General features: G+C 44.0%; 1 protein-coding gene and 1 long non-coding RNA gene across 3 annotated transcripts; both read left to right on the top strand.

The window, feature by feature from the left end:
• Positions 1-43,996: 43,996 nt before the first annotated feature.
• On the top strand, positions 43,997-60,528 carry LOC123731705 (uncharacterized). 2 transcript variants are annotated; one of them, XM_045711108.1, is made up of 6 exons: positions 43,997-44,098; positions 45,520-45,555; positions 52,554-52,737; positions 53,181-53,299; positions 54,411-54,579; positions 60,281-60,528. In XM_045711108.1, exons 2-6 carry the CDS (start codon positions 45,535-45,537, stop codon positions 60,511-60,513), a joined length of 726 nt encoding a protein of 241 aa, XP_045567064.1. In that variant the 5' UTR covers positions 43,997-44,098; positions 45,520-45,534; the 3' UTR covers positions 60,514-60,528. The 2 variants fall into 2 exon arrangements, with proteins under 2 accessions (XP_045567064.1, XP_045567063.1); XM_045711107.1 differs by having other exon boundaries at positions 44,004-44,098; positions 45,520-45,561.
• A 36-nt stretch (positions 60,529-60,564) lies between these two features.
• LOC123731706 (uncharacterized) lies at positions 60,565-63,102 on the top strand. Its single transcript, XR_006762801.1, has 2 exons — positions 60,565-62,047; positions 62,327-63,102. It is a non-coding gene; the product is annotated as an uncharacterized lncRNA (long non-coding RNA).
• Positions 63,103-72,089: the final 8,987 nt, after the last annotated feature.

Here is a 72,089-nt window from a genome sequence, read left to right as displayed (position 1 = left end):
CTCTGATGACAGCAGTAGAACAACAGAACTCTCTGATGACAGCAGTAGAACAGCAGAACTCTCTGATGACAGCAGTAGAACAACAGAACCAACAGAACTCTCTGATGACAGCAGTAGAACAACAGAACCAACAGAACTCTCTGATGACAGCAGTAGAACAACAGAACCAACAGAACTCTCTGATGACAGCAGTAGAACAACAGAACTCTCTGATGACAGCAGTAGAACAACAGAACCAACAGAACTCTCTGATGACAGCAGTAGAACAACAGAACTCTCTGATGACAGCAGTAGAACAACAGAACCAACAGAACTCTCTGATGACAGCAGTAGAACAACAGAACCAACAGAACTCTCTGATGACAGCAGTAGAACAACAGAACCAACAGAACTCTCTGATGACAGCAGTAGCACAACAGAACCAACAGAACTCTCTGATGACAGCAGTAGCATCTCCAAGATTGAGAACAAACCGCATTTTGGTAAATGAAAACTGCACCTGTTAAAAATCTACAAAGGCACTGTGTGTGTTTTCTAAAGACCTGTTATCACACACTCACACGGCTCAAGCTGTTTGCTCTGTATACACACACACACACACACACGACACAGCACCACACACACACACACACGCACACACACATACATACACACACACACACGCACGAGCACGCACACACACATACATACACACACACACACACACACGAGCACGCGCACACACACAAACGCCCCGTCCTCCAGATGGTCATGCTATCACACTCAGGGGGGAAATCACTGGTCGTATTGTTTCAGCTGCCATTTGCTGTTAGGGATAATGCCCGTACCTTAAGAATCTCTCACACTCTAATACACACCTTGATGTTTCCTGATGACTTCTCCTTTAGCAAACACACACTCATCTCACCTCTACATTACATCTCAGTTCAATCAATTTCAATCAAACACCAACCCCCCCTATAAACCACAGCTTCACCCCCCTGTAAACCACAGCTTCACCCCCCTATAAACCACAGCTTCACCCCCCTATAAACCACAGCTTCACCCCCCTGTAAACCACAGCTTCACCCCCCCTATAAACCACAGCTTCACCCCCCCTATAAACCACAGCTTCACCCCCCTATAAACAACAGCTTCACTCCCCTATAAACCACAGCTTCACCCCCCTATAAACCACAGCTTCACCCCCCCCTGTAAACCACAGCTTCACCCCCCTATAAACCACAGCTTCACCCCCCTATAAACACAGCTTCACCCCCCTGTAAACCACAGATTCACCCCCCTATAAACCACAGCTTCACCCCCCTGTAAACCACAGCTTCACCCCCCTATAAACCACAGCTTCACCCCCCCTATAAACACAGCTTCACCCCCCCTGTAAACCACAGATTCACCCCCCCCTATAAACCACAGCTTCACCCCCCTGTAAACCACAGCTTCACCCCCCCTGTAAACCACAGCTTCACCCCCCCTATAAACCACAGCTTCACCCCCTCCCCTATAAACACAGCTTCACCCCCCTATAAACCACAGCTTCACCCCCCCTGTAAACCACAGCTTCACCCCCCCTATAAACCACAGCTTCACCCCCCTATAAACCACAGCTTCACCCCCCCTATAAACCACAGCTTCACCCCCCTATAAACCACAGCTTCACCCCCCTATAAACCACAGCTTCACCCCCTCCTATAGTCATGTCCTGATAACACACCTGTATGGAGTCAGATAGTCATGATAACACACCTGTATGGAGTCAGATAGTCCCCTGATAACACACCTGTATGGAGTCAGATAGTCATGTCCTGATAACACACCTGTATGGAGTCAGATAGTCATCTGATAACACACCTGTATGGAGTCAGATAGTCATGTCCTGATAACACACCTGTATGGAGTCAGATAGTCTTCTGATAACACACCTGTATGGAGTCAGATAGTCATGTCCTGATAACACACCTGTATGGAGTCAGATAGTCTGTCCTGATAACACACCTGTATGGAGTCAGATAGTCCTGATAACACACCTGTATGGAGTCAGATAGTCCTGATAACACACCTGTATGGAGTCAGATAGTCATGTCCTGATAACACACCTGTATGGAGTCAGATAGTCATGTCCTGATAACACACCTGTATGGAGTCAGATAGTCATGTCCTGATAACACACCTGTATGGAGTCAGATAGTCCTGATAACACACCTGTATGGAGTCAGATAGTCATGTCCTGATAACACACCTGTATGGAGTCAGATAGTCCTGATAACACACCTGTATGGAGTCAGATAGTCATGTCCTGATAACACACCTGTATGGAGTCAGATAGTCATGTCCTGATAACACACCTGTATGGAGTCAGATAGTCCTGATAACACACCTGTATGGAGTCAGATAGTCATGTCCTGATAACACACCTGTATGGAGTCAGATAGTCATGTCCTGATAACACACCTGTATGGAGTCAGATAGTCCTGATAACACACCTGTATGGAGTCAGATAGTCATGTCCTGATAACACACCTGTATGGAGTCAGATAGTCACGTCCTGATAACACACCTGTATGGAGTCAGATAGTCATGTCCTGATAACACACCTGTATGGAGTCAGATAGTCATGTCCTGATAACACACCTGTATGGAGTCAGATAGTCCTGATAACACACCTGTATGGAGTCAGATAGTCCTGATAACACACCTGTATGGAGTCAGATAGTCATGTCCTGATAACACACCTGTATGGAGTCAGATAGTCATGTCCTGATAACACACCTGTATGGAGTCAGATAGTCACCTGATAACACACCTGTATGGAGTCAGATAGTCCTGATAACACACCTGTATGGAGTCAGATAGTCATGTCCTGATAACACACCTGTATGGAGTCAGATAGTCGCCTGATAACACACCTGTATGGAGTCAGATAGTCATGTCCTGATAACACACCTGTATGGAGTCAGATAGTCTCTGATAACACACCTGTATGGAGTCAGATAGTCATGTCCTGATAACACACCTGTATGGAGTCAGATAGTCATGTCCTGATAACACACCTGTATGGAGTCAGATAGTCATGTCCTGATAACACACCTGTATGGAGTCAGATAGTCCTGATAACACACCTGTATGGAGTCAGATAGTCCTGATAACACACCTGTATGGAGTCAGATAGTCATGTCCTGATAACACACCTGTATGGAGTCAGATAGTCATGTCCTGATAACACACCTGTATGGAGTCAGATAGTCATGTCCTGATAACACACCTGTATGGAGTCAGATAGTCCTGATAACACACCTGTATGGAGTCAGATAGTCATGTCCTGATAACACACCTGTATGGAGTCAGATAGTCATGTCCTGATAACACACCTGTATGGAGTCAGATAGTCCCTGATAACACACCTGTATGGAGTCAGATAGTCATGTCCTGATAACACACCTGTATGGAGTCAGATAGTCATGTCCTGATAACACACCTGTATGGAGTCAGATAGTCATTCCTGATAACACACCTGTATGGAGTCAGATAGTCATGTCCTGATAACACACCTGTATGGAGTCAGATAGTCATGTCCTGATAACACACCTGTATGGGAGTCAGATAGTCTGTCCTGATAACACACCTGTATGGAGTCAGATAGTCATTCCTGATAACACACCTGTATGGAGTCAGATAGTCATGTCCTGATAACACACCTGTATGGAGTCAGATAGTCTCCTGATAACACACCTGTATGGAGTCAGATAGTCATTCCTGATAACACACCTGTACATGGAGTCAGATAGTCCTGATAACACACCTGTATGGAGTCAGATAGTCATGTCCTGATAACACACCTGTATGGAGTCAGATAGTCATGTCCTGATAACACACCTGTATGGAGTCAGATAGTCATGTCCTGATAACACACCTGTATGGAGTCAGATAGTCATGTCCTGATAACACACCTGTATGGAGTCAGATAGTCATGTCCTGATAACACACCTGTATGGAGTCAGATAGTCATGTCCTGATAACACACCTGTATGGAGTCAGATAGTCATGTCCTGATAACACACCTGTATGGAGTCAGATAGTCATGTCCTGATAACACACCTGTATGGAGTCAGATAGTCATGTCCTGATAACACACCTGTATGGAGTCAGATAGTCATGTCCTGATAACACACCTGTATGGAGTCAGATAGTCATGTCCTGATAACACACCTGTATGGAGTCAGATAGTCATGTCCTGATAACACACCTGTATGGAGTCAGATAGTCATGTCCTGATAACACACCTGTATGGAGTCAGATAGTCATGTCCTGATAACACACCTGTATGGAGTCAGATAGTCATGTCCTGATAACACACCTGTATGGAGTCAGATAGTCCTGATAACACACCTGTATGGAGTCAGATAGTCACGTCCTGATAACACACCTGTATGGAGTCAGATAGTCATGTCCTGATAACACACCTGTATGGAGTCAGATAGTCAGTCCTGATAACACACCTGTATGGAGTCAGATAGTCATGTCCTGATAACACACCTGTATGGAGTCAGATAGTCATGTCCTGATAACACACCTGTATGGAGTCAGATAGTCATGTCCTGATAACACACCTGTATGGAGTCAGATAGTCATGTCCTGATAACACACCTGTATGGAGTCAGATAGTCATGTCCTGATAACACACCTGTATGGAGTCAGATAGTCACGTCCTGATAACACACCTGTATGGAGTCAGATAGTCATGTCCTGATAACACACCTGTATGGAGTCAGATAGTCATGTCCTGATAACACACCTGTATGGAGTCAGATAGTCACGTCCTGATAACACACCTGTATGGGAGTCAGATAGTCATGTCCTGATAACACACCTGTATGGAGTCAGATAGTCATGTCCTGATAACACACCTGTATGGAGTCAGATAGTCATGCTGATAACACACCTGTATGGAGTCAGATAGTCACGTCCTGATAACACACCTGTATGGAGTCAGATAGTCATGTCCTGATAACACACCTGTATGGAGTCAGATAGTCATGTCCTGATAACACACCTGTATGGAGTCAGATAGTCTTCCTGATAACACACCTGTATGGAGTCAGATAGTCATGTCCTGATAACACACCTGTATGGAGTCAGATAGTCATGTCCTGATAACACACCTGTATGGAGTCAGATAGTCATGTCCTGATAACACACCTGTATGGAGTCAGATAGTCATGTCCTGATAACACACCTGTATGGAGTCAGATAGTCATGTCCTGATAACACACCTGTATGGAGTCAGATAGTCCTGATAACACACCTGTATGGAGTCAGATAGTCATGTCCTGATAACACACCTGTATGGAGTCAGATAGTCATGTCCTGATAACACACCTGTATGGAGTCAGATAGTCATGCATAACACACCTGTATGGAGTCAGATAGTCATGTCCTGATAACACACCTGTATGGAGTCAGATAGTCAGCCTGATAACACACCTGTATGGAGTCAGATAGTCATGTCCTGATAACACACCTGTATGGAGTCAGATAGTCCTGATAACACACCTGTATGGGAGTCAGATAGTCATGTCCTGATAACACACCTGTATGGAGTCAGATAGTCATGTCCTGATAACACACCTGTATGGAGTCAGATAGTCATGTCCTGATAACACACCTGTATGGAGTCAGATAGTCATGTCCTGATAACACACCTGTATGGAGTCAGATAGTCATGTCCTGATAACACACCTGTATGGAGTCAGATAGTCATGTCCTGATAACACACCTGTATGGAGTCAGATAGTCTGTCCTGATAACACACCTGTATGGAGTCAGATAGTCATGTCCTGATAACACACCTGTATGGAGTCAGATAGTCATGTCCTGATAACACACCTGTATGGAGTCAGATAGTCATGTCCTGATAACACACCTGTATGGAGTCAGATAGTCATGTTCTGATAACACACCTGTATGGAGTCAGATAGTCATGTCCTGATAACACACCTGTATGGAGTCAGATAGTCATGTCCTGATAACACACCTGTATGGAGTCAGATAGTCATGTCCTGATAACACACCTGTATGGAGTCAGATAGTCATGTCCTGATAACACACCTGTATGGAGTCAGATAGTCATGTCCTGATAACACACCTGTATGGAGTCAGATAGTCATGTCCTGATAACACACCTGTATGGAGTCAGATAGTCATGTCCTGATAACACACCTGTATGGAGTCAGATAGTCTGTCCTGATAACACACCTGTATGGAGTCAGATAGTCATGTCCTGATAACACACCTGTATGGAGTCAGATAGTCATGTCCTGATAACACACCTGTATGGAGTCAGATAGTCATGTCCTGATAACACACCTGTATGGAGTCAGATAGTCATGTCCTGATAACACACCTGTATGGAGTCAGATAGTCATGTCCTGATAACACACCTGTATGGAGTCAGATAGTCATGTCCTGATAACACACCTGTATGGAGTCAGATAGTCATGTCCTGATAACACACCTGTATGGAGTCAGATAGTCATGTCCTGATAACTCACCTGTATGGAGTCAGATAGTCACGTCCTGATAACACACCTGTATGGAGTCAGATAGTCCTGATAACACACCTGTATGGAGTCAGATAGTCATGTCCTGATAACACACCTGTATGGAGTCAGATAGTCATGTCCTGATAACACACCTGTATGGAGTCAGATAGTCCTGATAACACACCTGTATGGAGTCAGATAGTCATGTCCTGATAACACACCTGTATGGAGTCAGATAGTCATGTCCTGATAACACACCTGTATGGAGTCAGATAGTCATGTCCTGATAACACACCTGTATGGAGTCAGATAGTCATGTCCTGATAACACACCTGTATGGAGTCAGATAGTCTCCTGATAACACACCTGTATGGAGTCAGATAGTCATGTCCTGATAACACACCTGTATGGAGTCAGATAGTCACGTCCTGATAACACACCTGTATGGAGTCAGATAGTCATGTCCTGATAACACACCTGTATGGAGTCAGATAGTCATGTCCTGATAACACACCTGTATGGAGTCAGATAGTCATGTCCTGATAACACACCTGTATGGAGTCAGATAGTCATGTCCTGATAACACACCTGTATGGAGTCAGATAGTCCTGATAACACACCTGTATGGAGTCAGATAGTCATGTCCTGATAACACACCTGTATGGAGTCAGATAGTCCTGATAACACACCTGTATGGAGTCAGATAGTCATGTCCTGATAACACACCTGTATGGAGTCAGATAGTCATGTCCTGATAACACACCTGTATGGAGTCAGATAGTCATGTCCTGATAACACACCTGTATGGAGTCAGATAGTCCTGATAACACACCTGTATGGAGTCAGATAGTTCCTGATAACACACCTGTATGGAGTCAGATAATCATGTCCTGATAACACACCTGTATGGAGTCAGATAGTCTCCTGATAACACACCTGTATGGAGTCAGATAGTCATGTCCTGATAACACACCTGTATGGAGTCAGATAGTCATGTCCTGATAACACACCTGTATGGAGTCAGATAGTCATGTCCTGATAACACACCTGTATGGAGTCAGATAGTCATGTCCTGATAACACACCTGTATGGAGTCAGATAGTCCTGATAACACACCTGTATGGAGTCAGATAGTCCTGATAACACACCTGTATGGAGTCAGATAGTCCTGATAACACACCTGTATGGAGTCAGATAGTCATGTCCTGATAACACACCTGTATGGAGTCAGATAGTCCCTGATAACACACCTGTATGGAGTCAGATAGTCATGTCCTGATAACACACCTGTATGGAGTCAGATAGTCATGTCCTGATAACACACCTGTATGGAGTCAGATAGTCTTCCTGATAACACACCTGTATGGAGTCAGATAGTCATGTCCTGATAACACACCTGTATGGAGTCAGATAGTCATGCCTGATAACACACCTGTATGGAGTCAGATAGTCATGTCCTGATAACACACCTGTATGGAGTCAGATAGTCATGTCCTGATAACACACCTGTATGGAGTCAGATAGTCTCCTGATAACACACCTGTATGGAGTCAGATAGTCATGTCCTGATAACACACCTGTATGGAGTCAGATAGTCATGTCCTGATAACACACCTGTATGGAGTCAGATAGTCATGTCCTGATAACACACCTGTATGGAGTCAGATAGTCATGTCCTGATAACACACCTGTATGGAGTCAGATAGTCATGTCCTGATAACACACCTGTATGGAGTCAGATAGTCATGTCCTGATAACACACCTGTATGGAGTCAGATAGTCATGTCCTGATAACACACCTGTATGGAGTCAGATAGTCATGTCCTGATAACACACCTGTATGGAGTCAGATAGTCATGTCCTGATAACACACCTGTATGGAGTCAGATAGTCATGTCCTGATAACACACCTGTATGGAGTCAGATAGTCATGTCCTGATAACACACCTGTATGGAGTCAGATAGTCATGTCCTGATAACACACCTGTATGGAGTCAGATAGTCATTCCTGATAACACACCTGTATGGAGTCAGATAGTCCTGATAACACACCTGTATGGAGTCAGATAGTCATGTCCTGATAACACACCTGTATGGAGTCAGATAGTCATGTCCTGATAACACACCTGTATGGAGTCAGATAGTCCTGATAACACACCTGTATGGAGTCAGATAGTCATGTCCTGATAACACACCTGTATGGAGTCAGATAGTCCTGATAACACACCTGTATGGAGTCAGATAGTCATGTCCTGATAACACACCTGTATGGAGTCAGATAGTCATGTCCTGATAACACACCTGTATGGAGTCAGATAGTCATGTCCTGATAACACACCTGTATGGAGTCAGATAGTCATGTCCTGATAACACACCTGTATGGAGTCAGATAGTCATGTCCTGATAACACACCTGTATGGAGTCAGATAGTCATGTCCTGATAACACACCTGTATGGAGTCAGATAGTCATGTCCTGATAACACACCTGTATGGAGTCAGATAGTCTTCCTGATAACACACCTGTATGGAGTCAGATAGTCATGTCCTGATAACACACCTGTATGGAGTCAGATAGTCATGTCCTGATAACACACCTGTATGGAGTCAGATAGTCACGTCCTGATAACACACCTGTATGGAGTCAGATAGTCATGTCCTGATAACACACCTGTATGGAGTCAGATAGTCACGTCCTGATAACACACCTGTATGGAGTCAGATAGTCACGTCCTGATAACACACCTGTATGGAGTCAGATAGTCATGTCCTGATAACACACCTGTATGGAGTCAGATAGTCCTGATAACACACCTGTATGGAGTCAGATAGTCATGTCCTGATAACACACCTGTATGGAGTCAGATAGTCATGTCCTGATAACACACCTGTATGGAGTCAGATAGTCATGTCCTGATAACACACCTGTATGGAGTCAGATAGTCCTGATAACACACCTGTATGGAGTCAGATAGTCCTGATAACACACCTGTATGGAGTCAGATAGTCCTGATAACACACCTGTATGGAGTCAGATAGTCATGTCCTGATAACACACCTGTATGGAGTCAGATAGTCATGTCCTGATAACACACCTGTATGGAGTCAGATAGTCATGTCCTGATAACACACCTGTATGGAGTCAGATAGTCATGTCCTGATAACACACCTGTATGGAGTCAGATAGTCATTCCTGATAACACACCTGTATGGAGTCAGATAGTCATGTCCTGATAACACACCTGTATGGAGTCAGATAGTCATGTCCTGATAACACACCTGTATGGAGTCAGATAGTCATGTCCTGATAACACACCTGTATGGAGTCAGATAGTCATGTCCTGATAACACACCTGTATGGAGTCAGATAGTCATGTCCTGATAACACACCTGTATGGAGTCAGATAGTCATGTCCTGATAACACACCTGTATGGAGTCAGATAGTCTCTGATAACACACCTGTATGGAGTCAGATAGTCATGTCCTGATAACACACCTGTATGGAGTCAGATAGTCATGTCCTGATAACACACCTGTATGGAGTCAGATAGTCATGTCCTGATAACACACCTGTATGGAGTCAGATAGTCATGTCCTGATAACACACCTGTATGGAGTCAGATAGTCATGTCCTGATAACACACCTGTATGGAGTCAGATAGTCATGTCCTGATAACACACCTGTATGGAGTCAGATAGTCAGTCCTGATAACACACCTGTATGGAGTCAGATAGTCATGTCCTGATAACACACCTGTATGGAGTCAGATAGTGTCCTGATAACACACCTGTATGGAGTCAGATAGTCCCTGATAACACACCTGTATGGAGTCAGATAGTCACGTCCTGATAACACACCTGTATGGAGTCAGATAGTCATGTCCTGATAACACACCTGTATGGAGTCAGATAGTCATCCTGATAACACACCTGTATGGAGTCAGATAGTCATGTCCTGATAACACACCTGTATGGAGTCAGATAGTCATCCTGATAACACACCTGTCTGGAGTCAGATAGTCATGTCCTGATAACACACCTGTATGGAGTCAGATAGTCATGTCCTGATAACACACCTGTATGGAGTCAGATAGTCATGTCCTGATAACACACCTGTATGGAGTCAGATAGTCATGTCCTGATAACACACCTGTATGGAGTCAGATAGTCATGTCCTGATAACACACCTGTATGGAGTCAGATAGTCATGTCCTGATAACACACCTGTATGGAGTCAGATAGTCCTGATAACACACCTGTATGGAGTCAGATAGTCATGTCCTGATAACACACCTGTATGGAGTCAGATAGTCATGTCCTGATAACACACCTGTATGGAGTCAGATAGTCATGTCCTGATAACACACCTGTATGGAGTCAGATAGTCATGTCCTGATAACACACCTGTATGGAGTCAGATAGTCATGTCCTGATAACACACCTGTATGGAGTCAGATAGTCATGTCCTGATAACAAACCTGTATGGAGTCAGATAGTCTTCCTGATAACACACCTGTATGGGAGTCAGATAGTCATGTCCTGATAACACACCTGTATGGAGTCAGATAGTCATGTCCTGATAACACACCTGTATGGAGTCAGATAGTCATGTCCTGATAACACACCTGTATGGAGTCAGATAGTCATGTCCTGATAACACACCTGTATGGAGTCAGATAGTCACGTCCTGATAACACACCTGTATGGAGTCAGATAGTCATGTCCTGATAACACACCTGTATGGAGTCAGATAGTCATGTCCTGATAACACACCTGTATGGAGTCAGATAGTCATGTCCTGATAACACACCTGTATGGAGTCAGATAGTCATGTCCTGATAACACACCTGTATGGAGTCAGATAGTCCTGTCCTATAACACACCTGTATGGAGTCAGATAGTCATGTCCTGATAACACACCTGTATGGAGTCAGATAGTCATGTCCTGATAACACACCTGTATGGAGTCAGATAGTCATGTCCTGATAACACACCTGTATGGAGTCAGATAGTCATGTCCTGATAACACACCTGTATGGAGTCAGATAGTCATGTCCTGATAACACACCTGTATGGAGTCAGATAGTCACCTGATAACACACCTGTATGGAGTCAGATAGTCATGTCCTGATAACACACCTGTATGGAGTCAGATAGTCATGTCCTGATAACACACCTGTATGGAGTCAGATAGTCACGTCCTGATAACACACCTGTATGGAGTCAGATAGTCATGTCCTGATAACACACCTGTATGGAGTCAGATAGTCCCTGATAACACACCTGTATGGAGTCAGATAGTCATGTCCTGATAACACACCTGTATGGAGTCAGATAGTCATGTCCTGATAACACACCTGTATGGAGTCAGATAGTCATGTCCTGATAACACACCTGTATGGAGTCAGATAGTCATGTCCTGATAACACACCTGTATGGAGTCAGATAGTCATGTCCTGATAACACACCTGTATGGAGTCAGATAGTCACGTCCTGATAACACACCTGTATGGAGTCAGATAGTCATGTCCTGATAACACACCTGTATGGAGTCAGATAGTCACGTCCTGATAACACACCTGTATGGAGTCAGATAGTCACGTCCTGATAACACACCTGTATGGAGTCAGATAGTCATGTCCTGATAACACACCTGTATGGAGTCAGATAGTCCTGATAACACACCTGTATGGAGTCAGATAGTCATGTCCTGATAACACACCTGTATGGAGTCAGATAGTCATGTCCTGATAACACACCTGTATGGAGTCAGATAGTCATGTCCTGATAACACACCTGTATGGAGTCAGATAGTCCTGATAACACACCTGTATGGAGTCAGATAGTCATGTCCTGATAACACACCTGTATGGAGTCAGATAGTCATGTCCTGATAACACACCTGTATGGAGTCAGATAGTCATGTCCTGATAACACACCTGTATGGAGTCAGATAGTCACGTCCTGATAACACACCTGTATGGAGTCAGATAGTCAGTCCTGATAACACACCTGTATGGAGTCAGATAGTCATGTCCTGATAACACACCTGTATGGAGTCAGATAGTCATGTCCTGATAACACACCTGTATGGAGTCAGATAGTCACGTCCTGATAACACACCTGTATGGAGTCAGATAGTCACGTCCTGATAACACACCTGTATGGAGTCAGATAGTCATGTCCTGATAACACACCTGTATGGAGTCAGATAGTCCTGATAACACACCTGTATGGAGTCAGATAGTCATGTCCTGATAACACACCTGTATGGAGTCAGATAGTCATGTCCTGATAACACACCTGTATGGAGTCAGATAGTCCTGATAACACACCTGTATGGAGTCAGATAGTCACGTCCTGATAACACACCTGTATGGAGTCAGATAGTCATGTCCTGATAACACACCTGTATGGAGTCAGATAGTCATGTCCTGATAACACACCTGTATGGAGTCAGATAGTCAGTCCTGATAACACACCTGTATGGAGTCAGATAGTCCTGATAACACACCTGTATGGAGTCAGATAGTCATGTCCTGATAACACACCTGTATGGAGTCAGATAGTCATGTCCTGATAACACACCTGTATGGAGTCAGATAGTCATGTCCTGATAACACACCTGTATGGAGTCAGATAGTCTTCCTGATAACACACCTGTATGGAGTCAGATAGTCCCTGATAACACACCTGTATGGAGTCAGATAGTCATGTCCTGATAACACACCTGTATGGAGTCAGATAGTCCGATAACACACCTGTATGGAGTCAGATAGTCATGTCCTGATAACACACCTGTATGGAGTCAGATAGTCCTGATAACACACCTGTATGGAGTCAGATAGTCATGTCCTGATAACACACCTGTATGGAGTCAGATAGTCTTCCTGATAACACACCTGTATGGAGTCAGATAGTCATGTCCTGATAACACACCTGTATGGAGTCAGATAGTCATGTCATGATAACACACCTGTATGGAGTCAGATAGTCCTGATAACACACCTGTATGGAGTCAGATAGTCATGTCCTGATAACACACCTGTATGGAGTCAGATAGTCATTCCTGATAACACACCTGTATGGAGTCAGATAGTCATGTCCTGATAACACACCTGTATGGAGTCAGATAGTCATGTCCTGATAACACACCTGTATGGAGTCAGATAGTCCCTGATAACACACCTGTATGGAGTCAGATAGTCATGTCCTGATAACACACCTGTATGGAGTCAGATAGTCATGTCCTGATAACACACCTGTATGGAGTCAGATAGTCATGTCCTGATAACACACCTGTATGGAGTCAGATAGTCATGTCCTGATAACACACCTGTATGGAGTCAGATAGTCATGTCCTGATAACACACCTGTATGGAGTCAGATAGTCATGTCCTGATAACACACCTGTATGGAGTCAGATAGTCATGTCCTGATAACACACCTGTATGGAGTCAGATAGTCCTGATAACACACCTGTATGGAGTCAGATAGTCATGTCCTGATAACACACCTGTATGGAGTCAGATAGTCATGTCCTGATAACACACCTGTATGGAGTCAGATAGTCATTCCTGATAACACACCTGTATGGAGTCAGATAGTCATGTCCTGATAACACACCTGTATGGAGTCAGATAGTCACTGATAACACACCTGTATGGAGTCAGATAGTCATGTCCTGATAACACACCTGTATGGAGTCAGATAGTCATGTCCTGATAACACACCTGTATGGAGTCAGATAGTCATGTCCTGATAACACACCTGTATGGAGTCAGATAGTCATGTCCTGATAACACACCTGTATGGAGTCAGATAGTCATGTCCTGATAACACACCTGTATGGAGTCAGATAGTCATGTCCTGATAACACACCTGTATGGAGTCAGATAGTCATGTCCTGATAACACACCTGTATGGAGTCAGATAGTCAGCCTGATAACACACCTGTATGGAGTCAGATAGTCATGTCCTGATAACACACCTGTATGGAGTCAGATAGTCATGTCCTGATAACACACCTGTATGGAGTCAGATAGTCACGTCCTGATAACACACCTGTATGGAGTCAGATAGTCATGTCCTGATAACACACCTGTATGGAGTCAGATAGTCATGTCCTGATAACACACCTGTATGGAGTCAGATAGTCACGTCCTGATAACACACCTGTATGGAGTCAGATAGTCATGTCCTGATAACACACCTGTATGGAGTCAGATAGTCCTGATAACACACCTGTATGGAGTCAGATAGTCCTGATAACACACCTGTATGGAGTCAGATAGTCATGTCCTGATAACACACCTGTATGGAGTCAGATAGTCCTGATAACACACCTGTATGGAGTCAGATAGTCCTGATAACACACCTGTATGGAGTCAGATAGTCATGTCCTGATAACACACCTGTATGGAGTCAGATAGTCATGTCCTGATAACACACCTGTATGGAGTCAGATAGTCCTGATAACACACCTGTATGGAGTCAGATAGTCATGTCCTGATAACACACCTGTATGGAGTCAGATAGTCACGTCCTGATAACACACCTGTATGGAGTCAGATAGTCATGTCCTGATAACACACCTGTATGGAGTCAGATAGTCATGTCCTGATAACACACCTGTATGGAGTCAGATAGTCATGTCCTGATAACACACCTGTATGGAGTCAGATAGTCATGTCCTGATAACACACCTGTATGGAGTCAGATAGTCATGTCCTGATAACACACCTGTATGGAGTCAGATAGTCTGTCCTGATAACACACCTGTATGGAGTCAGATAGTCATGTCCTGATAACACACCTGTATGGAGTCAGATAGTCATGTCCTGATAACACACCTGTATGGAGTCAGATAGTCATGTCCTGATAACACACCTGTATGGAGTCAGATAGTCATGTCCTGATAACACACCTGTATGGAGTCAGATAGTCATGTCCTGATAACACACCTGTATGGAGTCAGATAGTCATGTCCTGATAACACACCTGTATGGAGTCAGATAGTCCCTGATAACACACCTGTATGGAGTCAGATAGTCATGTCCTGATAACACACCTGTATGGAGTCAGATAGTCATGTCCTGATAACACACCTGTATGGAGTCAGATAGTCATGTCCTGATAACACACCTGTATGGAGTCAGATAGTCATGTCCTGATAACACACCTGTATGGAGTCAGATAGTCATGTCCTGATAACACACCTGTATGGAGTCAGATAGTCATGTCCTGATAACACACCTGTATGGAGTCAGATAGTCCTGATAACACACCTGTATGGAGTCAGATAGTCATGTCCTGATAACACACCTGTATGGAGTCAGATAGTCCTGATAACACACCTGTATGGAGTCAGATAGTCCTGATAACACACCTGTATGGAGTCAGATAGTCACGTCCTGATAACACACCTGTATGGAGTCAGATAGTCATGTCCTGATAACACACCTGTATGGAGTCAGATAGCATTCCTGATAACACACCTGTATGGAGTCAGATAGTCATGTCCTGATAACACACCTGTATGGAGTCAGATAGTCATGTCCTGATAACACACCTGTATGGAGTCAGATAGTCATGTCCTGATAACACACCTGTATGGAGTCAGATAGTCATGTCCTGATAACACACCTGTATGGAGTCAGATAGTCACGTCCTGATAACACACCTGTATGGAGTCAGATAGTCATGTCCTGATAACACACCTGTATGGAGTCAGATAGTCCTGATAACACACCTGTATGGAGTCAGATAGTCATGTCCTGATAACACACCTGTATGGAGTCAGATAGTCATGTCCTGATAACACACCTGTATGGAGTCAGATAGTCCCTGATAACACACCTGTATGGAGTCAGATAGTCATGTCCTGATAACACACCTGTATGGAGTCAGATAGTCATGTCCTGATAACACACCTGTATGGAGTCAGATAGTCATGTCCTGATAACACACCTGTATGGAGTCAGATAGTCATGTCCTGATAACACACCTGTATGGAGTCAGATAGTCATGTCCTGATAACACACCTGTATGGAGTCAGATAGTCCTGTCCTGATAACACACCTGTATGGAGTCAGATAGTCCTGATAACACACCTGTATGGAGTCAGATAGTCATGTCCTGATAACACACCTGTATGGAGTCAGATAGTCCTGATAACACACCTGTATGGAGTCAGATAGTCACGTCCTGATAACACACCTGTATGGAGTCAGATAGTCATGTCCTGATAACACACCTGTATGGAGTCAGATAGTCCCTGATAACACACCTGTATGGAGTCAGATAGTCATGTCCTGATAACACACCTGTATGGAGTCAGATAGTCATGTCCTGATAACACACCTGTATGGAGTCAGATAGTCACGTCCTGATAACACACCTGTATGGAGTCAGATAGTCATGTCCTGATAACACACCTGTATGGAGTCAGATAGTCCCTGATAACACACCTGTATGGAGTCAGATAGTCATGTCCTGATAACACACCTGTATGGAGTCAGATAGTCATGTCCTGATAACACACCTGTATGGAGTCAGATAGTCATGTCCTGATAACACACCTGTATGGAGTCAGATAGTCATGTCCTGATAACACACCTGTATGGAGTCAGATAGTCATGTCCTGATAACACACCTGTATGGAGTCAGATAGTCACGTCCTGATAACACACCTGTATGGAGTCAGATAGTCATGTCCTGATAACACACCTGTATGGAGTCAGATAGTCACGTCCTGATAACACACCTGTATGGAGTCAGATAGTCACGTCCTGATAACACACCTGTATGGAGTCAGATAGTCATGTCCTGATAACACACCTGTATGGAGTCAGATAGTCCTGATAACACACCTGTATGGAGTCAGATAGTCACGTCCTGATAACACACCTGTATGGAGTCAGATAGTCATGTCCTGATAACACACCTGTATGGAGTCAGATAGTCATGTCCTGATAACACACCTGTATGGAGTCAGATAGTCCCTGATAACACACCTGTATGGAGTCAGATAGTCATGTCCTGATAACACACCTGTATGGAGTCAGATAGTCATGTCCTGATAACACACCTGTATGGAGTCAGATAGTCATGTCCTGATAACACACCTGTATGGAGTCAGATAGTCACGTCCTGATAACACACCTGTATGGAGTCAGATAGTCCTGATAACACACCTGTATGGAGTCAGATAGTCATGTCCTGATAACACACCTGTATGGAGTCAGATAGTCATGTCCTGATAACACACCTGTATGGAGTCAGATAGTCACGTCCTGATAACACACCTGTATGGAGTCAGATAGTCATGTCCTGATAACACACCTGTATGGAGTCAGATAGTCATGTCCTGATAACACACCTGTATGGAGTCAGATAGTCATGTCCTGATAACACACCTGTATGGAGTCAGATAGTCACGTCCTGATAACACACCTGTATGGAGTCAGATAGTCATGTCCTGATAACACACCTGTATGGAGTCAGATAGTCATGTCCTGATAACACACCTGTATGGAGTCAGATAGTCTCCTGATAACACACCTGTATGGAGTCAGATAGTCATGTCCTGATAACACACCTGTATGGAGTCAGATAGTCATGTCCTGATAACACACCTGTATGGAGTCAGATAGTCATGTCCTGATAACACACCTGTATGGAGTCAGATAGTCATGTCCTGATAACACACCTGTATGGAGTCAGATAGTCATGTCCTGATAACACACCTGTATGGAGTCAGATAGTCATGTCCTGATAACACACCTGTATGGAGTCAGATAGTCATGTCCTGATAACACACCTGTATGGAGTCAGATAGTCATGTCCTGATAACACACCTGTATGGAGTCAGATAGTCTTGTCCTGATAACACACCTGTATGGAGTCAGATAGTCATGTCCTGATAACACACCTGTATGGAGTCAGATAGTCATGTCCTGATAACACACCTGTATGGAGTCAGATAGTCATGTCCTGATAACACACCTGTATGGAGTCAGATAGTCATGTCCTGATAACACACCTGTATGGAGTCAGATAGTCATCCTGATAACACACCTGTATGGAGTCAGATAGTCATGTCCTGATAACACACCTGTATGGAGTCAGATAGTCATGTCCTGATAACACACCTGTATGGAGTCAGATAGTCATGTCCTGATAACACACCTGTATGGAGTCAGATAGTCATGTCCTGATAACACACCTGTATGGAGTCAGATAGTCTGTCCTGATAACACACCTGTATGGAGTCAGATAGTCATGTCCTGATAACACACCTGTATGGAGTCAGATAGTCATGTCCTGATAACACACCTGTATGGAGTCAGATAGTCATGTCCTGATAACACACCTGTATGGAGTCAGATAGTCATGTCCTGATAACACACCTGTATGGAGTCAGATAGTCATGTCCTGATAACACACCTGTATGGAGTCAGATAGTCATGTCCTGATAACACACCTGTATGGAGTCAGATAGTCATGTCCTGATAACACACCTGTATGGAGTCAGATAGTCATGTCCTGATAACACACCTGTATGGAGTCAGATAGTCATGTCCTGATAACACACCTGTATGGAGTCAGATAGTCATGTCCTGATAACACACCTGTATGGAGTCAGATAGTCATGTCCTGATAACACACCTGTATGGAGTCAGATAGTCATGTCCTGATAACACACCTGTATGGAGTCAGATAGTCATGTCCTGATAACACACCTGTATGGAGTCAGATAGTCATGTCCTGATAACACACCTGTATGGAGTCAGATAGTCATGTCCTGATAACACACCTGTATGGAGTCAGATAGTCATGTCCTGATAACACACCTGTATGGAGTCAGATAGTCATGTCCTGATAACACACCTGTATGGAGTCAGATAGTCATGTCCTGATAACACACCTGTATGGAGTCAGATAGTCATGTCCTGATAACACACCTGTATGGAGTCAGATAGTCATGTCCTGATAACACACCTGTATGGAGTCAGATAGTCATGTCCTGATAACACACCTGTATGGAGTCAGATAGTCATGTCCTGATAACACACCTGTATGGAGTCAGATAGTCATGTCCTGATAACACACCTGTATGGAGTCAGATAGTCATGTCCTGATAACACACCTGTATGGAGTCAGATAGTCACGTCCTGATAACACACCTGTATGGAGTCAGATAGTCATGTCCTGATAACACACCTGTATGGAGTCAGATAGTCATGTCCTGATAACACACCTGTATGGAGTCAGATAGTCATGTCCTGATAACACACCTGTATGGAGTCAGATAGTCCTGATAACACACCTGTATGGAGTCAGATAGTCATGTCCTGATAACACACCTGTATGGAGTCAGATAGTCATGTCCTGATAACACACCTGTATGGAGTCAGATAGTCATGTCCTGATAACACACCTGTATGGAGTCAGATAGTCACGTCCTGATAACACACCTGTATGGAGTCAGATAGTCATGTCCTGATAACACACCTGTATGGAGTCAGATAGTCATGTCCTGATAACACACCTGTATGGGAGTCAGATAGTCATGTCCTGATAACACACCTGTATGGAGTCAGATAGTCATGTCCTGATAACACACCTGTATGGAGTCAGATAGTCATGTCCTGATAACACACCTGTATGGAGTCAGATAGTCATGTCCTGATAACACACCTGTATGGAGTCAGATAGTCACCTGATAACACACCTGTATGGAGTCAGATAGTCATGTCCTGATAACACACCTGTATGGAGTCAGATAGTCATGTCCTGATAACACACCTGTATGGAGTCAGATAGTCATGTCCTGATAACACACCTGTATGGAGTCAGATAGTCATGTCCTGATAACACACCTGTATGGAGTCAGATAGTCCCTGATAACACACCTGTATGGAGTCAGATAGTCATGTCCTGATAACACACCTGTATGGAGTCAGATAGTCGTCCTGATAACACACCTGTATGGAGTCAGATAGTCATGTCCTGATAACACACCTGTATGGAGTCAGATAGTCCTGATAACACACCTGTATGGAGTCAGATAGTCATGTCCTGATAACACACCTGTATGGAGTCAGATAGTCATGTCCTGATAACACACCTGTATGGAGTCAGATAGTCATGTCCTGATAACACACCTGTATGGAGTCAGATAGTCCCTGATAACACACCTGTATGGAGTCAGATAGTCATGTCCTGATAACACACCTGTATGGAGTCAGATAGTCATGTCCTGATAACACACCTGTATGGAGTCAGATAGTCTGTCCTGATAACACACCTGTATGGAGTCAGATAGTCATGTCCTGATAACACACCTGTATGGAGTCAGATAGTCTTCCTGATAACACACCTGTATGGAGTCAGATAGTCATGTCCTGATAACACACCTGTATGGAGTCAGATAGTCTCTGATAACACACCTGTATGGAGTCAGATAGTCATGTCCTGATAACACACCTGTATGGAGTCAGATAGTCATGTCCTGATAACACACCTGTATGGAGTCAGATAGTCATGTCCTGATAACACACCTGTATGGAGTCAGATAGTCATGTCCTGATAACACACCTGTATGGAGTCAGATAGTCATGTCCTGATAACACACCTGTATGGAGTCAGATAGTCATGTCCTGATAACACACCTGTATGGAGTCAGATAGTCATGTCCTGATAACACACCTGTATGGAGTCAGATAGTCTGTCCTGATAACACACCTGTATGGAGTCAGATAGTCATGTCCTGATAACACACCTGTATGGAGTCAGATAGTCATGTCCTGATAACACACCTGTATGGAGTCAGATAGTCATGTCCTGATAACACACCTGTATGGAGTCAGATAGTCATGTCCTGATAACACACCTGTATGGAGTCAGATAGTCAGCCTGATAACACACCTGTATGGAGTCAGATAGTCATGTCCTGATAACACACCTGTATGGAGTCAGATAGTCGTCCTGATAACACACCTGTATGGAGTCAGATAGTCATGTCCTGATAACACACCTGTATGGAGTCAGATAGTCATGTCCTGATAACACACCTGTATGGAGTCAGATAGTCATGTCCTGATAACACACCTGTATGGAGTCAGATAGTCATGTCCTGATAACACACCTGTATGGAGTCAGATAGTCTGCCTGATAACACACCTGTCTGGAGTCAGATAGTCATGTCCTGATAACACACCTGTATGGAGTCAGATAGTCATGTCCTGATAACACACCTGTATGGAGTCAGATAGTCATGTCCTGATAACACACCTGTATGGAGTCAGATAGTCCTGATAACACACCTGTATGGAGTCAGATAGTCATGTCCTGATAACACACCTGTATGGAGTCAGATAGTCATGTCCTGATAACACACCTGTATGGAGTCAGATAGTCATGTCCTGATAACACACCTGTATGGAGTCAGATAGTCATGTCCTGATAACACACCTGTATGGAGTCAGATAGTCATGTCCTGATAACACACCTGTATGGAGTCAGATAGTCATGTCCTGATAACACACCTGTATGGAGTCAGATAGTCACGTCCTGATAACACACCTGTATGGAGTCAGATAGTCATGTCCTGATAACACACCTGTATGGAGTCAGATAGTCATGTCCTGATAACACACCTGTATGGAGTCAGATAGTCATGTCCTGATAACACACCTGTATGGAGTCAGATAGTCATGTCCTGATAACACACCTGTATGGAGTCAGATGTAGTCCTGATAACACACCTGTATGGAGTCAGATAGTCATGTCCTGATAACACACCTGTATGGAGTCAGATAGTCATGTCCTGATAACACACCTGTATGGAGTCAGATAGTCATGTCCTGATAACACACCTGTATGGAGTCAGATAGTCATGTCCTGATAACACACCTGTATGGAGTCAGATAGTCATGTCCTGATAACACACCTGTATGGAGTCAGATAGTCATGTCCTGATAACACACCTGTATGGAGTCAGATAGTCATGTCCTGATAACACACCTGTATGGAGTCAGATAGTCTTCTGATAACACACCTGTATGGAGTCAGATAGTCATGTCCTGATAACACACCTGTATGGAGTCAGATAGTCATGTCCTGATAACACACCTGTATGGAGTCAGATAGTCAGCCTGATAACACACCTGTATGGAGTCAGATAGTCATGTCCTGATAACACACCTGTATGGAGTCAGATAGTCATGTCCTGATAACACACCTGTATGGAGTCAGATAGTCATGTCCTGATAACACACCTGTATGGAGTCAGATAGTCATGTCCTGATAACACACCTGTATGGAGTCAGATAGTCATGTCCTGATAACACACCTGTATGGAGTCAGATAGTCATGTCCTGATAACACACCTGTATGGAGTCAGATAGTCTGTCCTGATAACACACCTGTATGGAGTCAGATAGTCATGTCCTGATAACACACCTGTATGGAGTCAGATAGTCATGCTATAACACACCTGTATGGAGTCAGATAGTCATGTCCTGATAACACACCTGTATGGAGTCAGATAGTCATGTCCTGATAACACACCTGTATGGAGTCAGATAGTCATGTCCTGATAACACACCTGTATGGAGTCAGATAGTCATGTCCTGATAACACACCTGTATGGAGTCAGATAGTCATGTCCTGATAACACACCTGTATGGAGTCAGATAGTCATGTCCTGATAACACACCTGTATGGAGTCAGATAGTCACGTCCTGATAACACACCTGTATGGAGTCAGATAGTCATGTCCTGATAACACACCTGTATGGAGTCAGATAGTCATGTCCTGATAACACACCTGTATGGAGTCAGATAGTCATGTCCTGATAACACACCTGTATGGAGTCAGATAGTCATGTCCTGATAACACACCTGTATGGAGTCAGATAGTCATGTCCTGATAACACACCTGTATGGAGTCAGATAGTCATGTCCTGATAACACACCTGTATGGAGTCAGATAGTCATGTCCTGATAACACACCTGTATGGAGTCAGATAGTCATGTCCTGATAACACACCTGTATGGAGTCAGATAGTCATGTCCTGATAACACACCTGTATGGAGTCAGATAGTCATGTCCTGATAACACACCTGTATGGAGTCAGATAGTCTTCCTGATAACACACCTGTATGGAGTCAGATAGTCATGTCCTGATAACACACCTGTATGGAGTCAGATAGTCATGTCCTGATAACACACCTGTATGGAGTCAGATAGTCATGTCCTGATAACACACCTGTATGGAGTCAGATAGTCACGTCCTGATAACACACCTGTATGGAGTCAGATAGTCAGTCCTGATAACACACCTGTATGGAGTCAGATAGTCATGTCCTGATAACACACCTGTATGGAGTCAGATAGTCATGTCCTGATAACACACCTGTATGGAGTCAGATAGTCATGTCCTGATAACACACCTGTATGGAGTCAGATAGTCATGTCCTGATAACACACCTGTATGGAGTCAGATAGTCACGTCCTGATAACACACCTGTATGGAGTCAGATAGTCATGTCCTGATAACACACCTGTATGGAGTCAGATAGTCATGTCCTGATAACACACCTGTATGGAGTCAGATAGTCATGTCCTGATAACACACCTGTATGGAGTCAGATAGTCACGTCCTGATAACACACCTGTATGGAGTCAGATAGTCATGTCCTGATAACACACCTGTATGGAGTCAGATAGTCTGTCCTGATAACACACCTGTATGGAGTCAGATAGTCATGTCCTGATAACACACCTGTATGGAGTCAGATAGTCATGTCCTGATAACACACCTGTATGGAGTCAGATAGTCATGTCCTGATAACACACCTGTATGGAGTCAGATAGTCATGTCCTGATAACACACCTGTATGGAGTCAGATAGTCACGTCCTGATAACACACCTGTATGGAGTCAGATAGTCATGTCCTGATAACACACCTGTATGGAGTCAGATAGTCATGTCCTGATAACACACCTGTATGGAGTCAGATAGTCATGTCCTGATAACACACCTGTATGGAGTCAGATAGTCATGTCCTGATAACACACCTGTATGGAGTCAGATAGTCATGTCCTGATAACACACCTGTATGGAGTCAGATAGTCATGTCCTGATAACACACCTGTATGGAGTCAGATAGTCATGTCCTGATAACACACCTGTATGGAGTCAGATAGTCATGTCCTGATAACACACCTGTATGGAGTCAGATAGTCTCTGATAACACACCTGTATGGAGTCAGATAGTCATGTCCTGATAACACACCTGTATGGAGTCAGATAGTCTCCTGATAACACACCTGTATGGAGTCAGATAGTCATGTCCTGATAACACACCTGTATGGAGTCAGATAGTCATGTCCTGATAACACACCTGTATGGAGTCAGATAGTCATGTCCTGATAACACACCTGTATGGAGTCAGATAGTCATGTCCTGATAACACACCTGTATGGAGTCAGATAGTCATGTCCTGATAACACACCTGTATGGAGTCAGATAGTCATGTCCTGATAACACACCTGTATGGAGTCAGATAGTCATGTCCTGATAACACACCTGTATGGAGTCAGATAGTCATGTCCTGATAACACACCTGTATGGAGTCAGATAGTCACGTCCTGATAACACACCTGTATGGAGTCAGATAGTCATGTCCTGATAACACACCTGTATGGAGTCAGATAGTCCTGATAACACACCTGTATGGAGTCAGATAGTCATGTCCTGATAACACACCTGTATGGAGTCAGATAGTCATGTCCTGATAACACACCTGTATGGAGTCAGATAGTCATGTCCTGATAACACACCTGTATGGAGTCAGATAGTCATTCCTGATAACACACCTGTATGGAGTCAGATAGTCATGTCCTGATAACACACCTGTATGGAGTCAGATAGTCATGTCCTGATAACACACCTGTATGGAGTCAGATAGTCATGTCCTGATAACACACCTGTATGGAGTCAGATAGTCATGTCCTGATAACACACCTGTATGGAGTCAGATAGTCATGTCCTGATAACACACCTGTATGGAGTCAGATAGTCCTGTCCTGATAACACACCTGTATGGAGTCAGATAGTCATGTCCTGATAACACACCTGTATGGAGTCAGATAGTCATGTCCTGATAACACACCTGTATGGAGTCAGATAGTCATGTCCTGATAACACACCTGTATGGAGTCAGATAGTCATGTCCTGATAACACACCTGTATGGAGTCAGATAGTCATGTCCTGATAACACACCTGTATGGAGTCAGATAGTCATGTCCTGATAACACACCTGTATGGAGTCAGATAGTCACGTCCTGATAACACACCTGTATGGAGTCAGATAGTCATGTCCTGATAACACACCTGTATGGAGTCAGATAGTCATGTCCTGATAACACACCTGTATGGAGTCAGATAGTCATGTCCTGATAACACACCTGTATGGAGTCAGATAGTCATGTCCTGATAACACACCTGTATGGAGTCAGATAGTCATGTCCTGATAACACACCTGTATGGAGTCAGATAGTCATGTCCTGATAACACACCTGTATGGAGTCAGATAGTCTGTCCTGATAACACACCTGTATGGAGTCAGATAGTCATGTCCTGATAACACACCTGTATGGAGTCAGATAGTCTGTCCTGATAACACACCTGTATGGAGTCAGATAGTCATGTCCTGATAACACACCTGTATGGAGTCAGATAGTCACGTCCTGATAACACACCTGTATGGAGTCAGATAGTCATGTCCTGATAACACACCTGTATGGAGTCAGATAGTCATGTCCTGATAACACACCTGTATGGAGTCAGATAGTCATGTCTGATAACACACCTGTATGGAGTCAGATAGTCATGTCCTGATAACACACCTGTATGGAGTCAGATAGTCAGTCCTGATAACACACCTGTATGGAGTCAGATAGTCATGTCCTGATAACACACCTGTATGGAGTCAGATAGTCATGTCCTGATAACACACCTGTATGGAGTCAGATAGTCATGTCCTGATAACACACCTGTATGGAGTCAGATAGTCATGTCCTGATAACACACCTGTATGGAGTCAGATAGTCATGTCCTGATAACACACCTGTATGGAGTCAGATAGTCATGCCTGATAACACACCTGTATGGAGTCAGATAGTCATGTCCTGATAACACACCTGTATGGAGTCAGATAGTCATGTCCTGATAACACACCTGTATGGAGTCAGATAGTCATGTCCTGATAACACACCTGTATGGAGTCAGATAGTCATGTCCTGATAACACACCTGTATGGAGTCAGATAGTCCCTGATAACACACCTGTATGGAGTCAGATAGTCATGTCCTGATAACACACCTGTATGGAGTCAGATAGTCATGTCCTGATAACACACCTGTATGGAGTCAGATAGTCATGTCCTGATAACACACCTGTATGGAGTCAGATAGTCTCCTGATAACACACCTGTATGGAGTCAGATAGTCATGTCCTGATAACACACCTGTATGGAGTCAGATAGTCATGTCCTGATAACACACCTGTATGGAGTCAGATAGTCATGCCTGATAACACACCTGTATGGAGTCAGATAGTCATGTCCTGATAACACACCTGTATGGAGTCAGATAGTCATGTCCTGATAACACACCTGTATGGAGTCAGATAGTCATGTCCTGATAACACACCTGTATGGAGTCAGATAGTCATGTCCTGATAACACACCTGTATGGAGTCAGATAGTCATGTCCTGATAACACACCTGTATGGAGTCAGATAGTCATGTCCTGATAACACACCTGTATGGAGTCAGATAGTCTGTCCTGATAACACACCTGTATGGAGTCAGATAGTCATGTCCTGATAACACACCTGTATGGAGTCAGATGTCAGTCCTGATAACACACCTGTATGGAGTCAGATAGTCATGCCTGATAACACACCTGTATGGAGTCAGATAGTCATGTCCTGATAACACACCTGTATGGAGTCAGATAGTCATGTCCTGATAACACACCTGTATGGAGTCAGATAGTCATGTCCTGATAACACACCTGTATGGAGTCAGATAGTCATGTCCTGATAACACACCTGTATGGGAGTCAGATAGTCATGTCCTGATAACACACCTGTATGGAGTCAGATAGTCTGTCCTGATAACACACCTGTATGGAGTCAGATAGTCATGTCCTGATAACACACCTGTATGGAGTCAGATAGTCATGTCCTGATAACACACCTGTATGGAGTCAGATAGTCATGTCCTGATAACACACCTGTATGGAGTCAGATAGTCATGCTGATAACACACCTGTATGGAGTCAGATAGTCATGTCCTGATAACACACCTGTATGGAGTCAGATAGTCGTCTGATAACACACCTGTATGGAGTCAGATAGTCATGTCCTGATAACACACCTGTATGGAGTCAGATAGTCATGTCCTGATAACACACCTGTATGGAGTCAGATAGTCATGTCCTGATAACACACCTGTATGGAGTCAGATAGTCATGTCCTGATAACACACCTGTATGGAGTCAGATAGTCATGTCCTGATAACACACCTGTATGGAGTCAGATAGTCATGTCCTGATAACACACCTGTATGGAGTCAGATAGTCATGTCCTGATAACACACCTGTATGGAGTCAGATAGTCCTGATAACACACCTGTATGGAGTCAGATAGTCATGATAACACACCTGTATGGAGTCAGATAGTCATGTCCTGATAACACACCTGTATGGAGTCAGATAGTCATGTCCTGATAACACACCTGTATGGAGTCAGATAGTCATGTCCTGATAACACACCTGTATGGAGTCAGATAGTCACGTCCTGATAACACACCTGTATGGAGTCAGATAGTCATGTCCTGATAACACACCTGTATGGAGTCAGATAGTCATGTCCTGATAACACACCTGTATGGAGTCAGATAGTCATGTCCTGATAACACACCTGTATGGAGTCAGATAGTCATGTCCTGATAACACACCTGTATGGAGTCAGATAGTCATGTCCTGATAACACACCTGTATGGAGTCAGATAGTCATGTCCTGATAACACACCTGTATGGAGTCAGATAGTCATGTCCTGATAACACACCTGTATGGAGTCAGATAGTCATGTCCTGATAACACACCTGTATGGAGTCAGATAGTCATGTCCTGATAACACACCTGTATGGAGTCAGATAGTCATGTCCTGATAACACACCTGTATGGAGTCAGATAGTCATGTCCTGATAACACACCTGTATGGAGTCAGATAGTCATGTCCTGATAACACACCTGTATGGAGTCAGATAGTCATGTCCTGATAACACACCTGTATGGAGTCAGATAGTCATGTCCTGATAACACACCTGTATGGAGTCAGATAGTCATGTCCTGATAACACACCTGTATGGAGTCAGATAGTCATGTCCTGATAACACACCTGTATGGAGTCAGATAGTCATGTCCTGATAACACACCTGTATGGAGTCAGATAGTCATGTCCTGATAACACACCTGTATGGAGTCAGATAGTCATGTCCTGATAACACACCTGTATGGAGTCAGATAGTCACCTGATAACACACCTGTATGGAGTCAGATAGTCATGTCCTGATAACACACCTGTATGGAGTCAGATAGTCGTCCTGATAACACACCTGTATGGAGTCAGATAGTCATGTCCTGATAACACACCTGTATGGAGTCAGATAGTCATGTCCTGATAACACACCTGTATGGAGTCAGATAGTCATTCCTGATAACACACCTGTATGGAGTCAGATAGTCATGTCCTGATAACACACCTGTATGGAGTCAGATAGTCATGTCCTGATAACACACCTGTATGGAGTCAGATAGTCATGTCCTGATAACACACCTGTATGGAGTCAGATAGTCATGTCCTGATAACACACCTGTATGGAGTCAGATAGTCATGTCCTGATAACACACCTGTATGGAGTCAGATAGTCATGTCCTGATAACACACCTGTATGGAGTCAGATAGTCATGTCCTGATAACACACCTGTATGGAGTCAGATAGTCATGTCCTGATAACACACCTGTATGGAGTCAGATAGTCATGTCCTGATAACACACCTGTATGGAGTCAGATAGTCATGTCCTGATAACACACCTGTATGGAGTCAGATAGTCATGTCCTGATAACACACCTGTATGGAGTCAGATAGTCATGTCCTGATAACACACCTGTATGGAGTCAGATAGTCATGTCCTGATAACACACCTGTATGGAGTCAGATAGTCATGTCCTGATAACACACCTGTATGGAGTCAGATAGTCATGTCCTGATAACACACCTGTATGGAGTCAGATAGTCACGTCCTGATAACACACCTGTATGGAGTCAGATAGTCATGTCCTGATAACACACCTGTATGGAGTCAGATAGTCACGTCCTGATAACACACCTGTATGGAGTCAGATAGTCACGTCCTGATAACACACCTGTATGGAGTCAGATAGTCATGTCCTGATAACACACCTGTATGGAGTCAGATAGTCTGTCCTGATAACACACCTGTATGGAGTCAGATAGTCACGTCCTGATAACACACCTGTATGGAGTCAGATAGTCATGTCCTGATAACACACCTGTATGGAGTCAGATAGTCACGTCCTGATAACACACCTGTATGGAGTCAGATAGTCATGTCCTGATAACACACCTGTATGGAGTCAGATAGTCATGTCCTGATAACACACCTGTATGGAGTCAGATAGTCATGTCCTGATAACACACCTGTATGGAGTCAGATAGTCAGTCCTGATAACACACCTGTATGGAGTCAGATAGTCATGTCCTGATAACACACCTGTATGGAGTCAGATAGTCATGTCCTGATAACACACCTGTATGGAGTCAGATAGTCATGTCCTGATAACACACCTGTATGGAGTCAGATAGTCACGTCCTGATAACACACCTGTATGGAGTCAGATAGTCCTGATAACACACCTGTATGGAGTCAGATAGTCACGTCCTGATAACACACCTGTATGGAGTCAGATAGTCATGTCCTGATAACACACCTGTATGGAGTCAGATAGTCACGTCCTGATAACACACCTGTATGGAGTCAGATAGTCACGTCCTGATAACACACCTGTATGGAGTCAGATAGTCATGTCCTGATAACACACCTGTATGGAGTCAGATAGTCCTGTAACACACCTGTATGGAGTCAGATAGTCACGTCCTGATAACACACCTGTATGGAGTCAGATAGTCATGTCCTGATAACACACCTGTATGGAGTCAGATAGTCATGTCCTGATAACACACCTGTATGGAGTCAGATAGTCAGTCCTGATAACACACCTGTATGGAGTCAGATAGTCATGTCCTGATAACACACCTGTATGGAGTCAGATAGTCATGTCCTGATAACACACCTGTATGGAGTCAGATAGTCATGTCCTGATAACACACCTGTATGGAGTCAGATAGTCATGTCCTGATAACACACCTGTATGGAGTCAGATAGTCATGTCCTGATAACACACCTGTATGGAGTCAGATAGTCATGTCCTGATAACACACCTGTATGGAGTCAGATAGTCATGTCCTGATAACACACCTGTATGGAGTCAGATAGTCATGTCCTGATAACACACCTGTATGGAGTCAGATAGTCATGTCCTGATAACACACCTGTATGGAGTCAGATAGTCATGTCCTGATAACACACCTGTATGGAGTCAGATAGTCATGTCCTGATAACACACCTGTATGGAGTCAGATAGTCATGTCCTGATAACACACCTGTATGGAGTCAGATAGTCATGTCCTGATAACACACCTGTATGGAGTCAGATAGTCTCTGATAACACACCTGTATGGAGTCAGATAGTCATGTCCTGATAACACACCTGTATGGAGTCAGATAGTCATGTCCTGATAACACACCTGTATGGAGTCAGATAGTCATGTCCTGATAACACACCTGTATGGAGTCAGATAGTCATGTCCTGATAACACACCTGTATGGAGTCAGATAGTCACGTCCTGATAACACACCTGTATGGAGTCAGATAGTCTCCTGATAACACACCTGTATGGGAGTCAGATAGTCATGTCCTGATAACACACCTGTATGGAGTCAGATAGTCATGTCCTGATAACACACCTGTATGGAGTCAGATAGTCATGTCCTGATAACACACCTGTATGGAGTCAGATAGTCATGTCCTGATAACACACCTGTATGGAGTCAGATAGTCATGTCCTGATAACACACCTGTATGGAGTCAGATAGTCATGTCCTGATAACACACCTGTATGGAGTCAGATAGTCATGTCCTGATAACACACCTGTATGGAGTCAGATAGTCATGTCCTGATAACACACCTGTATGGAGTCAGATAGTCATGTCCTGATAACACACCTGTATGGAGTCAGATAGTCATGATAACACACCTGTATGGAGTCAGATAGTCATGATAACACACCTGTATGGAGTCAGATAGTCCTGTCCTGATAACACACCTGTATGGAGTCAGATAGTCATGTCCTGATAACACACCTGTATGGAGTCAGATAGTCCTGTCCTGATAACACACCTGTATGGAGTCAGATAGTCATGTCCTGATAACACACCTGTATGGAGTCAGATAGTCATGTCCTGATAACACACCTGTATGGAGTCAGATAGTCATGTCCTGATAACACACCTGTATGGAGTCAGATAGTCATGTCCTGATAACACACCTGTATGGAGTCAGATAGTCATGTCCTGATAACACACCTGTATGGAGTCAGATAGTCATGTCCTGATAACTCACCTGTATGGAGTCAGATAGTCACGTCCTGATAACACACCTGTATGGAGTCAGATAGTCCTGATAACACACCTGTATGGAGTCAGATAGTCATGTCCTGATAACACACCTGTATGGAGTCAGATAGTCATGTCCTGATAACACACCTGTATGGAGTCAGATAGTCTCTGATAACACACCTGTATGGAGTCAGATAGTCATGTCCTGATAACACACCTGTATGGAGTCAGATAGTCATGTCCTGATAACACACCTGTATGGAGTCAGATAGTCATGTCCTGATAACACACCTGTATGGAGTCAGATAGTCATTCTGATAACACACATAGTCCTGATAACACACCTGTATGGAGTCAGATAGTCCTGATAACACACCTGTATGGAGTCAGATAGTCATGTCCTGATAACACACCTGTATGGAGTCAGATAGTCATGTCCTGATAACACACCTGTATGGAGTCAGATAGTCATGTCCTGATAACACACCTGTATGGAGTCAGATAGTCACGTCCTGATAACACACCTGTATGGAGTCAGATAGTCATGTCCTGATAACACACCTGTATGGAGTCAGATAGTCATGTCCTGATAACACACCTGTATGGAGTCAGATAGTCATGTCCTGATAACACACCTGTATGGAGTCAGATAGTCATGTCCTGATAACACACCTGTATGGAGTCAGATAGTCATTCCTGATAACACACCTGTATGGAGTCAGATAGTCATGTCCTGATAACACACCTGTATGGAGTCAGATAGTCTCCTGATAACACACCTGTATGGAGTCAGATAGTCCTGATAACACACCTGTATGGAGTCAGATAGTCTTCTGATAACACACCTGTATGGAGTCAGATAGTCTCCTGATAACACACCTGTATGGAGTCAGATAGTCATGTCCTGATAACACACCTGTATGGAGTCAGATAGTCATGTCCTGATAACACACCTGTATGGAGTCAGATAGTCATGTCCTGATAACACACCTGTATGGAGTCAGATAGTCATGTCCTGATAACACACCTGTATGGAGTCAGATAGTCCCTGATAACACACCTGTATGGAGTCAGATAGTCATGTCCTGATAACACACCTGTATGGAGTCAGATAGTCCTGATAACACACCTGTATGGAGTCAGATAGTCATGTCCTGATAACACACCTGTATGGAGTCAGATAGTCATTCCTGATAACACACCTGTATGGAGTCAGATAGTCATGTCCTGATAACACACCTGTATGGAGTCAGATAGTCTGTCCTGATAACACACCTGTATGGAGTCAGATAGTCATTCCTGATAACACACCTGTATGGAGTCAGATAGTCATGTCCTGATAACACACCTGTATGGAGTCAGATAGTCATTCCTGATAACACACCTGTATGGAGTCAGATAGTCATGTCCTGATAACACACCTGTATGGAGTCAGATAGTCCTGATAACACACCTGTATGGAGTCAGATAGTCTCCTGATAACACACCTGTATGGAGTCAGATAGTCATGTCCTGATAACACACCTGTATGGAGTCAGATAGTCATGTCCTGATAACACACCTGTATGGAGTCAGATAGTCATGCTGATAACACACCTGTATGGAGTCAGATAGTCATGTCCTGATAACACACCTGTATGGAGTCAGATAGTCATGTCCTGATAACACACCTGTATGGAGTCAGATAGTCATGCTGATAACACACCTGTATGGAGTCAGATAGTCATGTCCTGATAACACACCTGTATGGAGTCAGATAGTCATGTCCTGATAACACACCTGTATGGAGTCAGATAGTCATGTCCTGATAACACACCTGTATGGAGTCAGATAGTCATGTCCTGATAACACACCTGTATGGAGTCAGATAGTCCCTGATAACACACCTGTATGGAGTCAGATAGTCATGTCCTGATAACACACCTGTATGGAGTCAGATAGTCATGTCCTGATAACACACCTGTATGGAGTCAGATAGTCATGTCCTGATAACACACCTGTATGGAGTCAGATAGTCATGTCCTGATAACACACCTGTATGGAGTCAGATAGTCATGTCCTGATAACACACCTGTATGGAGTCAGATAGTCATGTCCTGATAACACACCTGTATGGAGTCAGATAGTCATGTCCTGATAACACACCTGTATGGGAGTCAGATAGTCATGTCCTGATAACACACCTGTATGGAGTCAGATAGTCATGTCCTGATAACACACCTGTATGGAGTCAGATAGTCTGTCCTGATAACACACCTGTATGGAGTCAGATAGTCATGTCCTGATAACACACCTGTATGGAGTCAGATAGTCATGTCCTGATAACACACCTGTATGGAGTCAGATAGTCCCTGATAACACACCTGTATGGAGTCAGATAGTCATGTCCTGATAACACACCTGTATGGAGTCAGATAGTCATGTCCTGATAACACACCTGTATGGAGTCAGATAGTCATGTCCTGATAACACACCTGTATGGAGTCAGATAGTCATGTCCTGATAACACACCTGTATGGAGTCAGATAGTCATGTCCTGATAACACACCTGTATGGAGTCAGATAGTCATGTCCTGATAACACACCTGTATGGAGTCAGATAGTCATGTCCTGATAACACACCTGTATGGAGTCAGATAGTCATGTCCTGATAACACACCTGTATGGAGTCAGATAGTCATGTCCTGATAACACACCTGTATGGAGTCAGATAGTCATGTCCTGATAACACACCTGTATGGAGTCAGATAGTCATGTCCTGATAACACACCTGTATGGAGTCAGATAGTCATGTCCTGATAACACACCTGTATGGAGTCAGATAGTCATGTCCTGATAACACACCTGTATGGAGTCAGATAGTCATGTCCTGATAACACACCTGTATGGAGTCAGATAGTCATGTCCTGATAACACACCTGTATGGAGTCAGATAGTCATGTCCTGATAACACACCTGTATGGAGTCAGATAGTCATGTCCTGATAACACACCTGTATGGAGTCAGATAGTCCTGATAACACACCTGTATGGAGTCAGATAGTCATGTCCTGATAACACACCTGTATGGAGTCAGATAGTCATGTCCTGATAACACACCTGTATGGAGTCAGATAGTCATGTCCTGATAACACACCTGTATGGAGTCAGATAGTCATGTCCTGATAACACACCTGTATGGGAGTCAGATAGTCTGTCCTGATAACACACCTGTATGGAGTCAGATAGTCATGTCCTGATAACACACCTGTATGGAGTCAGATAGTCATGTCCTGATAACACACCTGTATGGAGTCAGATAGTCATGTCCTGATAACACACCTGTATGGAGTCAGATAGTCATGTCCTGATAACACACCTGTATGGAGTCAGATAGTCATGTCCTGATAACACACCTGTATGGAGTCAGATAGTCATGTCCTGATAACACACCTGTATGGAGTCAGATAGTCATGTCCTGATAACACACCTGTATGGAGTCAGATAGTCATGTCCTGATAACACACCTGTATGGAGTCAGATAGTCATGTCCTGATAACACACCTGTATGGAGTCAGATAGTCATGTCCTGATAACACACCTGTATGGAGTCAGATAGTCATGTCCTGATAACACACCTGTATGGAGTCAGATAGTCATGTCCTGATAACACACCTGTATGGAGTCAGATAGTCATGTCCTGATAACACACCTGTATGGAGTCAGATAGTCATGTCCTGATAACACACCTGTATGGAGTCAGATAGTCATGTCCTGATAACACACCTGTATGGAGTCAGATAGTCATGTCCTGATAACACACCTGTATGGAGTCAGATAGTCATGTCCTGATAACACACCTGTATGGAGTCAGATAGTCATGTCCTGATAACACACCTGTATGGAGTCAGATAGTCGTCCTGATAACACACCTGTATGGAGTCAGATAGTCATGTCCTGATAACACACCTGTATGGAGTCAGATAGTCTTCCTGATAACACACCTGTATGGAGTCAGATAGTCATGTCCTGATAACACACCTGTATGGAGTCAGATAGTCATGTCCTGATAACACACCTGTATGGAGTCAGATAGTCATGTCCTGATAACACACCTGTATGGAGTCAGATAGTCATGTCCTGATAACACACCTGTATGGAGTCAGATAGTCATGTCCTGATAACACACCTGTATGGAGTCAGATAGTCATGTCCTGATAACACACCTGTATGGAGTCAGATAGTCAGCCTGATAACACACCTGTATGGAGTCAGATAGTCACGTCCTGATAACACACCTGTATGGAGTCAGATAGTCCTGATAACACACCTGTATGGAGTCAGATAGTCATGTCCTGATAACACACCTGTATGGAGTCAGATAGTCATGTCCTGATAACACACCTGTATGGAGTCAGATAGTCTGTCCTGATAACACACCTGTATGGAGTCAGATAGTCAGCCTGATAACACACCTGTATGGAGTCAGATAGTCATCCTGATAACACACCTGTATGGAGTCAGATAGTCATGTCCTGATAACACACCTGTATGGAGTCAGATAGTCATGCCTGATAACACACCTGTATGGAGTCAGATAGTCATGCCTGATAACACACCTGTATGGAGTCAGATAGTCACCTGATAACACACCTGTATGGAGTCAGATAGTCATGTCCTGATAACACACCTGTATGGAGTCAGATAGTCATGTCCTGATAACACACCTGTATGGAGTCAGATAGTCGCTGATAACACACCTGTATGGAGTCAGATAGTCTGTCCTGATAACACACCTGTATGGAGTCAGATAGTCTCCTGATAACACACCTGTATGGAGTCAGATAGTCCTGATAACACACCTGTATGGAGTCAGATAGTCGTCCTGATAACACACCTGTATGGAGTCAGATAGTCACGTCCTGATAACACACCTGTATGGAGTCAGATAGTCATGTCCTGATAACACACCTGTATGGAGTCAGATAGTCTGTCCTGATAACACACCTGTATGGAGTCAGATAGTCATGCCTGATAACACACCTGTATGGAGTCAGATAGTCGTCCTGATAACACACCTGTATGGAGTCAGATAGTCCTGATAACACACCTGTATGGAGTCAGATAGTCATGTCCTGATAACACACCTGTATGGAGTCAGATAGTCAGTCCTGATAACACACCTGTATGGAGTCAGATAGTCATGTCCTGATAACACACCTGTATGGAGTCAGATAGTCCTGATAACACACCTGTATGGAGTCAGATAGTCACGTCCTGATAACACACCTGTATGGAGTCAGATAGTCATGTCCTGATAACACACCTGTATGGAGTCAGATAGTCGTCCTGATAACACACCTGTATGGAGTCAGATAGTCTCCTGATAACACACCTGTATGGAGTCAGATAGTCACCTGATAACACACCTGTATGGAGTCAGATAGTCTGTCCTGATAACACACCTGTATGGAGTCAGATAGTCTCCTGATAACACACCTGTATGGAGTCAGATAGTCATGTCCTGATAACACACCTGTATGGAGTCAGATAGTCATGTCCTGATAACACACCTGTATGGAGTCAGATAGTCCTGATAACACACCTGTATGGAGTCAGATAGTCATGTCCTGATAACACACCTGTATGGAGTCAGATAGTCTTTCCTGATAACACACCTGTATGGAGTCAGATAGTCATGTCCTGATAACACACCTGTATGGAGTCAGATAGTCTGTCCTGATAACACACCTGTATGGAGTCAGATAGTCCTGATAACACACCTGTATGGAGTCAGATAGTCTCCTGATAACACACCTGTATGGAGTCAGATAGTCTCCTGATAACACACCTGTATGGAGTCAGATAGTCCTGATAACACACCTGTATGGAGTCAGATAGTCATGTCCTGATAACACACCTGTATGGAGTCAGATAGTCATGTCCTGATAACACACCTGTATGGAGTCAGATAGTCATGTCCTGATAACACACCTGTATGGAGTCAGATAGTCATGTCCTGATAACACACCTGTATGGAGTCAGATAGTCATGTCCTGATAACACACCTGTATGGAGTCAGATAGTCATGTCCTGATAACACACCTGTATGGGAGTCAGATAGTCATGTCCTGATAACACACCTGTATGGAGTCAGATAGTCTGTCCTGATAACACACCTGTATGGAGTCAGATAGTCATGTCCTGATAACACACCTGTATGGAGTCAGATAGTCATGTCCTGATAACACACCTGTATGGAGTCAGATAGTCATGTCCTGATAACACACCTGTATGGAGTCAGATAGTCATGTCCTGATAACACACCTGTATGGAGTCAGATAGTCACGTCCTGATAACACACCTGTATGGAGTCAGATAGTCATGTCCTGATAACACACCTGTATGGAGTCAGATAGTCATGTCCTGATAACACACCTGTATGGAGTCAGATAGTCATGTCCTGATAACACACCTGTATGGAGTCAGATAGTCATGTCCTGATAACACACCTGTATGGAGTCAGATAGTCATGTCCTGATAACACACCTGTATGGAGTCAGATAGTCATGTCCTGATAACACACCTGTATGGAGTCAGATAGTCATGTCCTGATAACACACCTGTATGGAGTCAGATAGTCAGTCCTGATAACACACCTGTATGGAGTCAGATAGTCATGTCCTGATAACACACCTGTATGGAGTCAGATAGTCGTCCTGATAACACACCTGTATGGAGTCAGATAGTCATGTCCTGATAACACACCTGTATGGAGTCAGATAGTCCTGATAACACACCTGTATGGAGTCAGATAGTCATGTCCTGATAACACACCTGTATGGAGTCAGATAGTCACTGATAACACACCTGTATGGAGTCAGATAGTCATGTCCTGATAACACACCTGTATGGAGTCAGATAGTCATGTCCTGATAACACACCTGTATGGAGTCAGATAGTCACGTCCTGATAACACACCTGTATGGAGTCAGATAGTCCTGATAACACACCTGTATGGAGTCAGATAGTCATGTCCTGATAACACACCTGTATGGAGTCAGATAGTCATGTCCTGATAACACACCTGTATGGAGTCAGATAGTCATGTCCTGATAACACACCTGTATGGAGTCAGATAGTCATGTCCTGATAACACACCTGTATGGAGTCAGATAGTCATGTCCTGATAACACACCTGTATGGAGTCAGATAGTCATGTCCTGATAACACACCTGTATGGAGTCAGATAGTCATGTCCTGATAACACACCTGTATGGAGTCAGATAGTCATGTCCTGATAACACACCTGTATGGAGTCAGATAGTCATGTCCTGATAACACACCTGTATGGAGTCAGATAGTCATGTCCTGATAACACACCTGTATGGAGTCAGATAGTCATGTCCTGATAACACACCTGTATGGAGTCAGATAGTCATGTCCTGATAACACACCTGTATGGAGTCAGATAGTCATGTCCTGATAACACACCTGTATGGAGTCAGATAGTCATGTCCTGATAACACACCTGTATGGAGTCAGATAGTCATGTCCTGATAACACACCTGTATGGAGTCAGATAGTCATGTCCTGATAACACACCTGTATGGAGTCAGATAGTCATGTCCTGATAACACACCTGTATGGAGTCAGATAGTCATGTCCTGATAACACACCTGTATGGAGTCAGATAGTCATGTCCTGATAACACACCTGTATGGAGTCAGATAGTCATGTCCTGATAACACACCTGTATGGAGTCAGATAGTCCCTGATAACACACCTGTATGGAGTCAGATAGTCATGTCCTGATAACACACCTGTATGGAGTCAGATAGTCATGTCCTGATAACACACCTGTATGGAGTCAGATAGTCATGTCCTGATAACACACCTGTATGGAGTCAGATAGTCACGTCCTGATAACACACCTGTATGGAGTCAGATAGTCATGTCCTGATAACACACCTGTATGGAGTCAGATAGTCCTGATAACACACCTGTATGGAGTCAGATAGTCATGTCCTGATAACACACCTGTATGGAGTCAGATAGTCATGTCCTGATAACACACCTGTATGGAGTCAGATAGTCATGTCCTGATAACACACCTGTATGGAGTCAGATAGTCATGTCCTGATAACACACCTGTATGGAGTCAGATAGTCATCTGATAACACACCTGTATGGAGTCAGATAGTCATGTCCTGATAACACACCTGTATGGAGTCAGATAGTCATGTCCTGATAACACACCTGTATGGAGTCAGATAGTCATGTCCTGATAACACACCTGTATGGAGTCAGATAGTCGTCTGATAACACACCTGTATGGAGTCAGATAGTCATGTCCTGATAACACACCTGTATGGAGTCAGATAGTCATGTCCTGATAACACACCTGTATGGAGTCAGATAGTCATGTCCTGATAACACACCTGTATGGAGTCAGATAGTCATGTCCTGATAACACACCTGTATGGAGTCAGATAGTCATGTCCTGATAACACACCTGTATGGAGTCAGATAGTCCTGATAACACACCTGTATGGAGTCAGATAGTCATGTCCTGATAACACACCTGTATGGAGTCAGATAGTCATGTCCTGATAACACACCTGTATGGAGTCAGATAGTCATGTCCTGATAACACACCTGTATGGAGTCAGATAGTCATGTCCTGATAACACACCTGTATGGAGTCAGATAGTCATGTCCTGATAACACACCTGTCTGGAGTCAGATAGTCATGTCCTGATAACACACCTGTATGGAGTCAGATAGTCATGTCCTGATAACACACCTGTATGGAGTCAGATAGTCATGTCCTGATAACACACCTGTATGGAGTCAGATAGTCATGTCCTGATAACACACCTGTATGGAGTCAGATAGTCATGTCCTGATAACACACCTGTATGGAGTCAGATAGTCATGTCCTGATAACACACCTGTATGGAGTCAGATAGTCATGATAACACACCTGTATGGAGTCAGATAGTCATGTCCTGATAACACACCTGTATGGAGTCAGATAGTCATGTCCTGATAACACACCTGTATGGAGTCAGATAGTCATGTCCTGATAACACACCTGTATGGAGTCAGATAGTCCTGATAACACACCTGTATGGAGTCAGATAGTCATGTCCTGATAACACACCTGTATGGAGTCAGATAGTCACGTCCTGATAACACACCTGTATGGAGTCAGATAGTCATGATAACACACCTGTATGGAGTCAGATAGTCATGTCCTGATAACACACCTGTATGGAGTCAGATAGTCATGTCCTGATAACACACCTGTATGGAGTCAGATAGTCATGTCCTGATAACACACCTGTATGGAGTCAGATAGTCATGTCCTGATAACACACCTGTATGGAGTCAGATAGTCATGTCCTGATAACACACCTGTATGGAGTCAGATAGTCATGTCCTGATAACACACCTGTATGGAGTCAGATAGTCATGTCCTGATAACACACCTGTATGGAGTCAGATAGTCATGTCCTGATAACACACCTGTATGGAGTCAGATAGTCATGTCCTGATAACACACCTGTATGGAGTCAGATAGTCATGTCCTGATAACACACCTGTATGGAGTCAGATAGTCATGTCCTGATAACACACCTGTATGGAGTCAGATAGTCATGTCCTGGATCAAAAGAACAAGTATTGTATGAGAGAGGACAGGAAGTGACAGTGTGTTATGGGTTAATTCTGTCCTGCCTCTCCAATCAGAGGTGAATTAAACCTTCATCTCTTTTCCTACGCCTGGGTTGACAGCATACTGATAAACTGTGATTTATAGTATCTGTATGTGTTGTCCATCCTGCTATCAAACACACACCCATGACATGACGTTGCGGCCTTGCTTTGTGATGAATAGCAGGTTATAACACTGTCCAAACATTGTTGCAACAGGTCATAAGGCTGTCACAGGACCTGGTCAATGCCACGGTGGACACATGATGTCGCACTGTCCTCATTTTTCTATGCATTATATTCCGATTAATATTGTTCTATGCAGTTTCTCAATCAATAACACATTAGTAGATGTGCACCTCAGCAAAATAATGCAACATTTGCTTCCTCTATTCTGACGTTCCCTAATTTGATCATAAGAAGAGGGAAGTATCGTTCCCCATTCCAGTGAAGATGTTGGATGTTGTGTCATTCTGCATTGTTATTTTCTTCATTCTGTGACGGATTGAGGTTAATGTTTTGTGGTGATTTCTTAATGTGTGTGGTTTTTTTTTCAGAACAGAGTGTCAGTCAGACGACATACCAATATAACAGAGAGCTTTATAGAGAAGGATGTGGAACTGCTAACTCAGCAGGCCTCAAACACGGATCTGAAATCAGCCTCCTCGCACGTACCTGTGTGTGTGTCTGTGTCTGTGTGTGTGTGTGTGTGTGTGTGTGTGTGTGTGTGTGTGTGTGTGTGTGTGTGTGTGTGTGTGTGTGTGTGTGTGTGTGAGTGCGTGCGTGCGTGCGTGCATTGCATTTATGCATTTGTTAAATTTGTAGTGCAACACATTAGACATGAGTATTGTTTGCAGGTGTGCTCATTGTTTAAACAGGTGTCCTACTTGGACCTCAGCTCACCTGTCCACCTTTAATACAGAGGAATGATGATACTGAAACCCATGGTGAGAGACTAGGCTCCACCTCCCCCTTACACCCACCTAAACTCATGGTGAGAAACTTTACATAATGATAGAGTGACTAGTGAAGAGTCTGAGAGAGAGAGAGAGATTCCGAGAGAGAGAGAGAGAGAGAGAGAGATTCCTGAAGAGAGAGAGAGAGAGAGAGAGAGAGAGATTCCTGAGAGAGAGAGAGAGAGAGAGAGATTCCTGAGAGAGAGAGAGAGAGAGAGAGAGAGAGAGAGAGAGAGAAGATTCCTGAGAGAGAGAGAGAGAGAGAGAGAGAGAGAGAGAGAGAGAGAGAGAGATTCCTGAGAGAGAGAGAGAGAGAGAGAGAGAGAGAGATTCCTGAGAGAGAGAGAGAGAGAGAGAGAGAGAGAGAGAGATATCTGAGAGAGAGCGAGAGAGAGAGAGAGAGAGAGAGAGATTCCTGAGAGAGAGAGAGAGAGAGAGAGAGAGAGAGAGAGAGAGAGAGAGATTCCTGAGAGAGAGAGAGAGAAAGAGAGAGAGAGAGAGAGATTCCTGAGAGAGAGAGAGAGAGAGGAGAGAGAGAGAGAGAGAGAGATTCCTGAGAGAGAGAGAGAGAGAGAGAGAGAGAGAGAGAGAGAGAGAGAGAGGATGCCTGAGAGAGAGAGAGAGAGAGACAGAGAGAGAGAGAGAGAGAGTATCTGAGAGAGAGCGAGAGAGAGAGAGAGAGAGAGAGAGATTCCTGAGAGAGAGAGAGAGAGAGAGAGAGAGAGAGAGAGATTCCTGAGAGAGAGAGAGCGAGAGAGAGAGAGAGAGAGAGAGATTCCTGAGAGAGAGAGAGAGAGAGAGAGAGAGAGAGATTCCTGAGAGAGAGAGAGAGAGATGCCTGAGAGAGAGAGAGAGAGAGAGAGAGAGAGAGAGAGATTCCTGAGAGAGAGAGAGAGAGAGAGAGAGAGAGAGAGAGAGATGCCTGAGAGAGAGAGAGAGAGAGTATATAAGGGACAGGAGGAGCTTTCACCGGCTCACTCGTTCTGTCTCTCTTCCTCCATCACACCTCTCTCTCTGTAGGATTTTACTGCATCAATCTGTCAAACAACTAAAGGACTCAAAGAGGTAGAGATGTCCCTCCATCTCTCATTGAGAGTTTTACTTTTGCTGGCTTTAATTTTACGCACTTTTGCACTGTTAACCTGCTGTTAGCCTGCTGTTCTTCTGCTGTTAACCTGCTGTTAAGCTGCTGTTAACCTGCTGTTAACCTGCTGTTAACCTGCTGTTAACCTGCTGTTAGCCTGCTGTTCTTCTGCTGTTAACCTGCTGTTAACCTGCTGTTAACCTGCTGTTAACCTGCTGTTAACCTGCTGTTAACCTGCTGTTCTCCTGCTGTTAACCTGCTGTTAACCTGCTGTTAACCTGCTGTTAACCTGCTGTTCTTCTGCTGTTAACCTGCTGTTAACCTGCTGTTAACCTGCTGTTAAGCTGCTGTTAACCTGCTGTTAACCTGCTGTTAACCTGCTGTTCTTCTACTGTTAACCTGCTGTTAAGCTGCTGTTAACCTGCTGTTAACCTGCTGTTAACCTGCTGTTCTTCTACTGTTAACCTGCTGTTAACCTGCTGTTAAGCTGCTGTTAACCTGCTGTTAACCTGCTGTTAACCTGCTGTTCTTCTGCTGTTCTTCTGCTGTTAACCTGCTGTTAACCTGCTGTTCTTCTACTGTTAACCTGCTGTTAACCTGCTGTTCTCCTGCTGTTAACCTGCTGTTAACCTGCTGTTCTTCTGCTGCTAACCTGCTGTTAACCTGCTGTTAACCTGCTGTTCTCCTGCTGTTAACCTGCTGTTCTTCTACTGTTAACCTGCTGTTAACCTGCTGTTAACCTGCTGTTCTTCTACTGTTAACCTGCTGTTAACCTGCTGTTAAGCTGCTGTTAACCTGCTGTTAACCTGCTGTTAACCTGCTGTTAACCTGCTGTTCTTCTGCTGTTAACCTGCTGTTAACCTGCTGTTAACCTGCTGTTAAGCTGCTGTTAACCTGCTGTTAACCTGCTGTTAACCTGCTGTTCTTCTACTGTTAACCTGCTGTTAAGCTGCTGTTAACCTGCTGTTAACCTGCTGTTAACCTGCTGTTCTTCTACTGTTAACCTGCTGTTAACCTGCTGTTAAGCTGCTGTTAACCTGCTGTTAACCTGCTGTTAACCTGCTGTTCTCCTGCTGTTAACCTGCTGTTAACCTGCTGTTAACCTGCTGTTAACCTGCTGTTCTTCTGCTGTTAACCTGCTGTTAACCTGCTGTTAACCTGCCGTTAACCTGCTGTTCTTCTGCTGTTCTTCTGCTGTTAACCTGCTGTTAACCTGCTGTTCTTCTGCTGTTAACCTGCTGCTAACCTGCTGCTAACCTGCTGCTAACCTGCTGCTAACCTGCTGCTAACCTGCTGTTAACCTGCTGCTAACCTGCTGCTAACCTGCTGTTAACCTGCTGCTAACCTGCTATTCTCTCTCCTGGTATTCTGGTATTTAAAGAATGTGTTTTATGATTTTCAGATAGTGCGTGTCGACATGTTGGCTACTCTGGAGACGGTGAGAGTGAGTTTATTTTATACCTCAAGAGACTCTGTGTTTTCTATTGTAAAAAGGGTCAGGGAGGCCTGTTTCTGTGTGTGTGTGAATCCTTCTTTCACCCTTCTGCCAAACTCCCAGACTGACTGACCACGACTCTGTTTGATCAATGTGCTGTAGCTATGCAGCTAGAATAATTCTAAATAAGTCTTTATTTTCTGTGTGTTTATATTCCCTTGATGTTGCTGTGAGAGTGACCAACACTTGCATATATTTGCTAGTCAAAGCAGACAGTGTGTGTGTGTGTGTGTGTGTGTGTGTGTGTGTGTGTGTGTGTGTGTGTGTGTGTGTGTGTGTGTGTGTGTGTGTGTGTGTGTGTGTGTGTGTGTGTGTGTGTGTGTGTGTGTGTGTGTGTGTGTGTGTGTGTGTGTGTAGTCAAAGTAGCCGAGCAGGTTGCTGTTGTGCGTCTTCAGAACAACAACAGCCTAACAGTTATTAACTACAGTACAGTATTAAATATATACTACTGTGTATTACTATACAATAACTACAGTACACTACTAACACCTTCTGGTCCGTACATCAACTATTAAATATATACTACTGTGTATTACTATACAATAACTACAGTACACTACTAACACCTTCTGGTCCGTACAACAACTATTAAATATATACTACTGTGTATTACTATACAGTAACTACAGAATACTACTAACACATCCATACAACAACTATTAAATATATACTACTGTGTATTACTATACAATAACTACAGTACACTACTAACACCTTCTGGTCCGTACAACAACTATTAAATATATACTACTGTGTATTACTATACAGTAACTACAGAATACTACTAACACGTCCATACAACAACTATTAAATATATACTACTGTGTATTACTATACAATAACTACAGAATACTACTAACAGAACTTTTAAAAGAGAGACCAGGGCCTGCATTTATAAAGTGTCTTCAAAGTTGGAGTTATCTGATATTGGAAAGGAGTCTTGTCAGTTATAGAATAAAAAAAAACAGACAGTGATGTGAGGAAATATCACATGCAGACGTGATCCCCGTTCAGACGTGATCCCCGTTCAGATGTGATCCCCGTTCCGAAGTGATCCCCGTTCAGACGGGATCCCCGTTCAGACAGGATCCCATTCAGACGGGATCCCCCTTCAGACGGGATCCCCCTTCAGACGTGATCCCCGTTCCGAAGTGATCCCCGTTCAGACGGGATCCCCGTTCAGACGGGATCCCCCTTCAGACGTGATCCCCGTTCCGAAGTGATCCCCGTTCAGACGGGATCCCCGTTCAGACAGGATCCCATTCAGACGTGATCCCCTTTCAGACGGGATCCCCCTTTTTCAATTTTGTGGGATTCCAGATGTCATTAGAAGATGTTGATGGCAGTGATTTATTACAGTCCTTGTTACAGTCCTTGTTACAGTCCTTGTTACAGTCCTTATTACAGTCCTTGTTACAGTCCTTATTACAGTCAGTGTTACAGTCCTTGTTACAGTCCTTGTTACAGTCCTTGCTACAGTCCTTATTACAGTCCTTGTTACAGTCCTTGTTACAGTCCTTGTTACAGTCCTTATTACAGTCCTTGTTACAGTCCTTATTACAGTCAGTGTTACAGTCCTTGTTACAGTCCTTGTTACAGTCCTTGTTACAGTCCTTATTACAGTCCTTGTTACAGTCCTTATTACAGTCCTTGTTACAGTCCTTGTTACAGTCAGTGTTACAGTCAGTGTTACAGTCCTTGTTACAGTCCTTGTTACAGTCCTTATTACAGTCCTTGTTACAGTCCTTGTTGCAGTCCTTATTACAGTCCTTGTTACACTCCTTATTACAGTCCTTGTTACAGTCCTTGTTACAGTCCTTGCTACAGTCTTTACTACAGTCCTTGTTACAGTCCTTATTACAGTCCTTGTTACAGTCCTTGTTACAGTCCCTGTTACAGTCCTTATTACAGTCGTTATTACAGTCCTTATTACAGTCCTTGTTACAGTCCTTGTTACAGTCCTTATTACAGTCCTTGTTACAGTCCTTGTTACAGTCCTTGTTACAGTCCTTGATACAATCCTTATTACAGTTGGTGTTACAGTCCTCGCTACAGTCCTTGTTACAGTCCTTGTTACAGTCCCTGTTACAGTCCTTATTACAGTCGTTATTACAGTCCTTGTTACAGTCCTTGTTACAGTCCTTGTTACAGTCCTTGTTACCTTCCTTATTACAGTCCTTGTTACAGTCCTTGTTACAGTCATTGTTACAGTCCTTGTTACAGTCCTTGTTACAGTCCTTGTTACAGTCATTGTTACAGTCCTTATTACAGTCCTTGTTACAGTCAGTGTTGCAGTCAGTGTTACAGTCCTTGTTACAGTCCTTATTACAGTCCTTGTTACAGTCAGTGTTACAGTCCTTATTACAGTCCTTATTACAGTCCTTGTTACAGTCCTTATTACAGTCCTTATTACAGCCCTTGTTACAGTCCTTGTTACAGTCCTTGCTACAGTCTTTGCTACAGTCTTTGCTACAGTCCTTGTTACAGTCCTTGTTACAGTCCTTGTTACAGTCCTTGTTACAGTCATTAATACAGTCAATAATACAGTCCTGTTACAGTCCTTGTTACAGTCCTTGTTACAGTCAGTGTTACAGTCCTTGTTACAGTCCTTATTACAGTTGGTGTTACAGTCCTCGTTACAGTCCTTGTTACAGTCCTTGTTACAGTCCTTGTTACAGTCCTTATTATAGTCAGTGTTACAGTCCTTATTACAGTCCTTGTTACAGTCCTTATTAAAGTCCTTGTTACAGTCCTTGTTACAGTCCTTGTTACAGTCCTTGCTACAGTCCTTATTACAGTCCTTGTTACAGTCCTTGTTACAGTCCTTATTACAGTCCTTGTTACAGTCCTTGTTACAGTCCTTGTTACAGTCCTTATTACAGTCCTTGTTACAGTCCTTATTACAGTCCTTGTTACAGTCCTTGTTACAGTCCTTATTACAGTCCTTTTAACAGTCATTGTTACAGTCCTTATTACAGTCCTTGTTACAGTCCTTGTTACAGTCCTTGTTGCAGTCCTTATTACAGTCCTTGTTACAGTCCTTGTTACAGTCCTTGCTACAGTCTTTACTACAGTCCTTGATACAGTCCTTGTTACAGTCCCTGTTACAGTCCCTGTTACAGTCCTTGTTACAGTCCTTGTTACAGTCCTTGTTACAGTTGGTGTTACAGTCCTTATTACAGTCATTGTTACAGTCCTTATTACAGTCATTGTTACAGTCCTTGTTACAGTCCTTGTTACAGTCAGTGTTGCAGTCAGTGTTACAGTCCTTGTTACAGTCCTTATTACAGTCCTTGTTACAGTCAGTGTTACAGTCCTTATTACAGTCCTTATTCCAGTCCTTGTTACAGTCCTTATTACAGTCCTTGCTACAGTCCTTGTTACAGTCCTTGTTACAGTCATTGTTACAGTCATTGTTACAGTCCTTATTACAGTCCTTGTTACAGTCCTTGTTACAGTCATTAATACAGTCAATAATACAGTCAATAATACAGTCCTTGTTACAGTCCTTGTTACAGTCCTTATTACAGTCCTTGTTACAGTCCTTGTTACAGTCCTTGTTACAGTCCTTGTTACAGTCCTTGTTACAGTCCTTGTTACAGTCCTTATTACAGTCCTTGTTACAGTCCTTGTTACAGTCCTTATTACAGTCCTTGTTACAGTTCTTTATATTTTATATTTTTTTTTAGTCATTTAGCAGATGCTCTTATCCAGAGCAACTTACAGTAGTGCATACATTTCATACATTTTTCTCCGTACTGGTCCCCCGTGGGAATCGAACCCACAACCCTGGCGTTGCAAACACCATGCTCTACCAACTGAGCCACACGGGACCAGTCCTTGCTACAGTCTTTGCTACAGTCCTTGTTACAGTCCTTGTTACAGTCCTTGTTACAGTCATTAATACAGTCAATAATACAGTCCTTGTTACAGTCCTTATTGCAGTCCTTTTTACAGTCCTTGTTACAGTCCTTGTTACAGTCCTTATTACAGTCCTTATTACAGTCCTTGTTACAGTCCTTGTTACAGTCCTTATTACAGTCCTTGTTACAGTCCTTGTTACAGTCCTTATTACAGTCCTTATTACAGTCCTTGTTACAGTCCTTGTTACAGTCATAGTTACAGTCATTAACACAGTCAACAATACAGTCCTTATTACAGTCCTTGCTACAGTCCTTGTTACAGTCCTTGTTACAGTCCTTGTTACATTCCTTGTTACAGTCCTTATTACAGTCCTTGTTACAGTCCTTGTTACAGTCCTTGTTACAGTCCTTGTTACAGTCCTTGTTACAGTCCTTATTACAGTCCTTGTTACAGTCCTTATTACAGTCCTTATTACAGTCCTTGTTACAGTCCTTTTTACAGTCCTTGTTACAGTCCTTGCTACAGTCTTTGCTACAGTCCTTGTTACAGTCCTTGTTACAGTCCTTGTTACAGTCCTTGTTACAGTCATTAATACAGTCAATAATACAGTCAGTGTTACAGTCCTTATTACAGTCCTTGTTACAGTCCTTGTTACAGTCCTTGTTACAGTCCTTGTTACAGTCATTAATACAGTCAATAATACAGTCAATAATACAGTCCTTATTACAGTCCTTGTTACAGTCCTTGTTACAGTCCTTGTTACAGTCCTTATTACAGTCCTTGTTACAGTCCTTATTACAGTCCTTGTTACAGTTCTTGTTACAGTCCTTGTTACAGTCCTTATTACAGTCCTTGTTACAGTCCTTGTTACAGTCCTTGTTACAGTCCTTGTTACAGTCCTTGTTACAGTCCTTGTTACAGTCCTTGTTACAGTCCTTATTACAGTCCTTATTACAGTCCTTATTACAGTCCTTGTTACAGTCCTTGTTACAGTCATAGTTACAGTCATTAACACAGTCAACAATACAGTCCTTATTACAGTCCTTGCTACAGTCCTTGTTACAGTCCTTATTACAGTCCTTGTTACAGTCCTTGTTACAGTCCTTGTTACAGTCCTTGTTACAGTCCTTGTTACAGTCCTTGTTACAGTCCTTGTTACAGTTCTTGTTACAGTCCTTGTTACAGTCCTTATTACAGTCCTTTTTACAGTCCTTGTTACAGTCCTTGTTACAGTCCTTATTACAGTCCTTATTACAGTCCTTGTTACAGTCCTTGTTACAGTCCTTGTTACAGTCCTTATTACAGTCCTTATTACAGTCCTTATTACAGTCCTTGTTACAGTCCTTGTTACAGTCATAGTTACAGTCATTAACACAGTCAACAATACAGTCCTTATTACAGTCCTTGCTACAGTCCTTGTTACAGTCCTTGTTACAGTCCTTGTTACAGTCCTTGTTACAGTCCTTATTACAGTCCTTGTTACAGTCATTGTTACAGTCCTTGTTACAGTCCTTGTTACAGTCATTGTTACAGTCCTTATTACAGTCCTTGTTACAGTCAGTGTTGCAGTCAGTGTTACAGTCCTTGTTACAGTCCTTATTACAGTCCTTGTTACAGTCAGTGTTACAGTCCTTATTACAGTCCTTATTACAGTCCTTGTTACAGTCCTTATTACAGTCCTTGTTACAGTCCTTGCTACAGTCTTTGCTACAGTCCTTGTTACAGTCCTTGTTACAGTCCTTGTTACAGTCATTGTTACAGTCATTAATACAGTCAATAATACAGTCAGTGTTACAGTCCTTATTACAGTCCTTGTTACAGTCCTTGTTACAGTCCTTGTTACAGTCATTAATACAGTCAATAATACAGTCAATAATACAGTCCTTGTTACAGTTCTTGTTACAGTCCTTGTTACAGTCCTTATTACAGTCCTTGTTACAGTCCTTATTACAGTCCTTATTACAGTCCTTGTTACAGTCCTTGTTACAGTCCTTATTACAGTCCTTGTTACAGTCCTTATTACAGTCCTTATTACAGTCCTTGTTACAGTCCTTGTTACAGTCATAGTTACAGTCATTAACACAGTCAACAATACAGTCCTTATTACAGTCCTTGCTACAGTCCTTGTTACAGTCCTTGTTACAGTCCTTGTTACAGTCATTAATACAGTCAATAATACAGTCATTAATACAGTCAACAATACAGTCCTTGTTACAGTCCTTGTTACAGTCCTTGTTACAGTCTTTGTTACAGTCCTTGTTACAGTCCTTATTACAGTCCTTGTTACAGTCCTTGTTACAGTCCTTGTTACAGTTCTTGTTACAGTCCTTACTACAGTCCTTCTTACAGTCCTTCTTACAGTCCTTATTACAGTCCTTGTTACAGTCCTTGTTACAGTCCTTATTACAGTCCTTGTTACAGTCCTTGTTACAGTCCTTGTTGCAGTTCTTGTTACAGTCCTTGTTACAGGTATTGAAGTTATATCCAGTGATTGTGTGCTGAGTATGTTTGAGCTAGAAGGTGTATATAAATACAGTAATTTTACAACATATTAGAAACATTAGGACATGGACCGACCAGGTGAATCCAGGTGAAAGCTATGATCCCTTATTGATGTCACCTGTTAAATCCACTTCAATCAGAGTAGATGAAGGGGAGGAGACAAGTTAAAGAAGGATTTTTAAGCCTTGAGACAATTGAGACATGGATTGTTTATGTGCGACCATTCCGAGGGTGAATGGGCAAAACAAAATATTAAAGTGCCTTTGAACGGGGTATGGTGGTAGGTGCCAGGCACACTGGTTTGAGTGTGTCAAGAACGTCAACGCTGCTGGGTTTTTCACACTCAACAGTTTCATATATGTATCTAGAATGTTCCACCACCCAAAGGACATCCAGCCAACTTGACACAACTGTGGGGAAGCATTGGGAGTCACCTTGAACGCTTTCGACACCTTCTAGAGTCCCACGCCCTGACGAATTGAGGCTGTTCTGAGGGCAAAATGGGCTACAACTCAATATTATACACAAATATACACAGTATGTGTACACTGACCATGCTGTCTCCTCTCCTCTAGATGGGTTATATCTCAGGCTGGTCCGGTCCTGCCCAGACCCCAGTAGAGGTGGACCTGGAAGTCATTGAAGAATACCTGCAGGAACACTCCCTGGATGTTCAACACACACCACCTACGCCTCCTACCACGCCCGCTCAGCAAACACACACACACTCAAACCAACACCAGGGAACCAGCATCATAGGTGAGCGTGTGTGAGTTAATTCATTGATTGATTGATTGATTGATTGATTGATTGATTTAATTATCTTATTGATTGATTAATAAACTGATTGCCTGATTGGTTGATTGATTAATTGAGTGATTGATTGGTTGATTGATTTAATTATCTTATTGATTGATTAATAAACTGATTGCCTGATTGATTGATTGAGTGATTGATTGATTGATTGATTGAGTGGTTGATTGATTTAATTGATCGACTGATTGATTTATACATTTGTTTATTATCTTATTGATTGATTAATAAATTGATTGCCTGATTGGTTGATTGGTTGATTGGTTGATTGCCTGATTGGTTGATTGGGTGATTGCCTGATTGGTTGATTGGGTGATTGCCTGATTGCCTGATTGGTTGATTGGGTGATTACCTTGATTGGTTGATTGGTTGACATATTGTCTCTCCAGAGAACAGCTGGTCTGGTCAGTATGCCTACCAGTGGCATTACGACTATAGTTCTCCTAATAAGGAATATGAAAAACAGGCTCCGCACACAGAATGGCCTCGTCTTCATGGCAACCACTGGGTGAGCACAATGAACACACCCTCTCACACACCATGCTGGCGTTGCAAACACCATGCTCTACCAACTGAGCCACAGGGAAGCTATGAACAATGAACACACCCTCTCACACAACATGCGCGCCGTAGGAGCCGTAACGCAGGAAAAAATAGCATTTAGCTATTTTATTAAGTGATTACAATATTATAATTGATGTATATTTGCACATTTGTATAATGTTAATATTTAGGCCCTTCCACTATAGACATTTCAATAGGAAAACCCCCCTGTTAGAACTTAGCCATTAGCTTAGCCTGCGGGACATCATATGCCTGACTGCTTAGCTCATTGGGCAAGAAGAAGTCGATGGACTGTTCAATTCATTTCCTTTGTAAAAATGTACATTGCGGTATAGAAGGTCAAGACAGCTGAGAAGGCTGCTCCACTACACATACAACATTACTATTACACGTTTACTACACACATACAACACTCAACATGACTACTACCCGTTTACTACACACATACAACATTACTACTACCCGTTTACTACACACATACAACATTACTACTACACGGTTACTACACACATACAACATGACTACTACACGTTTACTACACACGTACAACACTAAACATGTACTACACGGTTACTACACACATATAACACAACAGGGCTACTACCCGTTTACTACACACATACAACATTACTACTACACGGTTACTACACACATACAACATGACTACTACACGTTTACTACACACGCACAACACTAAACATGTACTACACGTGTACTACACACATACAACAGGGCTACTACATGTGTACTACACAGTACTACATATTATTAATACTACACAGTACTACACATTATTAATACTACACAGTACTACACATTATTAATACTACACAGTACTACACATTATTAATACTACACAGTACTACACGTTATTAATACTACACAGTACTACACATTATTAATACTACACAGTACTACACGTTATTAATACTACACAGTACTACACATTAATAAGGAAAGAGGTTGATATGAATCAGCTGAGGCTGATTGTAATAATAATAATAACGTCAGACTCCTATATAACCTGTCTGACTGAGTAGAGGTGTGTGTTTCAGGAGCGCGGCGCCTACTCCAACGAGACAACACCCTGCAGCGAGTCCGATTCCACCGGCTCCGTCTGTCTAGACTACCCACCATCCTCTCCTGCCGATGCTCTGACCTGCCCCCCTGCTGAGAGGAGAGGCAGGAAGACGAGCGAAACGCTGCCCCTGGCTTCACACTCAGGTAACAACAATACACACACCCACACCACTATATACACCACTATACACACCACTATACACACTACCCACACCACTATACACACCACTATACACACCACTATACACACTACCCACACCACTATATACACCACTAAACACACCACTATACACACTACCCACACCACTATATACACCACTATACACACACACTATACACACTACCCACACCACTATACACACCACTATACACACCACTATACACACTACCCACACCACTATATACACCACTATACACACCACTATACACACTACCCACACCACTATATACACCACTATACACACCACTATACACACTACCCACACCACTATATACACCACTATACACACCACTATACACACTACCCACACCACTATATACACCACTATACACACCACTATACACACTACCCACACCACTATACACACCACTATACACACCACTATACACACTACCCACACCACTATATACACCACTATACACACCACTATACACACTACCCACACCACTATATACACCACTATACACACCACTATACACACTACCCACACCACTATATACACCACTATACACACCACTATACACACTACCCACACCACTATATACACCACTATACACACCACTATACACACCACTATACACACCACTATACACACTACCCACACCACTATATACACCACTATACACACCACTATACACACTACCCACACCACTATATACACCACTATACACACCACTATACACACTACCCACACCACTATATACACCACTATACACTACCCACAACACTACATACACCCACAGCACTATATACACCACTATACACACCACTATACACTACCCACAACACTACACACACCCATAGCACTATATACACCACTATACACACCACTATACACACTACCCACCCCACTATATACACCACTACCCACACCACTATACACTACTATACACACTACCACAACAATACATACACCCACAGCACTACACACCACCCACACCACTATACACCCACAGCACTATATACACCACTATACACACCACTATACACACTACCCACACCACTATACACACACAACAATACATACACCCATAGCACTACACACTACCCACAACACTACATACACCCACAGTACTATATACACCACTATACACACCACTATACACACTACCCACACCACTATACACACACAACAATACATACACCCATAGCACTATACACTACCCACAACACTACATACACCCACAGTACTATATACACCACTATACACACCACTATACACACTACCCACACCACTATACACACACAACAATACATACACCCATAGCACTACACACTACCCACAACACTACATACACCCACAGTACTATATACAGCCTTCCCTGTAGCTCAGTTGGTAGAGCATGGTGTTTGCAACGCCAGGGTTGTGGGTTCGATTCCCACGGGGGGCCAGCAAAAAAAAATGTATGAAATTGTATGAAATGTATGCATTCACTACTGTAAGTCGCTCTGGATAAGAGCGTCTGCTAAATGACTAAAATGTAAATGTAAATATACACCACTATACACACCACTATACACACCACTATACACACGACTATACACTACCCACAACACTACACACACCCATAGCACTATACACACCACTATACACACCACTATATACACCACTACCCACACCACTATACACTACTATACACACTACCACAACAATACATACACCCACAGCACTACACACCACCCACAACACTATACACACTACCCACACCACTATACACCCACACCACTACCTACTACCACACCACTACACACACCCACAGCACTATACACACCACTATACACACTACCCACAACAATACATACACCCACTCAGGTAACAACAATACACACACCCACACCACTATATACACCACTATACACACCACTATATACACCACTATACACACCACTATACACACCACTATACACACTACCCACACCACCATACACACCACTATACATACACACCCACACCACCATACACACCCACACCACTATACACACCACTATACACCCATAGCACTATACACACCACTACACACACCCACACCACTACACACACCCACACCACTATACACACACACCACTATACACCAACCCCACTACACACACACACACCACTACACACACACACCACTATACACCCACACCACTACACACACCACTATTCACTACCACACCACTACACACTACCACACCACAATACACTACCCACACCACTACACACTACCACACCACTATACACACTACCCACACCACTACCCACACCACTACCCACACCACTATACACACTACCCACATTACACTACCCACACCACTACACACTACCCACACCACTATACACTACCCACACCACTATACACACCCACACCACTATACACTACCACACCACTATACACACTACCCACACCACTATACACACTACCCACACCACTATACACTACCCACACCACTACACACACCCACACCACTATACACACTACCACACCACTATACACTACCCACACCACTACACACTACCCACACCACTATAAACTACCCACACCACTATACACTACCCACACCACTATACACTACCACACCACTATCCACACTACCCACACCACTATACACACCCACACCACTATACACACTACCCACACCACTATACACTACCCACACCACTATACACTACCCACACCACTATGCACACTACCCACACCACTATACACACTACCCACACCACTATACACACTACCCACACCCACACCACTATACACACTACCCACACCACTATACACACCCACACCACTATACACACTACCCACACCACTATACACACTACCCAAACACTATACACACACCCACACCACTATACACACTACCCACACCACTATACACACTACCCACACCACTATACACACCCACACCACTATACACACTACCCACACCACTATACAAACTACCACACCAGTACACACTACCCACACCACTATACACACCCACACCACTATACACACTACCCACACCACTATACACACCCACACAACAATACACACCCACACCACTATACACACTACCCACACCACTACACATTACCCACACCACTATAAACTACCCACACCACTATACACTACCCACACCACTATACACTACCCACACCACTACACACACCCACACCACTATGCACACTACCCACACCACTATAGACACTACCCACACCCACACCACTATACACACTACCCACACCACTATACACACTACCCACACCACTACACACTACCCACACCACTACACACACCCACACCACTACACACACCCACACCACTATACACACTACCCACACCACTATACACACACCCACACCACTATACACACTACCCACACCACTATACACACTACCCACACCACTATACACACTACCACACCACTACACACTACCCACACCACTATACACTACCCACACCACTACACACACTACCCACACCACTATACACACACCCACACCACTACACACACTACCCACACCACTATACACACTACCCACACCACTATACACACCCACACCACTATACACACTACCCACACCACTACACCACTACCCACACCACTACACACTGACACCACTACATACTGACACCACTACACACTGAACACCACTACACACTGACACCACTACACACTGAACACCACTACACACTGACACCACTACACACTGAACACCACTACACACTGACACCACCACATACTGACACCACTACATTTTGACACCACTACACTTTGACACTGACACCACTACACACTGAACACCACTACACACTGAACACCACTACACACTGACACCACTACACACTGAACACCACTACACACTGAACACCACTAAATACTGACACCACTACATACTGACACCACCACACACTGACACCACTACCTACTGACACCACTACACACTGACACCACTATACACTGACACCACTACACACTGACACCACCACACACTGACACCAGTATCACTGACACCACCACACCAGTACACACTGACACCCCTACACACTGACACCACCACACACTGACACCACCACACCACTACACACTGACACCAGTACACACAGACACCACCACACACTGACACCACCACACCACTACACACTGACACCAGTTTCACTGACACCACTACACACTACCCACACCACTATACACACCCACACAACAATACACACCCACACCACTATACACACTACCCACACCACTATACACACCCACACAACAATACACACCCACACCACTATACACACTACCCACACCACTACACATTACCCACACCACTATACACTACCCACACCACTATACACTACCCACACCACTATACACTACCACACCACTATCCACACTACCCACACCACTATACACTACCCACACCACTACACACACCCACACCACTATGCACACTACCCACACCACTATAGACACTACCCACACCCACACCACTATACACACTACCCACACCACTATACACACTACCCACACCCACACCACTATACACACTACCCACACCACTACACACTACCCACACCACTACACACACCCACACCACTACACACACCCACACCACTATACACACTACCCACACCACTATACACACACCCACACCACTATACACACCCACACCACTATACACACTACCCACACCACTATACACACTACCCACACCACTATACACACTACCCACACCACTATACACACTACCCACACCACTATACACACTACCACACCACTACACACTACCCACACCACTATACACTACCCACACCACTACACACACTACCCACACCACTATACACACCCACACCACTACACACACTACCCACACCACTATACACACTACCCACACCACTATACACACTACCCACACCACTATACACACCCACACCACTATACACACTACCCACACCACTACACCACTACCCACACCACTACACACTGACACCACTACATACTGACACCACTACACACTGAACACCACTACACACTGACACCACTACACACTGACACCACTACACACTGAACACCACTACACACTGACACCACTACACACTGAACACCACTACACACTGACACCACCACATACTGACACCACTACATTTTGACACCACTACACTTTGACACTGACACCACTACACACTGAACACCACTACACACTGAACACCACTACACACTGAACACCACTAAATACTGACACCACTACACACTGACACCACTACACACTGACACCACTACACACTGACACCACCACACACTGACACCAGTATCACTGACACCACCACACCAGTACACACTGACACCACTACACACTGACACCACCACACACTGACACCACCACACCACTACACACTGACACCAGTACACACAGACACCACCACACACTGACACCACCACACCACTACACACTGACACCAGTTTCACTGACACCACTACACACTGACACCAGTACACACTGACACCACTACACACTGACACCAGTACTCACCAGTGACCCCTCTCTCACTCTTCTATCAGACCCATGTCCCATCCAGCCAGCTACACACACCAACCTTAATAACGAATAAACAATAATAAATAACAATATACTTACTTCCTGTATCCCGCCTTTGCCCCCCCACCCGACAGGAAAGAAGAAGGAGCGTCTGTTCCACTTCCTGTTTGAGATGCTTCAGACCCCCTCCATGCGAAGCTGCATCTGGTGGGTACAGTCCTGCTCCGGAACCTTCCAGTTCTCCTCCCAGAACAAGGAACGTCTAGCCCAGCTGTGGGGACGCAGGAAGGGGAATCGCAAGACCATGACTTACCAGAAGATGGCCCGGGCGCTCAGAAACTACAGCAGAACGGGGAGAGATTTGTAAAGTGAAGAGGAAGCTCACGTACCAGTTTAGCGAGGGAACACTAAGGGGGGCTGCAGGGAGCGTGTTAGGGAGGGAGAGTAGGAGGAACATATGTTAGCACAGTTACCTGGCAGGGCACAAAGATAAATACTGAGTATTTGTACCATGAGGAAGTGGAGGAGGAGGAGCAAGAGGAAGAGGAGGAGGAGCAGGTGGAGGAGGAAGAGGAGGAGGAGGAGCAAGAGGAAGAGGAGGAGGAGCAGGTGGAGGAGGAAGAGGAGCAGCAGGAGGAGGAAGAGGAGGGAAGAGGAGCAGAAGGAAGAGTATAAAGAGGGGGAGGAGGAGGAAGAAGAGGGTGAGGAGCAACATCACCCTAAACCCTAAACCTTCTGCCTTCAACATGTAGAAGCTAGGGTGAGGGCCTTCAACATGTAGAAGCTAGGGAAAGGGCCTTCAACATGTAGAAGATAGGGAAAGGGCCTTCAACATGTAGAAGCTAGGGAAAGGGCCTTCAACATGTAGAAGCTAGGGAAAGGGTCTTCAACATGTAGAAGCTAGGGAAATGGCCTTCAACATGTAGAAGCTACGGAAAGGCTAGGGAAAGGGCCTTCAACATGTAGAAGCTAGGGTGAGGGCCTTCAACATGTAGAAGCTAGGGTGAGGGCCTTCAACATGTAGAAGCTAGGGTGAGGGCCTTCAACATGTAGAAGCTAGGGAAAGGCTAGGGAAAGGGCCTTCAACATGTAGAAGCTAGGGAAAGGGCATTCAACATGTAGAAGCTAGGGAAAGGGCCTTCAACATGTAGAAGCTAGGGTGAGGGCCTTCAACATGTAGAAGCTAGGGTGAGGGCCTTCAACATGTAGAAGCTAGGGTGAGGGCCTTCAACATGTAGAAGCTAGGGAAAGGGCCTTCAACATGTAGAAGCTAGGGAAAGGGTCTTCAACATGTAGAAGCTAGGGAAAGGGCCTTCAACATGTAGAAGCTAGGGTGAGGGCCTTCAACATGTAGAAGCTAGGGTGAGGGCCTTCAACATGTAGAAGCTAGGGTGAGGGTCTTCAACATGTAGAAGCTAGGGAAAGGGCCTTCAACATGTAGAAGCTAGGGAAAGGGCCTTCAACATGTAGAAGCTAGGGAAAGACCCTTCAACATGTAGAAGCTAGGGAAAGGGCCTTCAACATGTAGAAGCTAGGGAAAGGGAAAGGGCCTTCAACATGTAGAAGCTAGGGAAAGGGCATTCAACATGTAGAAGCTAGGGAAAGGGCCTTCAACATGTAGAAGCTAGGGCAAGGGCCTTCAACATGTAGAAGCTAGGGAAAGACCCTTCAACATGTAGAAGCTAGGGAAAGACCCTTCAACATGTAGAAGCTAGGGAAAGGGCCTTCAACATGTAGAAGCTAGGGAAAGGGCCTTCAACATGTAGAAGCTAGGGTGAGGGCCTTCAACATGTAGAAGCTAGGGAAAGGGGAAGGGCCTTCAACATGTAGAAGCTAGGGAAAGGGCCTTCAACATGTAGAAGCTAGGGAAAGGGCCTTCAACATGTAGAAGCTAGGGTGAGGTTCTTCAACATGTAGAAGCTAGGGTGAGGTTCTTCAACATGTAGAAGCTAGGGAAAGGGCCTTCAACATGTAGAAGCTAGGGAAAGGGCCTTCAACATGTAGAAGCTAGGGAAAGGGAAAGGGCCTTCAACATGTAGAAGCTAGGGAAAGGGCCTTCAACATGTAGAAGATAGGGAAAGGGTCTTCAACATGTAGAAGCTAGGGAAAGGGCCTTCAACATGTAGAAGCTAGGGAAAGGGAAAGGGCCTTCAACATGTAGAAGCTAGGGAAAGGGAAAGGGCCTTCAACATGTAGAAGCTAGGGTGAGGGCCTTCAACATGTAGAAGCTAGGGAAAGGGCCTTCAACATGTAGAAGCTAGGGTGAGGGTCTTCAACATGTAGAAGCTAGGGAAAGACCCTTCAACATGTAGAAGCTAGGGAAAGGGCCTTCAACATGTAGAAGCTAGGGAAAGGGCCTTCAACATGTAGAAGCTAGTGAAAGACCCTTCAACATGTAGAAGCTAGGGAAAGACCCTTCAACATGTAGAAGCTAGGGTGAGGGTCTTCAACATGTAGAAGCTAGGGTGAGGGTCTTCAACATGTAGAAGCTAGGGAAAGGGGGACTTCGGGGGCTACAGAAGGGACAAGCCTTTGAACATTGGCTTTGAACATTATTTGTAAATCTGAGGATTGTCGTTATATGAAAACTACTTCATAAGTAGAGTTTGAATGAATCTCTAATGGCACTGATTGTTTTATACACCTAATGAAGAAGTTGGTGGATCTGATTATATATTTTTCTACACTTTCTTTTTTCTTTTATATTTTGTCTTTAATCGTGTGTTTTGATAAACTGGTTTAGAGAAGATCCATGTGTTTGGAAATAACGTTTTAAACGATTTTTTTTTTTTTTTTTTGGTCCTATGATTTTAACAAAATGTCTGATATCTACCCTCATACTGTAATGGTGTTGGCCCAGCATCGCCCGGGTTTGGGCCCGGTGTTCGGCCGTCATTGTAAATAAGAATTTGTTCTTAACTGACTTGCCTAGTTAAATAAAGGTTACATTACTTTTTTTTTTCTTTTTAAATGCTGGAGAGAGAAGTGATTCATATACACACTGCACATAGATTTACCCCCCACACAGTTCCCACGGGCTGTATGCAAAGCAATCAGCGCAGACCAACAGTCTGGCTAATGAATAACAGCACTAGAGTAACTCAACACCACCTATCCACCACTGACTGGAGTCTGCCTAGGGGAGGACGGCTCGTAATAATGTCTGGAACGGAGTCAGTGGAATGGAATCAAACACATGAAAACCATGATGATTTGATGGCGTTCAGGTTTACTCCGTTCCATCCATTACTACGAGCCGTCCTCCCCTCAACAGCCATACACCTACTCACTCACACATAGGGGAGAAAGAGAAGGTTGTTGTTAGATTAGATATACTTGTGCACTTGTTCTGCATTATCAATAATCTAATTTTGTGGTATATTATATGATATTATATCTGTAAGTCTTCATGCAAATGAAGAAAGTAAGCAGGCTCCTACACAGTGAACGGATTATGTTATATTTAAATAGCCTACAGCTTGACTCTCATATTCAAACAAGCTCACACACATACAATTCCGGTAAAAGCCACAGCGGGGCGCTATTTCCACACCTTCTCTTTGCGTTTTATTTACATTTTACATTTACGTCATTTAGCAGACGCTCTTATCCAGAGCGACTTACAAATTGGCTGCATTCACCTTATGATATCCAGTGGAACAACCACTTTACAATAGTGCATCTATATCTTTTTTTTTTATGGCGCCGCCTTGTGTACTAAGCTGGTAATACCGTATATCCCAGTATGAGAGAAGGACAGTGTCTCCTGGCTCCCTGTGTGTCCCAGTCCCAGTCCCAGTCCCAGTCCCTGATCCCAGGACAGTGTCTCCTGGCTCCCTGTGTGTCCCAGTCCCAGTCCAGTCCCTGATCCCAGGACAGTGTCTCCTGGCTCCCTGTGTGTCCCAGTCCCAGTCCAGTCCCCTGATCCCAGGACAGTGTCTCCTGGCTCCCTGTGTGTCCCAGTCCCAGTCCCAGTCCCAGTCCCTGATCCCAGGACAGTGTCTCCTGGCTCCCTGTGTGTCCCAGTCCCAGTCCAGTCCCTGATCCCAGGACAGTGTCTCCTGGCTCCCTGTGTGTCCCAGTCCCAGTCCAGTCCCTGATCCCAGGACAGTGTCTCCTGGCTCCCTGTGTGTCCCAGTCCCAGTCCCAGTCCCAGTCCCTGATCCCAGGACAGTGTCTCCTGGCTCCCTGTGTGTCCCAGTCCCAGTCCAGTCCCTGATCCCAGGACAGTGTCTCCTGGCTCCCTGTGTGTCCCAGTCCCAGTCCAGTCCCTGATCCCAGGACAGTGTCTCCTGGCTCCCTGTGTGTCCCAGTCCCAGTATAATCGTTGATGTGCTGTAGCATGTCCATGTCATATAAACAATAAAAGCTGGTGAGTGTTGCTTCAGTGATGACACTTTGTGCTGAGAATCTGCCCATAGCAACGCCCCTGGCTTGTTCTGTCCGCCCATAGCAACGCCCCGGCTTGTTCTGTCTGCCCATAGCAACGCCCCTGGCTTGTTCTGTCCGCCCATAGCAACGCCCCCGGCTTGTTCTGTCCGCCCATAGCAACGCCCCCGGCTTGTTCTGTCCGCCCATAGCAACGCCCCGGCTTGTTCTGTCCGCCCATAGCAACGCCCCGGCTTGTTCTGTCCGCCCATAGCAACGCCCCGGCTTGTTCTGTCCGCCCATAGCAACGCCCCGGCTTGTTCTGTCCGCCCATAGCAACGCCCCCGGCTTGTTCTGTCCGCCCATAGCAACGCCCCGGCTTGTTCTGTCCGCCCATAGCAACGCCCCGGCTTGTTCTGTCCGCCCATAGCAACGCCCCGGCTTGTTCTGTCCGCCCATAGCAACGCCCCGGCTTGTTCTGTCCGCCCATAGCAACGCCCCGGCTTGTTCTGTCCGCCCATAGCAACGCCCCGGCTTGTTCTGTCCGCCCATAGCAACGCCCCGGCTTGTTCTGTCCGCCCATAGCAACGCCCCGGCTTGTTCTGTCCGCCCATAGCAACGCCCCGGCTTGTTCTGTCCGCCCATAGCAACACCCCGGCTTGTTCTGTCTGCCCATAGCAACACCCTTGTTCTGTCTGCCCATAGCAACACCCTTGTTCTGTCTGCCCATAGCAACGCCCTTGTTCTGTCTGCCCATAGCAACACTATTATTCTACAATAAAGAAAAACCCTTGGATGAGTAGATTTGTCCAAACCTTGACTGGTGCTGTATGTGATATGAATGACCAAAGGGGTCTGATTTTAAACTAAGTACAGGGCTTTCATCAAGGTTAGGGGCTTTCATCAAGGTTAGGGGCTTTCATCAAGGTTAGGGGCTTTCATCAAGGTTAGGGGCTTTCATCAAGGTTGGGGGCTTTCATCAAGGTTAGTGTTTCTGTAGGTTAGGGGCTTTCATCAAGGTTAGTGTTTCTGTAGGTTAGGGGGCTTTCATCAAGGTGTTTCTGTAGGTTAGGGGGCTTTCATCAAGGTGTTTCTATAGGTTGGGGGGCTTTCATCAAGGTGTTTCTGTAGGTTGGGGGCTTTCATCAAGGTGTTTCTGTAGGTTAGGGGGCTTTCATCAAGGTTAGTGTTTCTGTAGGTTAGGGGCTTTCATCAAGGTGTTTCTGTAGGTTAGGGGCTTTCATCAAGGTGTTTCTGTAGGTTAGGGGCTTTCATCAAGGTGTTTCTGTAGGTTGGGGGGCTTTCATCAAGGTGTTTCTGTAGGTTAGGGGGCTTTCATCAAGGTGTTTCTGTAGGTTAGGGGCTTTCATCAAGGTGTTTCTGTAGGTTAGGGGCTTTCATCAAGGTGTTTCTATAGGTTGGGGGCTTTCATCAAGGTGTTTCTGTAGGTTAGGGGCTTTCATCAAGGTGTTTCTGTAGGTTAGGGGGCTTTCATCAAGGTGTTTCTGTAGGTTAGGGGCTTTCATCAAGGTGTTTCTGTAGGTTAGGGGCTTTCATCAAGGTGTTTCTGTAGGTTAGGGGCTTTCATCAAGGTGTTTCTGTAGGTTAGGGGCTTTCATCAAGGTGTTTCTGTAGGTTAGGGGCTTTCATCAAGGTGTTTCTGTAGGTTAGGGGCTTTCATCAAGGTGTTTCTGTAGGTTAGGGGCTTTCATCAAGGTGTTTCTGTAGGTTAGGGGGCTTTCATCAAGTGTTTCTGTAGGTTAGGGGGCTTTCATCAAGGTGTTTCTGTAGGTTAGGGGGCTTTCATCAAGTGTTTCTTGGTGTAACGTCGTCTCCAGGCTGTTGAACACTCAGCACATATCATCCTGGGATATCAACCATTCAGGGTTGGCCTTAGTGGGAGTGACCATCTATAGGAGTGACCTTACTGAGTAAAGTATTTGTCATCGTCACTGGTTACCACAGTCACAAAGTCATAATTATTGCTAAACCCTGCCTCATTTCCACAATTTATCTTCTTAAAATGTGATTTTTAAACCGAACCCTAACTAATGAAGGACAAGTTTGAGGCATTTGTCCACCAGACCTTCCGTGTATTTGGGCAGAAGTGTCTGAGAACGAGATTAGTTGTAATGTGGCTAACATAACTTCACTTCAGAGAGTAAGCCGTCCTTCAGCACAACAGTCACCCTTTATAAAGCACATGTTTATATCATATTCCACATAGTGGGTTATGTCACATTTGACATTGGTGATTGTGTCAACACAGTTATTCCACATTTATGAACCCTTTTTAAGGCATGACAAACGGTTATAGATGCTTTGTAACACATTTATGTAGTGCTTATGAAGGCATTATGAAAGCTTTATGAAGCCTTTATAAGCTGAGCCCTGCTGATTTATCCAACTGTTTTAAACACCAACCTTGTAAAGGTGTATAGACAGGTCCTAATCGGCTACTCGATGGGAGTTTAACCGTTGTTTTTGGAAAAGATTTGTGAGAAATAACCATTTTGGTGTTTTTGAAAAGGGTGGCTTAAACGGTTACAGAAACTTTCAATAAAAATAAACTAACAGCTATGGCCCTGACTCATTTCTGTTCATTGGAGTATGGTTGACTGAGTGTTTCAGTTCTCTAAAATGACTTCCTCTGCTACGTTCCTTTCCTACATTTACAGGACCGGGTCAAAGGACTATGTTCAAAGGACAGGGTCAATGGACAGGGTCAATGGACCGGGTCAAAGCAATGTAGAGGAGGGCTAGTGCTAATTCTATTATTTCAGTAAGTATTAGTCCTGCTTGACACGCTGGTTGCCCTTCTCATTCCGGCCCTTTCCCTGTAGGAGGAGAACATCCATATCCAGCCTGTTGAAGCACAGGGGATCCACAGTGTGACAGAGAAGAGATGAGACCATTCTAACCACGTCTAGCACTGACCACCACGTCTAACACTGACCACCATTCTAACCACGTCTAACACTGACCACCATATCTAACACTGACCACTATTCTAACCACATCTAACACTGACCACCATATCTAACACTGACCACTATTCTAACCACATCTAACACTGACCACCATTCTAACCACATCTAACACTGACCACTATTCTAACCACATCTAACACTGACCACCATTCTAACCACATCTAACACTGACCACCATTCTAACCACGTCTAACACTGACCACCATATCTAACCACATCTAACACTGATAACCACATCTAACACTGACCACCATTCTAACCACGTCTAACACTGACCACCACATCTAACACTGACCACCACATCTAACACTGACCACCATTCTAACCACATCTAACACTGACCACCACGTCTAACACTGACCACCATTCTAACCACATCTAACACTGACCACCACGTCTAACACTGACCACCATTCTAACCACATCTAACACTGACCACCATTCTAACCACGTCTAACACTGACCACCATATCTAACACTGACCACTATTCTAACCACATCTAGCACTGACCACCATTCTAACCACATCTAACACTGACCACCACATCAAACACTGACCACTATTCTAACCACGTCTAACACTGATAACCACATCTAACACTGACCACCATTCTAACCACGTCTAACACTGACCACCACATCTAACACTGACCACCACATCTAACACTGACCACCATTCTAACCACATCTAACACTGACCACCACATCTAACACTGACCACTATTCTAACCACGTCTAACACTGACCACCATTCTAACCACGTCTAACACTGACCACCATTCTAACCACGTCTAACACTGACCACCATTCTAACCACATCTAACACTGACCACCATATCTAACACTGACCACCATTCTAACCACGTCTAAAACTGACCACCATTCTAACACTGACCACCATTCTCTAACCACATCTAACACTGACCACCATTCTAACACTGACCACCATTCTCTAACCACTAACACTGACCACCATTCTAACCACATCTCACACTGACCACCATTCTCTAACCACGTCTAACACTGACCACCATATCTAACCACATCTAACACTGATAACCACATCTAACACTGACCACCATATCTAACACTGACCACCACATCTAACACTGACCACCATTCTAACCACATCTAACACTGACCACCATATCTAACACTGACCACCATTCTAACCACATCTAACACTGACCACCATATCTAACACTGACCACCATTCTAACCACATCTAACACTGACCACCACATCTAACACTGACCACCATTCTAACCACGTCTAACACTGACCACCATATCTAACACTGACCACTATTCTAACCACATCTAACACTGACCACCACATCTAACCACGTCTAACACTGACCACCATTCTAACCACATCTAACACTGACCACCACATCTAACCACGTCTAACACTGACCACCATTCTAACCACGTCTAACACTGACCACCATTCTAACCACGTCTAAAACTGACCACCATTCTAACCACATCTAATACTGACCACCACATCTAACACTGACCACCATTCTAACCACGTCTAACACTGACCACCATATCTAACACTGACCACTATTCTAACCACATCTAACACTGACCACCACATCTAACCACGTCTAACACTGACCACCATTCTAACCACATCTAACACTGACCACCACATCTAACCACATCTAACACTGACCACCATTCTAACCACGTCTAACACTGACCACCATTCTAACACTGACCACCATTCTCTAACCACATCTAACACTGACCACCATTCTAACACTGACCACCATTCTCTAACCACTAACACTGACCACCATTCTAACCACATCTAACACTGACCACCATTCTCTAACCACGTCTAACACTGACCACCATTCTAACCACGTCTAACACTGACCACCATTCTAACCACGTCTAACACTGACCACCATTCTAACACTGACCACCATTCTCTAACCACATCTAACACTGACCACCATTCTAACACTGACCACCGTTCTCTAACCACTAACACTGACCACCATTCTAACCACATCTCACACTGACCACCATTCTCTAACCACGTCTAACACTGACCACCATTCTAACCACGTCTAACACTGACCACCATTCTAACCACGTCTAACACTGACCACCATTCTCTAACCACGTCTAACACTGACCACCATTCTCTAACCACGTCTAACACTGACCACCATTCTAACCACATCTAACACTGACCACCATATCTAACCACGTCTAACACTGACCACCATATCTAACCACGTCTAACACTGACCACCATTCTAACCACTAACACAGTGTGACAGAGAAAAGATGAGACCATTCTAACCACATCTGATGTCCACTTTTGAGAATTGATTCAACATTCAATCTATTCTGACAGTCGACGTTAAATGTATTTTGTGATGCACATCAAGTCACATTGACATAAAGGACAGCGACAACTTAACTATCCCATATCGCTCCTTTGTAACATACAAATGAACAGGCTATTTCAAAAGTGCTACTGCGTAATGACATTGAACTTTTAAGGCCACACGTTAAAGGATCGTGTCGGGCTTGCTGAACCTGGGAATTGTAACTTTAACAATACACAACAACTCAAAAGTGCCTACATTCAGGCATTGTTTATCAGGCAAGAAAATGACAACTGGCTTATCTCTGATGATGTCGTTAGTACCTTCGCTGGCTGACTGGACCCGAGCTGTAAATACATTTAACAAACGGATTTACTCTATTTTTTTATTTTTTTTGCAATACAAAGGCTTCTTAATTCACACTAAGCAGTGTTCATGAGTACCACTGTATACGCTTTTGGGGCTTCAGTAATGAAAAGGTTCAACACAAACAAACCAGTAACCAAGTTTGACGTGAAGCCAAGCCTAAGACCTCTCCCATACCGTATGTGGGAAACCGTTAAGACATGGTCATCACCTGCAGTAGGCAAGAAATAATGAGAATTAAAGTGAATTAAAATGATGCTTTAAAGTTATTTATTTTTCTGTGTGTGAAAATACAAAACAGGTTTTAATAAAGTAATAACATTTTGACATTAAGGTCTTCAATCAACATGTCAACAACGCGACAACAGTGTCATGCTCTGTCAAAAGTAGAGGTAAACATCTCAAGTATGTCATACATAATCCCTAGCTGTGTATTTCCGCTTTCCATGTTGTCTGTTGTCTGTAGCTTGTGAGGTGTGGAAACACTTTGTTGCTTTTATGGATTTTGTCTTGTTGCTTTTTGTTCTATGTTGCTCTGTCTGCTATGCTACATCTTGCTTGTCCTATGTTGCTCTGTCTGCATGCTACATCTTGCTTGTCCTATGTTGCTCTGTCTGCATGCTACATCTTGCTTGTCCTATGTTGCTCTGTCTGCATGCTACATCTTGCTTGTCCTATGTTGCTCTGTCTGTATGCTACATCTCGCTTGTCCTATGTTGCTCTGTCTGTATGCTACGTCTTGCTTGTCCTATGTTTCTCTGTCTGTATGCTACATCTTGCTTGTCCTATGTTGCTCTGTCTGTATGCTACGTCTTGCTTGTCCTATGTTGCTCTGTCTGTATGCTACATCTTGCTTGTCCTATGTTGCTCTGTCTGCATGCTACATCTTGCTTGTCCTATGTTGCTCTGTCTGCATGCTACATCTTGCTTGTCCTATGTTGCTCTGTCTGCATGCTACATCTTGCTTGTCCTATGTTGCTCTGTCTGTATGCTACATCTCGCTTGTCCTATGTTGCTCTGTCTGTATGCTACGTCTTGCTTGTCCTATGTTTCTCTGTCTGTATGCTACATCTTGCTTGTCCTATGTTGCTCTGTCTGTATGCTACGTCTTGCTTGTCCTATGTTGCTCTGTCTGTATGCTACATCTTGCTTGTCCTATGTTGCTCTGTCTGCATGCTACATCTTGCTTGTCCTATGTTGCTCTGTCTGCATGCTACATCTTGCTTGTCCTATGTTGCTCTGTCTGCATGCTACATCTTGCTTGTCCTATGTTGCTCTGTCTGTATGCTACATCTCGCTTGTCCTATGTTGCTCTGTCTGTATGCTACGTCTTGCTTGTCCTATGTTTCTCTGTCTGTATGCTACATCTTGCTTGTCCTATGTTGCTCTGTCTGTATGCTACGTCTTGCTTGTCCTATGTTGCTCTGTCTGTATGCTACATCTTGCTTGTCCTATGTTGCTCTGTCTGCATGCTACATCTTGCTTGTCCTATGTTGCTCTGTCTGTATGCTACATCTCGCTTGTCCTATGTTGCTCTGTCTGTATGCTACGTCTTGCTTGTCCTATGTTTCTCTGTCTGTATGCTATGTCTTGCTTGTCCTATGTTGCTCTGTCTGTATGCTACATCTTGCTTGTCCTATGTTTCTCTTTCTGTGTGCTACATCTTGCTTGTCCTATGTTGCTCTGTCTGTATGCTATGTCTTGCTTGTCCTATGTTGCTCTGCGTGTGCTCACTGCTCAATGATTGTCTGTATTATAATTGTTTTTAATAACCTGCCCAGGGACTGCGGTTGAAAATTAGCCGGCTGGTTAAAACCGGCACTTTTACTGAAACGTTGATTAATGTGCGCTGTCCCTGTAAAAATAAAA

Source organism: Salmo salar, unplaced genomic scaffold (genome assembly GCF_905237065.1).
Source record: "Salmo salar unplaced genomic scaffold, Ssal_v3.1, whole genome shotgun sequence".
NCBI classification, from domain to species: Eukaryota; Metazoa; Chordata; class Actinopteri; order Salmoniformes; family Salmonidae; genus Salmo; species Salmo salar.
Note: the sequence above shows the minus strand (reverse complement) of the source record. Positions and strands in the feature narration are given on the sequence as shown.

Bases quoted from the DNA above. Each gene is read 5' to 3' on its own strand.
- LOC123731705 (XM_045711107.1), top strand. From the start codon at position 45,535: ATGTTGGCTACTCTGGAGACGGTGAGA. The intron at 45,562-52,553 runs GTGAGTTTATTT...CCTCTCCTCTAG, and splicing joins CTACTCTGGAGACGGTGAGA to ATGGGTTATATCTCAGGCTG. The intron at 52,738-53,180 runs GTGAGCGTGTGT...TTGTCTCTCCAG, and splicing joins CCAGGGAACCAGCATCATAG to AGAACAGCTGGTCTGGTCAG.